Raw genomic sequence first — 68,450 nt, forward strand, 5'->3', positions numbered from 1 at the left:
GTGTGTGTCTCAGGCCCGGGGATGAGGGAGGGAACAGGGAAATGACACCGACGGATTTTCATTTCTGATAACATGGTGGCTTGTGCGGGCTGCAGCTAAGAACAACCAAAAATCTGGATAAAATAAAAACATTTTTTTTCAAAGCATTGGCGAGCTCACAAGGCAGCAAGTATTGAGGAGATCATAATCTAAGTGAAAGCAGACTCCAGGAGGTGGGCAGGGTGCCGAGGCCCTCGGGCCCTGAGGGCATTGGCCAAACCGAGCCCAAATGACCTTTGGCTTTGACAGTTTGTGACAGTTTGTGGCATGAGGAAGGGCCCATTTGAGGAGGGGAGACAAGGGGGACACCGCCTACCTCACAGGGCTACCTGCTTGAGCCAAAACCCAGAGGCAATGTACCCCCACCCCACAGGAGTGCAGGGAACTCGGCCTTGGCGCCAAGGGGGGCCAGGAAAGGCCTGAGGAGCTCTGGCTACAGGCCACCCGGGCATGAGTCTGCACTTGGTGTCGGGGGGGAGGGTGGGGTAACCAAGAGAAGGCAGCCTAGACTTCTGGAAGCACCCCTAGGATATCCTCCTAGGCCTCAAAGACATCCCTCGGGCGATCTGCCCAGGGAAGGAAGCAGTTCTCAGCCCAAAGCGGCCAAGCACCATCGGTCTGGAGATCAGGCAGGGAGGTGGTCTCATGGCCTCAGTGTTGTCATCGTAAATAAGGGGGCTTAACCAGATGCCCTCCAAGACCCCCTCTGGCACGGGGATTCTCTGGGGGTGAGGCTAGAGTGTGTCCCCACTTTGTCTTTTGGAGTGTCTCTTCAATGTGAAGGGATAGAGGATGGTTGTGATGAATCACTTGTCTCTTCCAAGCTCACTGGAAGGAGACAGGCAGGAGGCTGTGCAGAGGGAAAATGAAGAGGTGGTGGTGTCTGCAGCCCAGAGTGGGCCTTTGATGTGTGCATGGCTAGGTGGGTGGGTGGGGCCTGTAATAGGGGTTGCCAAGGAAGGAAGCAGGGGAACCCCTGGGGACACCCTCAGCTTGACCTACTTGGACCCCCATAATTGCTCCTTTCTCTCCTTGGAAAGCTACAAATAGGGATGCCTTGTGGCTGGGCTCTTAGAGCTGAAACACCAGCACCGGGGGTGAGTGCCGGCTGCCTGGGTCCTGCCCTGGGCTGGGTGGTGAGTGGCCGTGGTCCGGCTCCTGGCCCAGGGTCTGGCCTAGGGGGCAGAGGGATGACCACAGCAGGGATTGACGAGGCGAAGGGAATCAGATATGGTGGATTCAGGGGTGTCCTCTTACAGCGAGGAGTTGTTGGGGAGCTTGGGTTTGGGGGTGTGCAGAGCTGAGGTCTGGCCGAGCGGCGCGGGCAATGAGCTAAAAGCTAAAGGTGCTGCTATCACCCTCCCTGCCCCCACCGCCTCCTTCATTCCTGTCAGCAGGTTGAGACGGGCTAGGGCCGTGCGGAGGAGAGGACTCCTTCCGGTCGCCAGGCACGGAGCCTCTGAAAGAGCAACAGCAGTGGCGCCAGGCAGGCTGGCAGGAGCTGGGAAGGGCGGCCAGGCACCTCTGCAGTTCCCTGTTCCCTGACATCGCGACCCTTCCTGCCCCCTGCCCCAATCCTGAGCTGTCACAGACAGTTAGACCTCAGGCAGGGCAGGGCCCCTCCCACTCCCCCAGCCCTGCACCTCTGTCCGCCCCCCCCCCCCCCCCCCCCGCCAGCCACAACCAGGCTGGCCATTTGCTCCACAGGGCCCAGCAGAGGGGGAAACATCAGGGAGAGAGCCCTGGCCCAGGCTGCCTCGTGTTGCAGGACTCCTGTCCCCTGGGGGAACCAGGCGTGAGTCATAGGGCTCACATGGAAACAACACATGCCTTCCTGGCTGCCTTATGGTTTCCCCAGGCTGGAGGCAACTCCCTGAAGGGTGGTGGGTGGGGCCAGTGGAATGGCGGGGGTGGGCCATTCCAGGAAGGATTTCCCCTTTAACAGAGCAGGGTACCCTTCTGCAGAGCCTTCTGTCTCAAGACCCCTGGGGTCAGGGGGATGGCCTCAGGTGGGGCAGATCACACATTGGTAGGTGCATACCTGTGTTGGTGAGGTGGTGGGGGTTCTTCTGAGATCTGACCCTCCCTGAGAATGCCCAGCCTTGCCAAGGGACCGAGGACGGGGTACATGGGGCCAGGGTCTCCTAGTACAGGTTCCTAGAGAAGGAACTCTGGGGTCGGAAGGGGAGGAGGCTTCTAGGGCCAGGGCCTGTGTCTGATGGGGTGGTGCAGAGTGGGACTGAGCCCTCGCTGGGTGTTGGGGTGAGAAAAGGTGGAGAGAATCAGGGAGTCCTCAGGAAGCCCCTGGGTGGGGTGTGCCAGCTAGGGGGTGGGCCACTCTCCCTGAGGGGTTTGCAATGATGTTGGGGAGAAAAAAGTCCTCGGTCCAGGGGAAGAACAAGTGTGGAGGGGACAGTCGGGAAATAGATGAGGAGGGGCCAGTGTAGTCAGGGAGGGCTACTCAGAGGAGGGGGAGTTTGTGGGGCTGGAAGCCTGGAGGAGATTAAGTCAGATCTGGGCACAGTCCCTGGGACACACGGAAGGCAGGGAGGAGCAGGGGGCTGACATGGCCTCTGCCCTGAGTCGTACCCCTGTTCTGTGACAGTGAGGATGACCAGTCCTCTGGAGCAGGCGTTGGCTACAATTATATCCAGCTTCCAGAGACATGCTGAGCGCTTCGGGGACAATTATACACTCTGCCAGGCGGAGCTCAAGGAGCTGGTACAGACGGAGCTGCCCACCTGGACCCCGGTGAGCTCCTGGGGTGACCATCCCACGGGAAGCACTGCTAAGACTCTGCAAAGAGAGACCTGGAGATGAGTTGAGAATCAGACAGCCAGGGGGTGGAGGCCGGATTGTGGGGAGGGGGTGCTAGGAAGCGGGTTAACACAGCAGGAATCTCAATTTCCCCACCTGTGAAATGGGAGGACAATCATCACACGGGTGGCCTGGCAGGGCTGTTCGGAGGACCTAGCGACAGCACTGGGAAGAATGCCTGACACACAGTAGGCACTCAGTAGCACAGAGCAGGTGCTCAGTAAATGGCCTGAGAAGGAGGACTTGGGAGGGGGACGGACACAGGTGAGTTACCAGAATAGAAGGGGTGTGGATTGAGCGGGACCACCCAGGATGGTGGAAGGGAAGCTGAATGTGTGTACGAGACTGTTCTGTCCTCCTCAACCTGCCTCCCCATCCCTCCTCAACCCTGCCCTGCACAGACGGGCCTTCGGGAGTGTGACTACAATAAATTGATGAGTGTCCTGGACACCAACAAAGATCAGCAGGTGGACTTCGCGGAGTACATGAACAAGCTTGCCTGCCTCTGCATCTACTGCCACGAATACTTCAAGAACTGCCCCCCAGAAGCCCCCTGCTCTCAGTAATGGGCAGGGCTGCCCTGGGGCAGGGATCTGGGTCTGCTTAGGACCTGCTCCATCTCTGCCCTGAGCTGTCCTGGGTCTGTCAGCTCCCCTTCCCTCCTCGTGTCCCCTCCATCCAGAATCTCCCAGGTTTGCCCCTGATCTGTGAACCCATTTATCTGCGAGTCCAGGAGGCATGAGGGGACCTCCCCAAGGATCTCAGTGAGTGACCAGTAGAGCAGCCAGCCGCTGCCTCCTCACTGTGGCCCATGTTGGCTGGAGGCGGGGATCTGCTTTGAGACTGTCCAGGCCCACAGTGTATGTGCAGGAATGAGACCATGGCGAGAAAGGTCCTGTTTCTCTCCTAATAAAGAACTGGCATCACTTGGCTTTGTTTGGTTCTTCTGAGAGGATAGCTGGGGTCAGGTCAGAGTCCTGCCGAGGCTTCGCTCCTCTCTTGGCCACTGGAGGATGGGAGGCTGAGGGCAGTTTCTGGCCCTGCGGAAATGAAATGTTTTCAATATCCAGCAGGAGGGGCTGGGATCAACACAGGGACCTTGTCTGTGGGAGGCTGGTGGCTGGGGGACCTCTCTCTCTCTCTCTCTCTCTCTCTCTCTCTCTCTCTCTCTCTCTCTCTCTCTCTCGTGGGTCTTTGAAGAAGCAGCTCCCTTGGGCTGTCCACCTGACAGGATGTTCTGGGAGGAGGGTGGAGCTATAGGGGAGGGAGTGGGTCTATTCCCCCCGCCCCGCTGGGTTGTGGGAGCCCACAGTGCAGCACTAATGGGATTAGAGGTCTGACTAAGATGTTGCTCCCTGATCAGCAGAGGAGGGGTGCCCTGCATTGGAGGGGGAAGGGGACCCCTTCAGGCAGACCCCATCCCAGAAGCTACAGGCACCTGAGGGACTTAACCCCTTACTTCGGACCCTCCCTCAATCCCTGAGGTCATACCCAGACCGAAGAGGTTACTTTGATCCCTGCCTCCCCCATTTTGTGCCATGTTGTCTCTAACTTTCCACCCCAACTTGCACTCATCACTTTTGTCACCCATCCCAACTCTCAACTCCCTCTTCTGACACCTTCTGCCTCACCTCTGCATCCTCTCTTGGTCCCTTCAGTCCGTTTCTGAGCCCCCAGGCCTGACTCCCCTTCTCCATTCCATCACGACTTCACCCAAAACCTTCCTCCATGGACCTGCTTGTGGGGGTCCCAGCACCTCCTTGGGTGTCAATCTGTTCCTCCCCCGAGACCTGCAGCTCCTGTCCTGGGCGTCACCCAGCCTGGCAGAGAGCCTTTGGGGGAGGGGAGAAGGACAGCCTGAGTTGTCCCCAGCACCGAGCCTGGGGTCCCTTCCCTGTGTTCCTAGGCAGCCTCACTCCAGGGCAATTTCCCACCTGTTACCCACCACCCCCAACCCGTTTCCTCTATGCCGGCTGCTCAGTGGGACCACACCATCCCTGTCCCTCACGCCCCAGGCACAGACTGCCCCTTCCTCTAGCTCCCTAAAACTCAGGCTGAGCTGCGCACGTGGGGGTGCCCACCCAACCAGGGCCCCTCCCTGTGCCCAGCGGAGGTCTGCCATTATCCATCTCTGCCTGCTCAGGGCAGGAAACTGGGTTTGCAGGCTGGGCTGGTGGAGGGGGCCCGTGGCATTTACCACATCAGCTCACGATAGGAGGGCTGTCTCCCGCTCTCCCCCATCCCCTGCCATGGGCAGGGCCTGGCCAGGGTATAAATAGGTCACACTGCTGGGCTCTCCCCACTCTTCCTCTCTCCCCAACCCTCTCTCCTCAGAGCTTCCTCTCTCTTGGCCTGGTGAGTTGTGGTCTCCTGACTGGCTTGCAAGGGCTGTTGGGGCAGAAGAAGGGGAAGCTGGTGGGGACCAGATGACTAAGTGGATCCAGATGTGAGATTCTGATGCAGAGGCTCTGGGCTGGGACATGTGCGTGTGTGTGGTGGGCATGCACGCGTGTGTGCTTGCAAGAGAGAGAAAAAAAAAAACACAAAAGAAAAAGTGTGCAGGTGGCTGGGTGGGAGCCCTCTGTGTGGTTTCGTGACGCTGGGGCTTGCAGATGCTGTAGTGTGTTTTAGCGCATGTGTGACTGGTGGGCATGCACCTTGGCTTGTGTCTGCTGGGTTGCACAAGCTCGTGTGTTCGCCCTCGGATGTAGGGAGCACGGTGAATGCAGAAGGCGACTGTGGACTTTTGTCTGCTTGTGTCCTAGGAGCCTCTGCCCTGCACGCAGCAGCCTAGCCCAAGGGAGGGTGGCCTCCTGGTCCCTCCCCTGCATCCGAAGCCTCTGCCACCTCACCCTGCCCCTCCCCATGCTGGGCTCTAGGCCGCTGGTTTTTTCCGCTACGGGGCCCCTGGGCAGGCCTCCAGCGGCCTCACCCCGCGCTGGGAGGGAGAATGGGTTAGGGTGGGGCTGCTGTGGGCTGAGCCATGGGAGTACACTGGATAGAGTGAGGGGTGGAGAAAGCACTCTTGTTGAGCTGGCTGCCTGAAACCCAGAGCCTGTGCACTGGGCCCTGCAGGTGTTCACTGCCCCAAGCATGAATTTCCCGCACCATCTCCCCTCCAAGCCCTGCTTTTCTAGGCAGCCTCTCTAGCGGGAGCAGGGTCGCACCAAGTGCTCCCTGAGGGATGGGAGTCGGGTGGGCATTCAGAATACATGACTGGGGGTGGGATAGGGAAAACAGGGGTGTCTCTGTGACCCTGCCCCCAGATCCTGACCACCATGGCGTACCCCCTGGAGAAGGCCCTCGATGTGATGGTGTCCACCTTCCACAAGTACTCGGGCAAGGAGGGTGATAAGTTCAAGCTCAACAAGTCAGAGCTAAAGGAGCTTTTGACCCGGGAGCTGCCCAGCTTCTTGGGGGTGAGTGATACTGCCCAGGAGGCACCAGTCTCCTGTGAAGCCTGGGCTACAGCTGGCATCTACCTCTGAGTTGGGCGAGTCGGGGCAGAGAACTCGCTCTGGCTGCCTGGGGCGGAAGCACAGTGGGCACCGAACGCTCACTTCCTGGTCCCCAGCAGAAAGAGGGCTGAGAATGAACGGGTAGGTCACTGGTCAGACTCTCCACCAGGTGTTTTGTACAACTTAACTGGAGGGAAACTGAAGCTCAGAGAGGTTAAGTAACTTCCCAAAGCAGCCCGTGTACAAAGCTGAGGTTCATGAACCAGGACGGTCCAACTCTTGCCATCACTCCAGCAATGAATCTTCTTTTTTCACTGAAGTATAGTTGATTTACAATATTGTGTGAGTTTCAGGTGCACAGCAAAGTGATTCAATTATATATACTTATTTTCAACTTCTTTTCCATTATAGGTTATTACGATATTGAATATAGTTCCCTGGGCTATACAGTTAATCCCTCTTGCTTATCTATTTTCTATATAGTAGTGTGTATCTGTGAATCCCATACTCTTAATTTATCCTCCACCCATAAACATCTTTTAAGTTCCTATTTGGCTTGTGGATGTGAAGACACAGTTACGGAGACACTCACACATGTACAGACTTCCCCTGAGCAATACAGCTGCCATCTCTATTGACCTTTATGCAGTTTATATATTGCTTTCATGACTCTTGTCTAATTGGATTCTTTTTTTTAAAAGCTCTTTTTTTGTTTTTCTAGGGGGGGTAGGTAGGTAATTAGGTTTATTTATTTATTTTTTTAATGGATGTCCTGGGGATTGAACCTAGGACTTCATGCATATTAAGCATGCACTCTTCTGAGATATACCATCCCTCCAATTGGATTCTTCAGACAACCTTGTGGGGACACACTGTGGTGCCCCTTTCCAGTTGCACCCAGGTCCTCAGACTTCCTCATCTGAGGATAGCCCTCCTCCCACCCTAGCTTAGCCCTGAGGACTGGAGGTCCAACGCTGGGTCTCCCGAGGAGGGGCTGTGCCTTCCTAAACTCCCATCTGGAGGTGGAAACCTGGTCTAATCTTAGCTCTGTGCCCACCCCCACGCCGGGCTTCTGGTTTCTACCTGCAGCTTCTCGCCCCTGCAGAAAAGGACAGATGAAGCCGCGTTCCAGAAGCTGATGAGCAACCTGGACAGCAACAAGGACAACGAGGTGGACTTCCAGGAGTACTGCGTCTTCCTGTCCTGCATCGCCATGATGTGCAACGAGTTCTTCGAAGGCTTCCCGGATAAGCAGCCCCGGAAGAAATGAAGGCTCCTCGGGTGTGGGTGAGGGGCCTGCCGGCTGGGTCTTCCCTGTCAGGCAGTGGGCACAGTGCCTCACCCCGGCTCCCCTAGAGCGTAAGCTCAGTACTGAGCAAGTTCAATAAAGATTCTTGAACACTAGGAGGCTGATGGTCTGAGAGAGTCTTGGGCGTGGTGTGGGGCTTGAGGGGTATGGGGGGTATGGGCGGCTCTGGGAGCTGAGCTGCAGTTCTGTGGGGAGTAGAGAGCAGGCTAGTGAAGGTGAGGGAGGGACGTGGGTGAGCGTGCATGTGTGTGGGGGACAGAGTTGACTCTGGATGGAGCTGAAGGCAAGGAGACGGACCCCCAGAGGCATGGAACAGCCCAGCTGTGGGACCTCAGCCAGCGCACTTGCCCATCCCACCTCTCCTACCTTGCCTCTGGCCGGACATCTGACTGCAGCGGGGATGGGATGGAAGGTCACATCTGCTTTTGGTTGGGGTCTGGAATGGAAGTGGACACCCTAGGGGTGGGTGGGGGGAAAGGGCTGAGTCACAGGGAAGAAGCAGTGAGGCCAGAGTGGGATAAGAGGAGGGCTCAGTCTTGACATTTACAGCCCGAGCCCTGTCCTGCCACCCCTTCCAGTGCTCTGGCTTCGAACCCCAGGATGGATAAATCCTTCCTGTCCATGGTCGGATCAGGGAAGCAACGTGGCGGGAGAGCTGGCTGTTGGCTGCAGCATGAGATATGATCGTTCTCTCAGCCATCCACCTCTGTCCCAAAGACCCTGGGATGAGCTCTGTTACTAGTTAGCAGCCATGCTTCTTCAGCAGAGGACAAAGGACCTTGGAAGGGATGAGTGGAGGATAGTGGCTGGGGTGGGAATAGGGAGATGGTGGGAGGTGACCATAGTTTTAGGGACAAAATTCCAGACATAGGATCTGATCAATGAAATTGAGATTTTTTCCACCCAGAAAAGATCAGGCATGATGTTTCCCTTCAGGTTGAAGGCGAGCAACTCCAGCAGGCAGTGGGTGGGATGGGCATCAGACTTCCAGGCCACGCCTGGGAGGTACGGGGACCCTAAAGAAGAGGTGAGTAGAGGCAGGTCCAGAGGCAGGGAAGGTCTGGTTCCCTTGACCTTTCAAGCTTCCTCCTTTCCTTCTCATCGCATTGTGTTTTTCTCAAGTTTCAGTGGAGTGGGTAGATGACTCAGAGGTTCCCTCAGGGTGTGACTACAGAGACTTGGGTAGAATTTTGATCCAGGAAAAATTCTGCCGCCTCCCCCTCCTTCCCCAACCCCGGCCCCAGGCTGCCCATCTTCCAGGGAGCGCCCTCCCTTGAGCCTCCTCCTGTCTTACTCTCTACTTCGGAAACTCCTGTTGCTTAGCAACCGTCCCTGCTGCTTCTCTAGCCTTGCTGGCTGGCCTGGGAGTGGAGTGGGGGCAGCGGGGAGCACCCAGGCAGGCTGGGGAGGGGCGGCAGCAGCGGTAGGCGCTAAGCCCCTAACTCAGCTCCTTCCTCCTGCTTGGACTGGTGCCGGCAGAGCAATGCTGAGTCTCTCCTGAGACACAAGCAACTCTCCCTGATCCCTGCTCCATCCATTACTGCACCCTGGACCTGCTCACCCTGGTCCACGGCCTCTCTCCCACCACCCAGCCCTTCCCTTCCTCAGTCTCCTCCCTGGTCCCTGATTCTCAGTTCTCCATTCTGAGAGTCTCTGACAATTCTTTCCTGGGATGATGAGTGAGGTTTAGAAGAAACAATTCATTGAAAAGCCCTTTCAAAACGTTAGGCTCTTGAGGGGAGGGAATAGCTCAAGTGGTAGAGCACATGCTCAACATGCACGAGGTCCTGGGTTCAATCTCCAGTACCTCCTCTGAAAATAAATAAATAAATAAGTAAACCTAACTATCTCCCCCAACAAGAATTGAAGAAAAAAATGTTAGGCTCTACTACTTAGCCATGAAAAAGAATGAATTATAATGCCATTTGCAGCAACATGGATGGGCCTAGAGACTATCATACTGAGTGAGGTAATTTGTACAGAAAAAGATAAATATCATATGGTATCACTTATATGTGGAATCTTAAACATGATGCAAATGAACTTACTTACAAAACAGAAACAGACTCACAGACATAGAAAACAAACTTATGGTTACCAAAGGGAAAAGGTGAGGGAGGGATAAATTAGGAGCTTGGGATTAGCAGACACAAACTATTATATATAAGATACATAAACAAGGTCCTACTGTAGACCACAGGGAACTATATTCAATATCTTGTAATAACCTGTAATGAAAAAAATATATTAATGTCTGACTGAATCACTGTGCTGTACATTAGAAACTAACACAAAATTATACATCAACTATACTTCAATTAAAAAAAAAATCTTAGGCTCTATACTTGCTAATGACCTTGACCATGCCCTTGGCGGAAAACGTCTTCCCTCACTGATTTCCATCTCAAGATGTGTCTATTCTGCTCCTGGAGTGGGTGGGAAGAGAACAGCCTAGGGCGTGGGGGGGGGTACCCTGCATTTGTCCCACATCTCCTGGGTCTTCTTTCCAGGGCAGCCTGGCTATTGTCCCATCAGATTGTGAGTTCTGATTTTTGGTTGAGAAAATAAAGCTTCTGGGACTGAAGGTCTGTGTGTCTTGGTGAACTCAGTGTGCCTCCATCCCTTCTGTTTGGAAACAAGGAGTATGAGATTGGCAGAGGGGGGTTCTCCCCAGCTGCACCCCAGGAGGTTCTGACCTGGGCCTCCTTGTCCCTGGCCCCTTCTCATTGGCCCTTTCTCTCCGCTGGTATCCTGGGGACTGGAGCCAGGGGATAAAGGCAGAGAGCAGTGGGAGGGAGCCTGTTTCCACTCTGTGAGTTCTTTGGCTCCCTCTGTCCTTGGTGAGTCCTTCCTTCTGATCTCCCTGCTCATCTGTATGGTGGGGTAAGCTGGTGATGAGGCCAGAGGGTGACCAGCTCCAGTGACCTCCACCAAAGAAGGCCCGGCCCGATAAGTGGGCATGCGCTCAGGGAGGAGAGGGAGAGTCTTTGGACCTGTGGCTTCCGGAATCTCTCGAGAAGCAGCTCTGGGGTGGAGGTGGGGATCAGGACCAGCCAGGATGCTGCTGCAGATGCCCAGAGACCCTTGCCTTCTTCCACTGTGGTACTGGCTGAGTCTCCTGGAAGTGGGGGCAAGCTGAGGGTTTTGGGTGGTGGGAGATGAATGAAGGGTCCAGCTCAAGAATTGTGAGGCGGGCTTTGGGCTGAAGGGAAGAGACAGCAGTGCCTTCCTCCCTTCCTTGCTCAGGACTCTACACAGACTTACCTGCAGCCCCTGAGTTCCCTGGGTGTTGGCTCCTTCCTCCCGAAGGGGGAAGCGGTTTTCAAGCCTGAGTCACAGGAGCTCTGACTTCCTCTTCTTTTGGGTGGGTGTGGCTGTGCAGATGGACTGGAGGGCCCCATTCAAACCCAGCCTCTGGATGCAGCTCTCAGAGTGACCCTGGAGGTTTCAACAAGCCCACCCCCTTTGCTGCCTTGTGGCCGGTCTGTGTGTACAGGTCTCTGGGCCAGAGACGGGAGACCAGCTGGACAAGTCCTATCACCTCTCCCCGGTTTCCTTTGAAGATCTTATCTTCCAGCTCCAGCCCCAGTCTCCTCTAACCCCTGGACTCTCTCTTTGCCCCATTCCCCACTTCTAGAATGGGACACTCCCTGATAACAGGTGATTCAGGCACCCAGGCCCTGGAGGGTGACTAGGGTGAGGACTGCCTCCGGAAAATGAGTGCCCAAGCTTGACATGCCAGGGAAAAAATCCTGACCCTTTCTCTGTTCCACCATCTGCCACCAGTTCTTATTTTGGGGAGGCCACCTTGTCATCCCTCTGCCCTGAGACCTCTTTTACAACATCTCCTAGGCTCCTTTGGGGCTGGTCAGTCTCCCTGCTCCGGGGGCTCCAGGTTTGCCCTGGGTCTTATTACAACCTGTCCTGAGTCGTTGGGGTCCACTTGGTAGATTTCAGCCTCATCATGGAGTCTTTGAGGAAGCAGCTTGGAGGTGGGCTAGTGATGGAGAAGCAGAAGGTCCAGCTTCCTGGGCAAGGCAACCATTTCCTCTCCCTTCTGCCTCCAGAACGTCACACTGTGATGGAGACTCCTCTCGAGAAGGCCCTGACCATGATGGTCAGCACTTTCCATAAATATTCAGGGAGAGAGGGCAGCAAACTGACTCTGAGCAGGAAGGAGCTGAAGGAGCTGATCAAGAAGGAGCTGTGTCTTGGCGAGGTAGATGGTGGTCCCCTCCCCACACCCCAGGGTCCCAGGGCTCCCCCGCAGGCACCGTGGAGGAGGGAAGGGGAGAAAAAAGAAATATCAATACACCTGCCCGCAGGGTACTTGTTTTGGCCAGGACAGAATGGCCGGAGGGGATGGACAGAGACTCAAAAGCAGGTGGACACTGTGGGCCAACACAGCTTGAGGCCCTGCCAGGGGATGAGTTAGATGTCACTGGGAAGGAAGAAGGGACTGCAAGGGTCTGGAGGGTGGGCTGCAGGCTGCGTGAGGGTTTAGAACCAGATCAAGGAACCCTCTGTGTGGAGACTGGGCTCTCGCAGCTATGGAGCCGGTGCAAGGTTGTGGGGGATGAGGGGGTCCAGGCGTCCAGGTCAGCCGCGTCCAGCTCAAGGGCAGGGCCCCTCCTGGTTCTCCTCCGAGGGCCTGGCATGTCCAGGGCTCTCAGCTGGTGCTGACATGAGAACCAATAGGTTCACTCCGCTAGTTGGTGGACACAAGTTGTAAAGAGACAGAACTGATTCTTACCAGACGGCGATGGTGGGAGGGAGGCAACTGACAGAGGCGAGGGCCCATAAGGTAGTCATTATATTATTATTACAGTTAAAAAACAGTTGAGGCTCAGATACATTATATAACTTGTCCAAGGACACCCAACTAGTGAGAGGCTGGAGTTCCAGACCAGGCCCATGTGTCACCCTCCCTCTTTCCTTTAAAATCAGCCTGGGTGTGGTGGTGGTGGGGGGCGGTGCTCTCCTGTCACATCCTAAATCCAGGGGGCCTCTCCAGAGAGAAGCTCCAACGAGTGTGTCCTTGTGGGCAAGAGACCGAAGCAGGTGTGGATGTCACCAGGCTTCCCCTCTGGCCTTCTAGCCAAAATCTCTGCATCCTGGAGTTAATGAGGGCAGAGGGAGGGGCCATGGGTCCAGCAGGGTTAATTACAGGGGGACAGAGACCCTGGGGAGGGCCTGGCTATAACGGGAGCCCAGACTGGGGACAAGGATGACGTTGCAGAGAGGCTGTTTCCATCTCCGTATGTCCTGAAGTCCTGCCTCCTGTGGAGAAGCTGGAGTTGAGGGCATTGAAGAGGAGAGGGCAGGATGTGTCTGTATTTTCCTCCTGTTCCACCCGAGGGCCCTGTCTCATCCTCTTGGTGGAGCTGGGCTGGGAGGACAGAGGACGAGGTAGACAGTATGACGGGAGGCCAGGCACTCACTCCATACAGCTGTTCTAGCAGGAGAGATGTCTGGTCAATTCTCAGCTGTCCCCAACAGGGACAGAATAAGACTTGGACCTTGCTCAGTGCCACATAGTCACCAAGTCGTTCCTATTAGGTGTTGTACGAAATCTAGATCCTTCTTTCTTTGGGTGGCAGAAAGTGTTGCAGGGAAGTGGGCTGCACTAGCCTTTCTCTTGTAGTTTATTAGATTCAAGAGTCAGGTCACTGAGCCCCTGCTCGGTGCCAGGCCTTGTGCTGGGTGTGGCCTGGGGGAAACTCTGGGGGTCGAAATGCTCTATGTAGCTGACTTGGCTGGGATCACCCTGAAGCTGCCTTGCCAGGGGATGGGTGCCACCACGCAGTGTCAGGGCAGGGCTTGGAGGGGTGGCTGACCTGTCTTTCTACCTGGGCCCTCGAAGAAGATGAAGGAGAGTAGCATCGATGACCTGATGAAGAGCTTGGACAAAAACAGCGATCAGGAGATTGACTTCAAGGAGTACTCGGTGTTCCTGACCACGCTGTGCATGGCCTACAATGACTTCTTCCTGGAGGACAACCAGTGACCGGGGATCAGTCCCTGGCCTCCGCGGCTCCTCTCACAAACCCTCTGAGGTCCCTTGCCCTCCCTGTCCTCCTAGAAGTACCCTGCTTGGGCCTTCCCTTCCAGCAGAGGAAATAAAGATTTTCCATTCCAGGCATTTGGGGCTGGTTTGAAGGTGTCTTGTCCACCTTGGCTGGGGGTGTGGTGGGGCAAGACAGAGCTTCTCCTTAGGTGGGTGGACAGCCTCCCACCCCCTTTTCTGCCCTACAGTGCGGACGTGACTAAGCTTATCCACGTTCCCTTTTGCCCTTCTGGAAAATAGAGAAGTCCGGCCAGGCTTTTCCTCGCCTCCCAGGAATGCTGCAAATATGCAGAGAAAGCTAAGAGGGAAAGTATGTTGAAAGCGATGACACTTGGGAGGCTGGGATGTGTTTCCTGAGGGCAGTGATGGACAGGCCAGTCTGACTTGTCACCAGTTTGCAGGAGGCCACCTGACAACCCTGGTAAGGGGGGGAGCCTGGTCTTGACCTCCACACCAGCCTCCTTTCCATCTCCTCCACCACCCCTTCAGCAACAAGCCCTTGCAGCCCACCCAGCCCCACCCCACCCCACTCATCCCTGGAGTCCAGGGCTTTTTGCTTTCCCCCTCTCCCCACATCAAAATCCTTTTTTTCAAGAGAGGCTCTGAAAAAACTTAACTGAAGGGTAAATAGCTAATAATACATAAAGGGCTCGGCTCTGGTGTGTGTGTATTTTAACGGCCAACAGGCTGCGGGTGGAATTCAGGGTGGAGGGTGGGGAAAGGGAGCGGAGTAGTGGCAGGAATTTTTTGCTAGAGGAATGGTGTTCGAGGGGTCCTTTAAATCACATCGCGTAGACCAAGGGCTGCGCCCCATCCTTCATCTAGCGTTGACCCTGAACGCCCCTGTGGGGCACCCTCCTCCACCTCTTCCCCCTACACACACACACACACACACACACACACACACACACACACACACGGCCCTTCACCTCCTTCCCATGCCGTGTCACGTCACTGAGTTTTGGGAATTAGGCAGGAGGGAGCTCAAGGTCACTGGGCTGGCCGCGGTCCCACCTAAGCGCCCCCACCCCGAGGAGCCCCGACGGGCCCGGGGCAGGAGGCGTGGAAAGTTTGGGGCCCGGGTGCGAGCGAGCGGCGGGCGCGGGGCGGGCCGCGGGGCGGGCGGCGGGCGGGGTGGGCTCTCGCCGGGCCGGCCTCCCGGACACGCCGCTATAAGGAGGGCGGGCCGGCCGCGCGCCGCGTCCCCTCGGCCGCTCCCTTCTGGCTCCGCTGCAGCCGCGGTGAGTCCTCGCCAGGGCAGCCCCGTCCTGCAGAGCCGCCCGCCCTGGGGGGAGGCCGCGGGCCGTGCGCGGCGCCTACATCCCGCCCCGGGCGCTCTGCGGCGCTCCCGGGCCGGCGGGGAGAGGCCGGAGCCGCCAGGCTGGCCCCCGGCTAAGGCATCCGGCGGGGCGGCTCCCCGGAGTGGCCCTTCCCGGTGCGGGAGGGTGTGTCCCGGGTGTGTCAGCGCCGCAGTGCGCGGCTCTGGGAGAGGGAGAGTGAGAGGGAGAGGGAGAGGGAGAGGGAGAGGGAGAGGGAGAGGGAGAGGGAGAGAGAGAGAGAGAGAGAGAGAGAGAGAGTAGCCTCCATCCCCATCCCCCAGCATACTCCCCAACTTTGCCCGGAACCCTTGGAAAAGAGTTCTCGGCTGCGGTCCTGTTTGCTCCTTAGAGTCCTCCAGCCCCGTCTCCTCTGGTCCCCGGCGGCCACAGATCTCTTGGCCCTCGAGTCTGCCCGCTCCCTGCCCTTCAAGCCCTGGGCTGGCCCCTGATGTCGTTTGACACCTGGCGGTGGGCAGGGTAGTCAAAGGGAGTTGAGGGTGTTGGGACAGAGGTCTTGGGGTGTATGGGTGAGTGAGAAGGCCCTGCCACCCAGGGTGCTGACCAGCCTGTCTGCCCCCAGCTCTGAGCCCAGCCTCCAGCCATGTCGTGCCCCCTGGATCAGGCTATTGGCCTCCTGGTGGCCATCTTCCACAAGTACTCCGGCCGGGAGGGTGACAAGAACACCCTGAGCAAGAGTGAGCTGAAGGAGCTGATCCAGAAGGAGCTCACCATCGGGGCGGTGAGCGGTCTCCCCTGGCCCTCTAGAAGCAGGACTAGGGGAGGGGGGAGGTGCCAGGTGCCCCTGACTCACACTTACCCGCATTCTGGCCCTGCCTGGGACCACATGCCTTCCTGGCCTACACCCCTGAGGGGCCAGGGGTGCTCTTAGCCTGGTGCTTACTCCCCTTAATGAGGAGTAGGTGCAGGGAAGTAAAGCCAAGTGAATCCAAGGTGGACTTGGATCTTTGGTGACAAGTGAGCACAGAGCCACCTATATAAGAGAGGGCTGCCTGGGATGGGGAAAGGCAGAGAAGCCAGGGTTCTCATCACCACTGATGGATTTCCCGTTCTGACATGTTAGAAGCTGCAGGATGCTGAAATTGCAAAGCTGATGGACGACCTGGACCGGAACAAGGACCAGGTGGTGAATTTTCAAGAATATGTCACCTTCCTGGGGGCCTTGGCCATGATCTATAATGAAGTCCTCCGGGGCTGAAAGTAACTTGGAAAGGTGGAGACACCCTCTAGCTGGCCTGTCTGTCTAGTGGTGCGTAACTACAATAAATATTTTTCTTTGGTTAAATCTACCCCTGTGTCCTGGCTTCCCAGTGATTTCTGTTTCCTCCTCTGGTGCTGCATCAGCCATCAGATTGTTTTCTCACAGGCACCTCTGGGAGTGACTCAGTGACTCACCAGATCAGGGGAGCAGGTGGGAGGGGCCACACCATGTGGCTGCACCCTAACAAGGCGGCTGCTAGCTCATAAGGTGCCTTTATGCGAAGCAGAAAAGACGCCTGCTCTGAGTGAAGCCATCTTAAGGAAAGGCTCAAGTGACCCCCAGGAGGAGGCGTTCTGGGATGGGCTTAGGGAAGGAAACGGTGCCTGGGCCAGGGTGTAATGGGTCCAGAATGGGGCAAAGACGGTCCTAGCAGGCTCCAAGAGGACAAAGCCATGTTTATTTGCTCTGGGTGTGGTGAGAGGGGCAGGGCCAGAAGAGCTGTGGGGCGGGGCCGGTCCACCTTCTCACCACAGTGAGGTGGGGACAGAGAAGGCATATCCGTGTGCCCAGAGCCTGGACGGGGAGCGCTCTGTCCGAGATCACCTCGGATGCTGTGTGGTTGAGTTCAGTTCTGCTCCCTCTGCCCTGGCTGAAGGAGGGAGACATGCTTTAGGAGTTCTTTGTGCTTGGGACAGTGGTCTGAGGAGCTGACAGCCGTGAGAATATGTGAATCATAGGGTGCTCGTGAAAGGGAGGGGTGAGGGTCCCCGGAGCTGGGCAACATAGCTTCAAGCCCTTCAATCAATACTGAGCCAGCACATCATTACAGCCTCAGCAGAATGAATCATCCCAGTTACTCCATTGGAGCCAAGCCTGGCTCTCAACCCCCATCAGGGAAGATGACTAATTGTTGTCTGAGTCCATTGTTTGCATTAGTGTTTTCAGGTGGGGGCGGGGAGGGGGCAAGGGGATAAATTGTGTCTCAGGGGGTCGGGGCAATTGTTGTAATTCTATTCCCTCCAGGTCTTGTCTGTGTCAGGCAAGTTCCTCTTTAGGTTCCGGGGACCTCAGAGGGAGACCATATCCTCCTTCCTCTCTTACTCACCTCCCAACTTCCCTGGGGGCCCAACTTTGTAGAATTAAGTGGTCTTCTAACTTATTGGGGTGGGGTTGAGTGAACATGAGTGAACAGTCTCAAGAGGGCTGCAAGCCTCACCTTTTGGCATCCCTCCTTCTCTAGTGGCCTCTCCTTCCCCGCAGGGAGCAGGGACTGGCACTGCTGAGAAGCAGGAAGGGACCCAGGGCCTGCGCTCCCGGCCTGCACAGCCAGTCTAAGTCAGCTCTATCTAGCTCCCTCGGGAAAGGGACTCTCCTGGCGCCGCGGCGGCCAGCGTATTGGGGCGTGGAGCGAGCGCCCTCGTGTGGACAGAGAGCAGGACACTGGGGGCGGGTCGGCGTTGGTTTTCACCAACAGCGGAGTGGTGGAGACCCTCCAGAGAGGAGGGAGACACGACTTGGACGTCCAGGGAATGTCCCCACGGGGATCTTTTGGAGCCCAGCAATCAGCCTCCAAATGAAGCAACTCAACTTCATATAAGACACACCATGAGCAAGCAAGTCAATGAAAGGAAGGCGGTTTGCAAATACAAATGGAATCTGAACCCTGCCCTTCCTCTCCCCCGCTGTCAGGGCCCAGAAGACCTTGGTACAAAGAGGGAGAAGGGGTCTTTGCAGTGAGTAAACACACACTGCCGGGGGAGGGGCTGCTCAGCCTTCCATTTGCAGGGAGCTTGAGTGGGTGGGCGGGCCGACAGGTTGAAGAGAATCTATAAACGTGCGGATTCCACCTGCTAAATAAACAGGCGTGTCCTTTAGGTCCTGTCTTTCCGCAGTAGTGGAGGGGAACAGGAACACGGGTTTAAAAAATAGAATAAAAGCCGAAACATATAGCAAATCTTTTGTTTGCTTTGAGGGTATGATTTTTAAGTTTTTTTTAGGGGGTGGGGGGCCAGCGGGAGGAAGCAGCATTTCCAGTGGAATCTTGTGGGTGCGCTGGACTCGGAGGGTGGGACTGGGTGTGGAGAGGGGCACAGACTGGTCATTTTTGTTGCATTTGCCTGCCACTGATATAACGTTGGAGGTGAAGCCTTCAGCTCACTCTGTGGAACAGGGTGGGGCCTGGGCTTGGAGGGGAGGGAGACGTTCAGATGGGAGCTGGGTGCTTCGCACACCCGCTGTCCCTTTGCTGAGGCTGATCCAGGAAGTCTGATCCGCCTGCAGGCGGCTGGTGGAAGCGGCGCCGGCCCCGGTTTCCGCTCGCTGAGGCTCCTTTTCCCCTCGCTGTGCATAAATGGGCATCCATCCTGCAACCGAGTCACCCCAGCCGTGGAGCTGAAACAGCAGCACCCCAGCCCGTCTGCAGGCGGGGGCGGGCCCCAGGCGGAGGGGCTTAGGACTGAGTCACAGGCTGTAGCTCTTTGTTCTCTGCCAGGCAAATCTGAAATTGTCAAGCGTCATGCCGTCGTACGTTTGTACAGCACTTTTATTTTTACAAGGCACTTTCATATCCATTGTCTTTTGTGATGCTCAGAGGATTTATGTGTAGTAGGTATCATTAACCCCATTTAACAAGTGGAAAAGCTAAGTTACAGCGAAGTAAGTGCCTCGACCCCAAGTAAAGTGTAAGTGGGGAGCAGGGCCCTCTCCATCCCCTTGCCAGTTCCTTCGTGTTTATCTCCTCATGCCATATTTTGGCCATTTCTCCTTGTTTTTCTCTTAAATGTTTTAATGACATTGATAGTGTACCAGATGATTTATAGAAATAATCAGTGAGTCAGGGCTGACTTGGCTCAGGTCTTACCCTGGGCTGAGCCCCATTCGAGGACCAGACATTCAAAGGTGAGTGACAAGGTGTGGGAAGGGTATAGATCATGCATGAGGTCCTGGATTCAATCCCCAGTACCTCCATTAAAACAAACAAACAAACAAATAAACATAATTATCCCCCCCAAAGAAAACAAAGGCGAGTGACAAGGAAAGACAATTTTTCTCTACTTATAAAGGGGAAGAGGGCACCTGTTCTCCTCCCGAAAGGGTCTCCTTGGAAATGTCACGTAAATAAAATTTCTCCAGGAACCAGAGAGCTCCAGGAGCCTCCAGTTTTCAGGTCCTAGAGATCTCTAAATTCTGAGTTTTCATCCCTTTTGAAGTATAAAAACCTGGAGAGACAGCTCTCTGATCTCCTGGGCTCCTTGGGGCTTAACCTTGGGACCTACTGTAGGTGGTAAGCACTCAACTCCCTCTTGCTGGGAGAGAAGAGAAGTTTTATTACCCTTTTGGATCAGAGCAATTAACTACACAAGTGGCTGTGAGTCTAATTCTCAGGTACGGGAAGGGTCCCAGGGAGTTAGGGCTTACGCTGCAGCACTGAGGAATGCACGAAAGTTTTGTTTCCCCCAACTCAACCAACCAATGTTAATAAACAGAATGATTTAAAATAACCCTAGAATGATTCATCCATAGTGTTCTTTATCATCGTGTCACTATACATGCAGATAGTTCCACATGTGAGATCTTTTGTATAATGTAATTATATTATAAAAATGGGGTCAGGATATATATCTATTTTTCTCATTTTATTTTTCCCCCATTTAACAATATATCACAAAAATTGCTTCAGGTCAACTGGTAGTAATCTAAACGCTTCTTTTTGATGGCTGTGTATTATTCCATGGTACGGACACCACAATTTTTCTGACCATTTCCTATTGGTGGGCATTTTCTACCCCAATTTTGTTCATTGCAAGCAATAATAATATTGCTGAATAAACACCTTTGTGCACACATTCCCAAAGACATGCTTTTGTTTGTTTAGTACCAAATCCCAGGAGTGAGACTGCTGGGTTGAAGGGCAGATGCATATTTAATTGAAATAGCTGCTGCTTTATCACTTTCCAAAACAGCAGTAAATATTCACACTTCCCATTAGTGGTAAACAAGAGCAGCTTTCCCGGCACCCCGGACAGCCGAAGGCGGTGTCGTTTTAAAAAGTTTTAGCCAGTCTGATAGGATCTAGTGGATTTTGAACCATGAGAGCTCTAGTGGGTCCTCAGAGGTGGCGTAGGGGCTTCTCTGTGGTGGGGGAGGTGGCTCAGATGGGGCAGCTTCTGGCCACTTAACCCTATTTTTGCCAGAGCTCTCTATTTTTCATATATCAGCCTCCCCCACAAGAGTTTATTTTAAGAAAGGGTACTAGAGATAAAGGGATGTTTGAAAGCCCAACCTCTAAGCTATGAGTGTCCGGTGGGTATTAAAGGTTTTGAATAGGGTGGTGATTTGATGAAAGCCTGGACTTCAGAGAGATCTGGGGCCTGGGGAAGAGGCCAGGAAGCTGGTGGCACCTGCAGGCGGGACACTGAGGATCTGACCTGGAGGCGGTGGGGTGGCAGGAAGAAGGCAGGCAGGCAAAGATGAACATTGGTTTGGATGTGTGTTTGGATCCCTTTGGATCCATTGGATGTGTGTGTGAGTGGAGTTTAGAATGTTTAGCTTGCCCCAGGTTGGCACCTGGATGGGTGGCCAGGAGGCCTGTGATGACATTCCTGGAACTGCCACCCCAGTCTTCCTGACACTTTGGGACTTAACTTACAGACCTAGTCCAGGTGGTGAGCAGAGACAGACCCAGAGGAGACTGAAAAGGGAGCTGGGTAAGGGGGGCGGTGTGTGTAGAGTCAGGGGTGAGGCTGGGCTGACTACAGTTCTTCTTGCTTCACAGAAGAAGGGTGTGGCCGGGGAGCAGGGAGCAGAGTAAGGGAAACTTTAGTCAGCCACTGGCCATTGCTCAGGGGGATGTCCAGGCGGGTCCCTTCCTCTCTCCTCTAAGTGCCTGCCTGCCTGCCTGTGTCCTCCCGGAGCCCAGGGGAGAGCAACCCAGCCCTCTGTCCGGGGGGAGGCGGGGAGGCGGGGAGGGTCCCGAGGCACCCCTCACGCCTGCCCCCCGGAGGCTCTTCCTGGTCAGTGCAGGCTTTCAGGCGGACAGCGTCCCACAGGGAGGCTCCCCCCACGGAGACCTCTTCCCTCTCCTCCATCCACCTCTCTTCAAGCTTCCAAAGTCTAAGTTGCTGCACCCCTCCCTTGGGACACTCCGCTGCTCTCCTTAGACAAGGACACTCCATATTTAGTCCCTTTAGAAGCCAGTGGAATTTTCCTATGCCGGAGTCTTCCTGCTCGGGTGGATTCTGAGGCAGGTGGGGGTGTCCAGACCCAGGAGCGGAGATGCTGCTGAGAGTCCCGGGCCCGGTCCTTCGCGGCACATGACGCCTGCGCCCCGCTTCCTCCCATGTTACCTGGAAGCAGGGCTGCTTTGGCTTCCGCGGGCCCCTCCTGCTCCTGCCTCTGTGGACCTTTTCCTTCACAGGGAAATGTTACAAATTGTATTTTATGACTGTGTCGGTATAAAGACAAGCATAAACCAAGATGGATTCATTACTATATATTCATTATTATTGTATTCACATTTCTTGTGCTTTTAAAAGAAATGAAAATGAAAGTATTTTGGGGGTTCTTGGCATGGTGCCTCCTAATGGGTGCCCCCCACCCAGAGGCCTGCACCCTACCCAGGGGGTATTTTCATTAAAAGATAAAATAGCCTCATCAGTCTGTTTCTTTTTATTTTAAAAACAGCTTTATAAAGGAATTGAAATTAGGTTCTCACAGAGACATCAGCACTCCCATGTGCACTGCAGCGCTACTCACTATAGCCAAGAAGGGGAAACCATCTAAGGGACCGTCGATGGATAAAGATGTGTCTCTCTCTCTCTCTCTCTCTCTCTCTCTCACACACACACACACACACACACACTAATATTATTCAGCCACGAAGAAAAGGAAATCCCACCATTTGTGACAACAGGGATGGACCTTGAGAGCATTATGTTAAGTGAGATGTCAGATAAAGACAAACCCTGTATGTTCTTACTTACATGTAGAATCTAACAAAGTCAGACTCAGAGAAACAGAGAATAGAGTGGTGGTTTCTGAGGGCTGGGGGTGGGGGAAATGGAGAGATGTTGGTCAACAGGCCAAGAACCTTACACTTCCAGTTATAAGAATAGCAAGTTTGGGGGATCTACGTACAGCATGGTGATCATAGCTAATAACACTGTATCAAGTACTTGAATGTTGCTAAGCCAGTAGATCTTAAATGTTCTCACCACAAAAAAGAGATGGTGACTTTGTGGTGGCCTGGAGGTGGTAGCTAATGCTATGGTGGTAATCGTTTTGCAGTATATAATTGTATCAAATCAACATGTTATACACCTTAAACTTATACAATGTTAAATGTCAATTATATCATTGACAAAACAAAACAAAACAAAAAACCAAGACCAAAAGACACAAACAAAAGTTATTGAGATATAATTCATATACCATAAAGGTGACCCTTTCAAAGTGTACCATCCATTGGGAATTTTTAGGGGAGGGGTTTAAAATAACAGAAATTTAGTCTTTCACAGTTCTGTTTACCAGAAGTCTGAAATCAAGGTGTGTCTGGCAGGGCCACACTCCCTCCGAAGTCTCCAGGGGAAAATGTCTTGGTTCTTTGTCTCTTTCAGCGTCTGGGGGCTGCTGGCACCACTCGACTTGTGTCTGCCTCTGTGGTCACACTGCCTCCTCTGTCTGTGTCAAATCTCTCCCAGCCTCACTCTTTTCTTTTCTCACTTAAAAAAAAATAGCAAAACACAGGCATACCTCTGAGATATGGCAGGTTCGTTTCCAGACCATTGCAATAAAGCGAATATCACAATAAAGCGAGTCATACAAGTATTTTGGTTTCCCAGGGCCTATAAAATTTACATTTGCACTGTAGTCTATTCAGTGTGTAATAGTATTATGTCTAAAAAATGTACATCCTTTAATTTAAAATTACTTTATTGCTAGAAAGTGCTAACCATCATCTGAGCCTTCAATGAGTCATAATCTTTTGGGAAGAGTAATGTCAAAGACCACTGATCACAGATCACCAGAGCAAATACAATAATAAAGGAAAAAACTGAAATATTGTGAGAATTCCCAAAATGTGACGCAGAGGCATGACGTGAGCAAATACTGTTGGAAGAATGGGGCCAGTGGACTTGCTCGACACAGGAGTGCCCCAAGTCTTAAATCTGCAATAACCACAATGTCTGCGAAGTGCGGTAAAATGAGATCTGCCTGTACACAGAACATAAAATGAACAATCTGAACTTTTCAAACCATGCCGTTCCGTGGTATTAAATACATTCACATTGCTGTGCGGCCTTCACCGTCACCCATCTCCATAGCTCTTCCATCTTGCAAAACTGAAACTCTGCACCCACTAAACAATAACTCCCCATTCCCCTCTTTCCCCAGCTTCTGGCAACCACCATTCTACTTGCTGTCTCTACGAATCTGACTCTTTCTAAGTGTTTCATATAAGTGGAATCATACAGTATTTGTCTTTTTGTGCCTGGCTTATTTCACTTAGAATAATGTCCTCCTGTTTCATCCATGTGTAGCATTTGTCAGAACTTCCTGTTTTTTTAAAGGCTGAGTAATATTCCAGTATTTGAATTACCACATTTTGCTTATCCATTCCTCTGTTGATGGACACCTGGGTGGCTACCACATTTTAGCAATTGTGAATAATGCTGCTGTGAACACGGGGGTACAGATATCCCTTTGAGACTCTGCTTTCAATTCTTTATTCTCCTGGGTGCAGCAGAGGGAGCTCCTCTCCATTGTCCCACTGGTGTCCTGGGGCGCCCTTTGTTGTACAGTTGTGCTCGGGGTGCTATGGAAACCTCTCCTCCTACTGTGTGTGTGTGTGTGTGTGTTGCTTCAAATTTGGGGAAAGATATACCTCCTTTCTTTTTTGACCTCCTATCTGAGGTCAGAGTAGGGGGCTGGGAAGAATGGAGCCCACGGGACCAGGCAGTGCCAGGGTCTGGAACCTGGATGGCTTCCCTCTTCACCATGTGACAGAAAGGATTGGACCAGCCTTGTGACTGTCCAGTCACCGGTCCTTTGGCGCCCCCTGCTGACCATTCAGTCCCCACTCAGCAAGGTCCTGTCTACGGGAGAGGCCTGAGAAGTCTAGGGGTGGTGGGATTGCCAAGGCATTGCCTGGGAGAACAAAGATGTTTGGACAGCGGCTGGCTGGACCAGAAGCCAGACACCCTGCTCTTCTCCAGGATCAAGCCACACAGCCCTGCTAGTGGGCAGCCCCACAGCGTAAAGAAGTGGAGTTACACACAGTTTGTCTTCCACATTGCAGTCACATTTGTTTTTCTGGCAAATAAGCTGGTTCCCTAGATTAAAATCCTATATTGGCTTCTGCTATGGACTGAATCTTTGTTCCTCCACCCCCACAACCCCCTAGTTCATATATTGCAGCCTTAATCCCCAGTATGATGGTATTTGGAGGTTGGGGCCTTTGGGAAGGCATCAAGTTTGGATGAGGTGATGGGGGTGGAGGGATGGGATTGGGCCCTTGTAAGGGCGCCCTCTGCTGGTAGAAAGGAGCACTGCATGCAAACTGGACACGCCCTGGTCCTGGTCTGATCTTGCCATGTCCATTCATGATTTGTTCACGCAGTTTCTTCCGTCTCCTGGGAAATCCACTCCAGGTTCAAATGCCACCTCCTTTGTGACATCTGAGGTTGCTGCTCTTGTCTCCCACAGCACCCCTACACTCCTCTACTCTAGTCCTATTACACCACAGTGTAACCATCTGTTTACAAGCCTCTCCCCTCTCCACCTCTCCTTCCTCCCATCCCCTCTCCTGATACTCACACTGTGAGCTACTTGGAGTGAGGGACCATGTCACTCTCAGTTTTATTTAGCACACGGCCCGCCACTTAATAGATGTCTTATAAGCTTTTATTGAAGGATGAACACACTTCCACAGTGTGGCTGGTTATGGGATAAAGGGTTGGCTGGGGTGGGGGACCCATAGAAGTTTTTATGTAGGACTCGGATCCACACAAATCTGGAGCTGGAGGACAAGTTCAGCTCTGAGGCACGGGGACGGATGAATTGAGTGTTTGAGATCAGGCCCAACAGGTGGGTCCTAAGTCTGCACACTCCAAGCAGAGGGTATCCACGAGTCACGGTCTCAGGGGTCCAGTGAGGGGTTCAGTCCTGCTGCTGAGGGGTGGTGGGGAGACAGCTCTGGGCCAGCACAACCTGGAATTTTACTCTGATGCAAACTCCAGCAGGGCCCGGGGAACCCTGGATGCTGCACTCCCCGCCGTGTCCCTCGTACCCAGCACCGTGTGGGGCGTAGGGCAAGGGCCTGTGGCCTGCGCTGCACTCAGAGGAGCGCAGGCGGAAACAAATCTCTGTCTCTCCAAATGCTCGCCAGTAACCCTGCTTTGGACCACCATTCTCCTCTAGCCTTGGATGAAAACTTGCAGGTCCTACAGACTTTCCTGCCACTCCGTTCTTGATTTCCAAGAAGTGACAAATCCAGCCTGAAGCTCAGTCTGTCAAGCTGATGAAAACACCTGGCTTGCTGAGAGGGGGCCTGGAATTGGGGGGGGGCAGCCTTTTCACTGGCCCCCCTGCCCTTACACCCTCCCTCCAGGCTCACTGTGTCTCCTTTGGTCCTCCTAGGGGGGGCAGAGACAGGAGAGACAAGGGATCACATTGGTCTCACTGACCAGCGCTCTCATCATCTCGCCTTGGACGGGGCGGGGGTTTAAATGCTGACTCTCTCAGGGTGGGGGGGTAGGTTTTGTGGGTTCATCAGTGCCCCCCCTTGCTTCCTTCACTCTATCATTTACAACATCCCACCTCAACCCCTGCCCCGATTTCCAGCAGAAGTCTCCACGCAGACTCATCGTTGGGGTCCCCTGTCCCGGAGGCAGGCCCCTCCTGGTGTGAGGTCCATGTCTGGCCATAGGACCCGGGCAGTCACCCCACCACTGAGGGGAGGGCAGCCTCACCCCTTCGCAGGCATCCCTCTGTATCTGCTGTTGGCGCAGCCAGCCTCTTACCTTGAGAGCTTGGGTGTCCACAGGACACAGCCTGAGTCCAGAGTGCCTCTCACTTGGGTGACAGTGAAGGGGACTCACCTTGGCCTCCACCTCCATGGGGGGGTGCTGTGGCCCCCCCAACATCCCTGCCAGCTTCTGTCTCTGAGCAACCCCAACCTTTCCTCCTGTTCTCAGACTCAGGTCTGGCTGCTTGCCCTCAAAAATCAATACTTGAGAGAGACAAATGCTGGCAGAAAGGAAAGTTACTTTCAATCAGAATGCCAGTAATCTGGGGAGATGGTGGGCTCAGTGTCCCTCCAAAACCATCTCTGAAGAGTCTGCTTGGCCATGAAAGTTTTAAAGGGAAAAGGAGAAGTAATCTCAGTTAATTATTGACATGGGGGTCAGAGTTGTCGCCACCCCCCACTATGTGCAGCTTGTCAACTTCCCGTGATCTTTCCTTAGATCTATCTTGTTCAGTTTGTTCACGAGATTACTGAAGGGGAAGCTAGGGAAGAGCTCTGGTCATCTGCTAATTACTTATTCTCCAGTCCTACTGCTTTGATCTAGGACAGAACCAGGTTAGACAAGGTGCTGTGTGATCAAATTCAGAGGTCTTCTTGGCTTCCTCCTTACCCCTCCATACCCATATCTAAGTGACCAGCAAGTTCTATTGGTTTTACCTCAAAAAAAAAAAAAAAAAATCTCAAATCTGTCTTTCCCTCTCTAATGCCTCTTCCATTATTTCTGGTAAAGAGCTCCTTCCTGCTGTGAATGAAAAATACTGCAAGCCATATCAGTAAACAAAGAATGCTGAAACCATCACGTCATTAGTGGCTGCCACCCCCCCCCCCCCCAGTGAGGACAAGCCTGCAGCCTGGCCTCTGCAGCCACTCACAATGGTGCCCTCTGAGGGGACTCAGAATAAGAAAGGAAAGGATACTGGCCCTAGATAGCTAGGTGCTTGTCAAAGGAATGAATTCAGTGAGCCCAAATGTTTGCTCCCTCCTGTACCTAGAAAAGCGCTAAATTCTTTAACTTGAGATGTCTGGCTTTCTTCAGTTAACAAGTAATCTTTTAATGTTCCAACTACCTGGTCTTTGTTGTAAAGCTCCTATATATCCTAGCTCCTCCCCTACCTCATCGGAGCAGGTCCCTTAGAGTGACCTGAGAGGCTGCCGTCCTGGGCTCGAGTCCTCAGAAATGTCCGCTGAATAAGACGTAACTCTAACTGTTAGGTTGTGCGTTTACTTCTGTCGACCCTGCCGAAGGCTGCACACACCTCCCCTGAGGAGAGGGGCGGGTAAAGACAACAGACTGTGCTTTTGATTCACTTCCTTCCTGGAAAATTCTCCATAGCTGGTCAAGAGCCTTTCTTCAGAATGTGTAGAAAAGTAACCTTTTGTCCTCAGCTTTGAGGCAACAGTAAAAAAGGAGACAGTTGAAAAAGTTTTTTTTTTTTTTAGCATCCTGTTACGTCAGGGTTGTCGGACAACAGCCACTATCGAGGCTGCAAAGAACAAAGAGCTTTATCTGGGCTTTTAAGAACTGCAATTCGGGAGACACAGACTAGGGTAAAACAAAAAGAGTGTTCTGGGGAAAAGACAGTCAGGGGCTCACAAAGAAAAGCCATAAGGCTATCTTCTCACACAAGGAAGGAAATATTTGTCCTTGAGGGACAGGCTGTCAGGAGTTATTTGAGGGTAAGGGTCTGATAAATATCTTCAGTTTCTGGAACACTGGGCAGACATTCTAGACGTCTCTGTTAAGATAATAAGTGGGCAAAAGGTCAGATTCCATCTGGGCTGAGTGAACGAAAAATACTGCTAGCCACATCAGTAAACGAAGAGTGCCGTGGTCACCAGGTCATCAGCCAACTCAGGGTGCAGACAAGCAGGCGGCCCGGCCTCTGCAGCCGCCCCCAACTTAGGGGACTCAGGATGTACAAGGACAGGACACTGGCCCTCGACAGCTACGTGCTTGTCAAAGGAATGACTCCAGTGAGCCCAGACCTTTGCTCCCTCCTGTATATAGAAAAGCACTAAATTCTTTAACTTGAGATGTCTGATTTTTCTTTAATTAACAGCAATCTTTTAATGTTCTGACTACCTGGTCTTTGTTGTAAAACTTCTATATGTCCTGGCTCCTCCCCTATCCTCTTCGGAGCCGTCCCTCAGGGCGACCTGAGAGGCTCTCATCCCGGGCTCGGAAGGGTTCAAGTCCTCAGAAACATCCACCCAATAAAACATCACTTTCAACTTTGAGGTTGTGCATTTATTTCGGTCCTTAGCTGAGACGTGCTTACATCTCGCGTCCTCAGTGGCTCCCAGCTCCATGTTACAGCACTCTCTTAGCGATTCCAACTCGAGGGTTTGTGGACTGAATACAGAGATGGCCAGGAGGCTTCCTGGGTGAGCCAGGAGGTGGCAGGAGAGCAGCGAGGAGGACTCAGCTCAGGATCCCAGAACAGACTGGGACTTGAAGGCTGGCTCTCTCGTTTCTTGGTTGTGTGTTTTGGAGAAAGTGAAGGAGTATAGAGCAAACTAAGGAACTGACTTCTCCGATGCTAAATTGCTTGCTAATTCATTCTTTTCTGAGAATAACCTTAATCCAGAGGCTATGCTCTGGGAAGGCGATAACCGGCTGATAATCTGAGAAGAATGGACAGACCCTCCGGAGTTCCTCCTGAAGATTCATTGAGGTGAAGAGGAATGCAGCCCCTCTAAAATGCCCTGATTCTTACCACCCTTTCTGTTCCATCCAGTTTTTCTATAAAACCTCAAAACCTCAACCCCAAGCTGGGCTCACAGTCTTTAAGGCATTAGCCTGCTGGGACTTCCTTTGCTGGGCAGAGCAATAAGGCTGCTCTTTTTGGATTCTCCCAGAACTCTGCCTCAATCTGTCTTTCGGGATACAGAGGCCGGCTTTGCTGTGATGACGAGATGAGGTAGACTCGAGCCTGCAGGCAGGAGCGCCTTCACTCTGGCAGTATCTTCCCCGTTGAGGTTATTGTTCCTCAGAGGGTGGGGGTGGGGGTGGGGGTGGGGGCGGGGGTGGGGCGGGGTGGCTTGGCTGGAAGAGGCAGGAGAGCAGGAGGGACGTGGGAGACCTGGAGTGAGGAATCTGGGGCAGAGGGGAAGCTGGTTTCCGGCCCCTGGGTTGGTCACTTGTCAGAGGAGAAGGGTAGAGAGGGACCCCCTACTGAGCGGCTCCCGTGGTCCTTAAGGATGTGCTCTGCCTGGCTGCAGACACCCCGCACTGCCCGCCTTCTCCCTCCCTGTGCAGAAGGACCAACTCAGCCTGCTCCCTGGAGAGTGGCCCTGGAGGGCAGGGGAGAGGCTCCTGTGCCCTCTGAGCCCCAGTCCAAGTTCCTCCCTCCCTGGTCTCCCCTGCAGGTCAGCCCCTCCTCTTTGGCTGACCTGCCCCGGAGACCAGGGCCTCAGCCTGGGCAGCGGACCCATGTGCTGTCCGGGCTCTATGGCAAAACACTCCGCAGCCTCCCCCACCCTGGTCTTGAACGTGGAAACTCTTCTTCACGGAGCTGGGGAAGGAATCCAGCTGCACAGAGCTGCTGAGTCAAACTGGACCAGATGACCAGCGAGAAAGGGCTCAGTAAGGTCGGGTGCCCTGCGAAGGCCGCGGAGGCCGGTCGGCCCCTGGTGTCCCTGTGGTGTTCGTTTTCATCCGCACAGGTCTGACCACTCTCTCTCCCCTTTCTGACGATCTCATCCTTGTTCCTTCGGGAACTTTCCTTCCCCGTTCTCACTTCATCCTGGTGGTGTTCCCACTTGTACTGCCTTCCTCCTGCGTCCCCAGGGTGGACATGTGACTGCAGGCTGGCTGGTCTGATGGCCCTTTCCCCAACGCTGTGGGCCCTGGCCAGCCTGCTGTGTCCAGTCCCTCCTGGCCCCGGGACAGAGGAGGCCTCTGATGCATGGTGGTCGACCGGCCATCCTGACCTGGCTGCGAGGTGTCTCTGCATGTACCAGTGACACAGTAAGATGAGGCTCGTAGCTGAGAAGACATTGTGCCTGGAAGCTGGAGGTTGGATCCAGGTGATGCTGTTTCCTGAAGGCTGGATTTGAAAAAAAAGTCAGGTAACAGCTGGAGTTTCAGGATGACAAGGTTGAGAGCATGAGGGGGAGTTGGAAAACTGTTTGGAAAACATCTTCCAGTCTGGAATGTTGTGTGGGGTGGAATTTTCTGGATCTTTTGCAATAAATACAAGCTACAAAAATGAAGTGTCAGCATGCTCTTTTCTCCAGGCCTCAAATCCAGCTCTTGTGGATAATGTCACCCTGGCCACAGCGATTGTTCCAGGGGTGGTCGTGTGATCTCAACTGGGCCTATCAGGATCCTTTCCCGGGGGAAGGATGCTGGGAGAAGAAAGCCCTGTGATTGCCGCAGGTGGACGATGAAAGCTTAGAGCTGTCTGTCTCCTCACGGAGGAAGTCCTCCTCAGGCAGGAGAGAATGGAACCTTCTAGGAGAGACAGAGCATCAGTGGATCCATCCATTTAGAAACCAGGTGATATCATTTGAGTCTTGGCATTTACCCCTGTGTTCTTCAGTGATGTGAGCTTTTTTTTTTTTTCCCTCCGAAGCTACATTTAGTTGAGTTTTGTTCTTTTCAGCCCTAAGAGTCCGGCCTAAGATCTCCCGTCAGGAGCCCCCAAATTCACACTCTGTCACAGCAACTTACATCCTTGGTGCCTCTTATCCCCGACCCCCCACGCCTTGGATGACTGTCCTTTGCCCACCTCCCCTACCCCACATACATACAGTGGGGGATAATTAAGAGATTACGGCTGTACTAATGTCCTCTCCTCCCACTGGGCCCTCTGAATGGCTCTGTGAGGCAGGTGGGCTGGGCAGGTCACTTGTACTGCTCTGGGGTCTGCACTTTGAGAACCACTGTCCTTGAGGGTCTGCGTGTGGAAATGCCCAGAGACGGGGTCGGAGGGCCCTTTGTGTTCTTCCCTCCTCTAATGTCATTGGGCTGTACCTCAAGCCCTCGCGTTACCCAGATCTCTGGACCCGAGGCACTGGTGGCTTGAAGGACATGGTTAGTGCAGAACCAGAAAAAACACAGGCGTCAACATATTTGGTACTTGCATTTTAAAAAGCTGGGGTAAAGATCCAAGATGATAAAGATTTGGAAGCATATGTAATCCTTCCCTAAGATCCCCCCCCCCAAAGCCCCTGCCAAGGAGCCAAGGACAATGGAGCAGGGGCGCAGGAGCAGAGAGATCACTGAGCTCACAGAGCAAGCTCTGGCCCTGAGATGGGGCCTCTTGGAGCTGGTCAGGACCAGCATCTCCTGGTCCAGCAGGAGGGTGATCCTTGGCCTGGAGTCTTGGCTGCGCCTCCCATCCCTTTCCAAAGGCCCACATGGTGGGGACCTGGATACCTAGAGGTGGTGCTCGGAAGGGGTAGTCCCCCTCTCGGTCCCCCACCATGGGCAACGAGGGAGGCTCCTGGTTACACAGGGTTACTGTCAACCAGACCAGTCTATTGCAGGGTTTACTTCAGTGTGTGTGTATGTGTGCGTGCGCGTGTGTGTGAGTGTGTGCAAGCAACTTTTGGCAGGAAAGAGCTCTTTGCAGGAGGCCCCTTTTCTCTCATCACTCACCTTAAACCAGGCACTCCCAGACTCTGCTCATCTCTGGCCCTTTGCACACCTTTCAAATCTTTTGATCACATGATACCTTACCTAACCTGTTGGTTCGTTCCTTAGATCAAAGAATTAGGAATGGAGAATAAGTAATTAACAGGTGACCAGATCTCTTCTCTAGCTTCCCCTTCGGTCATCTCACAAACTGTGAACAAGATAGCGTCTAAAGAAAAGATCACAAGAAGGCAACAAGCCTGCGTGCGGTGGGGGATGGCAATGACTCAGACCCCTGTCTCCATGATCATCTGAGATTACTTCCCCTTGCCCCTTCAAAACTTTCACAGCCAAGCAGCCAGACTTGGGTTCGGTGCTATCTTTCTCTCCATCCACCTGAGGCAGCCGGAGCCCTGAGTGCCTCCCTGCTCTCCCCAATCTTTCAGTATCTCAGAAGAGAATGCAGTTCCACACAGGGCAGGAAGAAGCTCTAAGAGAGAAGAAACAGGAGACTGGGAGTGGCCCAGGAGTTTCATTTGGTAACAAGAATAGGAACTAAGAGTGTCTAACAGGTTTGCGGGGGGCCATTCAGGGAAGGCCTGGGCCGCCAGCACGGGTGTGGCGGGTGTAAGGGGATATGGAAACAACAAATCAGCAAGTCCCAAACTTTCCCCAGAGCTGCAGCTCCCACCACATGGATCGGCTTTTTATATTATTAAGCATAGTAATTAACATTAATGCCTGAAGAGCTTCACGGCACACAGATCAATTAGAGGGTGAAATTATCCACATGACAAAAAAGTATTGGATTATATTAAAGGGTTACAACATCTTAACAGAGGGAGAAATGAAAAACACAGTTATTCCAGGTGTTGTGGGTTCAGCATGGAGCACAGATTAAGACGAAGCAAAGCTGAAGGTGTGATCATAAAAAAGGTTTTTTCCTTTCTCTTCCTTTTTCCCTCTTTGCTTTTGAACAGGAAGATAAACCTCCAGTTACCTTGCAACCTCATACTTTTCAGGTACCAGTCCCTATGCTAATCCGTTTATAAACATCATATTTAATCCTTGAAAAGTATTGTTACCCTGTTTTCACATAGGAGTAAACAGGTTTAAGAAGATTAATAAACACGCCCAAGGTTGCAGAACTTGTTGGATGGGAGCCAGAGAGTGGCTCCAAGTGGGCCTGATTCCACACCTGGACGTCTAATCTCAGCAGTGCCCTGTGTGATATGGTTAGTTCTTGAGGAGGTCCAAAACACATAGAACAGAAGTAATTATTTACAACACCAAGACTGAAAACCTTCCTGAGCTGAAAAACGTACAAGAATGTGCCGAAGGAGGGTTTCCTACAATTCAGGCAAAGTTTACAAAGACAGAGATGCCTAGAAACGCCCTGGCAAAAGTTGGATCCTTAAGGAGGGGAACATGATTCTCCAGAAAGGAACAATTCAACTGGCTCATGGTTTTTAGAATTTGCTCACAAGGGTCACAAAATAAGTGAACAAAATCTTCAGTTTTGCAGGGTTAAAGAAGGTTGTGAGTCAGAATTTTATAACTAAGTTGATAGCCATCTGTGAAGGCATCAGAAAAATTCTCAGATGTGGAAAAGCCCATTAAATGTTCTAATTACATTCTCTTCTTGAAGTAAATATACTGATTCTATAGTCTTCGTGTGGTGAATTACTGGAAGTACTATCACTGATGAAAGATGAATCAAAAATTAGAACCCGAGAGTGGGGACTTAGAATTTTTGATAATAAACCACTTAACCTGTATAGTTAGGTCTAAATTACCAAAACATAATAATAAAACATATTATTAATTTATCATTATACTAGATTTTAAAATTAAGTTTAAAAATAATTATTTCAAGAAAACAATGCAATGTAAACACAATAAATTATTAACAACAATTGTAGTTTAAATTGCAAATTATATTAACAAGTACTACCAGTTAGTAGGAAGTAGCTTGGGAAAGAGTAAAAGAAGTAAAAGTAAAAGTAAAAAGGATATAATGTTATTCTTGACTTTTAAGATTAGAATAGTATTTGTAAAAAGCTTTTGGAAAATCTTGAAAGTTACCCACAGGAAGAACGGAGAGTGAAATATATATTATCCAAATAACTAGAGAGAATATGATGAAATAAAACATAATCCATTTAACAAAAGTAGAAAGCAAAGGAAAGAGCCAGGAGGTATAAAAGAGGAAAACATTAGGAAAGCAGAAACAAGAAGACCATATTAATTATACCCCATTAACTTATATGTTAAGTTTAGACATATATAATTTAATTTAATTATATACATTACATATAAGGTGTATCCTGTTGCACATTAAATGATACAAAATTATATGTACAATATGATTCCAATTTTGAGTCACAGTGATATTACTGTAAGCACAGGTAACAGAATTTCCCACATCGCATTCTGTAGAGCACTGCTTTCTGTGCCATGTTAACAATTGTTCAAGAGAAAGGGCTGTGGTAAAATGACACAGGGAATGCCCACGTGAAACCTTCCCAGACAGGATTCATTTTTGTGAGTCTTAGAGCCTTGTTGGAAACGGGAAGTGGATTTTTTTTCCACTGTGGCTGCTCAGCTCCTGGACTCCCATCCTCTATGAGGGAATACCTTAGTTCACTGTAAGCAGAATCTTTCTCCTACTGCAGAAGTTGTACATTCCAGTTAAGTACTTACTATCTCCTTTCCTTGGCAGCTGCACCAGTCAGAGAGATGCACCTGCCTGGGAGTCTGGATCAGGGCCAGTTGCCCCAAGAAGCAGGAGTGGTGGATGATCCTTCCTGGCAGTGCGTGGCAGCTTTCGCCAGCGCCCATGCTGGCCATGCCGTCCAGTGCTCAGGGTGACCGCTCCCGGTCCCCGCCAGACCGCCTCAGTGGCACAATTTTGGCAGTGTTTCTGTTTGTGCAACTTTGGTTTATTTTCGCCCATTTTCTAAGCCCTCATTCTCTAGTCCTCATGGTAAATCTGTGAGATGTCTATTATCATTCAGATAAAATCTTTGCTCAAATCAGTTTGAAGCAGTTTCTGTTGTTTTTTGGAAGACTGACGATACATTATGCAAATGTGTATACACATTTCTAAGAGGGAACCATTTTCCAAAGTTATTTGTCTGCACTTTTTTTGTTTTCTTTTCAGAAAACTTAATTAATCTCTTGCGAAATTAATAAGCTGTGGAACATAAGCTGGAAACTTCTGGTTAGGAAAAAACCTGGAAGAAAATACAGCAAATGAATCATAATGGATATTCAGCCCCAAACAATGAGTTGAGGACTTGTGTCTCCATCCAGAGATCCCGTTAAAAAGGGGATAGAGCGGGAGGGCATAGCTCAGTGTTAGAGCACGTGCTTAGCATGCACAAGGTCAATCCCCAGTACCTCCATTAAATAAATAAGTAAATAAACCTAACTACCTCCCCACCCTACAAAAAATTAAACATTTATTTAAACATTTAGAAGATGGAAGATTGAAGGAGTTGTGTTGGTAGATGAAACAGAGTAAAGGAAGCCTCAGACAGGATATGGTGCCCAGAAAGGAAAGGAGTGAAGCTGAGAACTGATGGAATCCCAAAGAGACTTCAGAGTGAGTTGGCAGTGGAGGATGAGAATGACAGAGAGGGCTGGCATTGCTAGGGTTAACTGAAAGTCGGCCAAGGGACCATCGAGGGCAGCCACAGCTCTCTCTTCTCTCCTTTCTTCCTGTACCTGTTTGCAGAGCAAGAGCTGTCTGGATCCAGCTCTTCCATAAAGAGAATGAACAAATACTCTGGAACTCCTCTCTTGGCATCCCAGAATGAAGCCTGCCTAGTTCTGGCACAGGCGGTCAGCTCCCTGCCGTGTAAACAGCACTGCTAAGCAACCTCTCCAGGCAGGGGAGAGACCAGTTGGGGAAACAGATACATGTTCACAACAGCGAGGAAAGCCTGCATCAGCTAAAAGAGCTGCTTAGAATAACGAATTTACTCTTTCATTCCTAAGGATATGAAATCACCAAAATGTGAAGAATACTGGCAGCAGGAAAGGGGAAGGATAAAATAACAAGCAGAATAACCAGTGGCCCTAGAAGAAGATGCAGAGAAAATATAGGAGCCAGAAGAAAACTGCATCCTCAAAGAGATTCAATGAGTGGATTTCCAGAAAAATGACTTCAGTTTAGTTTCATGTAATAGAATTAGAAGTGAGAAGACATTAGCGATACAATGTCGAAAGCACAGGCTCCTTCTCTTACCCACAGGGGAACAAAACCCCCCCAGAAACACATCCAAGACAGTGAGAGACTTGTGAAAAAACAGAAAACAGGAAGAAAATCATGGTACAGAAGCGGAGCATCCCCTAAGGTGACATGATTTTGAGCAACAGACAGAGTGGAAGTAAAGAAGCCCATATTGAAATTTGATGCTCGGTCTGTCCTGTAAGTGACCCTGGACCATTAAATAAAGCAGCGTCATCTTAGCAACTTCTGGTTATGGAGCAAACAATAATTATGTTGTCATAACAATGTAAGCCCTGTGTTTCAGTTTCAGTTATTTATAATAAACCTACAAACAAAGCCCGAAGATTTAGTTATGACTCCAGAACGGAATGTGAATGTTTTGCACGACCATCTAAAAGAAGGAAGGCGAGAGGAGAAAGGAGGGGGAGGCAGCTGGCGGGGAGGCTGCGATGCTTACATCCCCACCTTAGCGGAGGCACGCGCTGGAAGGAAACAAAGGGAGGCTTAGGTTTCTAGCTGGAAGTTGCACAGATAGTCAAGAGAAGAGTTAGAATAATAATATAACCACCAAACTGGGGAGGAAGCTAGAGAGAGGAGTTGGGAAATAGAAAAAAAGGGGAGTTAATCTTCATTGTTCATTGTAGGCATTCAGCAGATAATGTCTAAAGTCGGGGCACGTCTTGTAGTAGTAACCTATAATGAAAAAGAACATTAAAAGGAATATATGTATGTACATGTGTGATTGAGACACGAAGTTGTACACCAGAAACTGACACAGCATTGTAAACTGGCTATACTTCAGTACAAAATACGGTCAGTGCGTGAAGGGATAGAAGCATAAACCACGTGGTTAGAATGATGGTACACAGAGCGAGTACGGAGTCAGTGGAAGAGAAATGATTAAATGAATGCATTTGGGAAGAGAGACTGCCTGAGAGGCAGGGAATGCCTGTTCTTTTTTTTTTTTTTTTAATAATAAGCTTTTCTGAACTATTTAACTGTTGAAAAGCTAGGTGCTTGTCTCAGTTTGATTAAAATACAGAAAAGAAAGGAGGGAGCCACTAGAAAATGAAAAAAGTGAAAATCGCTTGTAACCTGAATGATTCTTCTTTTCTGTTTTATGTGCTTTTGTATAGTCCAAAGTTTTCTGCAATGAGGACAGATTGCTCTTTTTGATTAATAAAAGAAAAAAGATGGAAAAATAAAAATAAAGAATGACTTCTTAAATCTCAGCTGGCAAACTCTGGAAGGGCAAGCATCCTGTCTGTGCTGTCTTTCTTTTTCCAGGGCCCAGGGCAGCCCGGCCCTGGGGAAGGGGCTAAGTAAATTGAACACAGGAAGACAGACCCTGGGAGAGGAGGCATTTGGGAGAGAAGAGAGGCAGGGATGGGTCTCAACTCCGATCTGAGTTGGCTGGAGACTTAGGCCCGTTCCTTCTAGCCTCTCAGAACCTAAGCACCCCAAAGTGCTTGGAAGTCTCATGATTCCCCGAGTTGGATCTGGAACCTCAGGGATCCTCCTTGCTGAGGACCCTCAAAGATCCCTCGTATCTGTGTCTGCCATGGCCTGTGTGACAGGTCCATGATGGTGTCTGGGGGGCCCAGAAGGATACAGGAGAGGTGATGGAATGGGAGTGGGGGTGAGGCACGGGCCAGCGAGGTAATAAGCACCCCCCCACCCCGGGCCCTGGGGAGAGGTGAGGTCATCGCCTGCTCTGGTGGGAGGCAAGTGGGAGAGCCACACCAGCAGTCAGGGAGGAGCTTCTGTGTTCTGCACTTTAATAAAGGGATTGATCCCTGAGAAAAAATCAGCACACCTTGGGAGAGGATCCTCTTTGTTTCAGTGAAGTTCAGAGCGGGTGTGACCCCCCCAGCCTGTCCCGTGGGACCAGCCTGTCCTCACCAGCTAGGAGGTCACCTGCCACCTCGCTCATTGCTGGAGGGCTGGCCTATGGCCACCCTGTTTCTTTAGCTTGTCCTCAGGTGGCCTGAGGGACTCAGGAGAAGGAGGGGCTACACCCTAACCACAGAGTGACCCCCGCAGGAAGCTCCCAGTCTAAGGGGGGAGGCCCAAGTCTTGCTCTGAGGGAGAGACAGCCCCTGCCCACTGGAGTTGCTGGCCTAATGGTAAAATTAGGGCTTCCCTCCGTGTGCGTCAGGGCAGGCCCAACGTCAGTCCCTCCTGTGCCCCTTCAGTCTGATGCCAACACATGTCCTTGCCTCCTGGGAGCAGTAGTTGTGGTGCGGGGTCTATGTGAGTGGCTGGGACATCAGCCCTCTCAATTCAGAGAAGGCAGGGCTAGGGGAGGGGCAGCAGAGCAGCCCAGGGACGTTGCCGAGATAGGCCAGGAGGGGGCAGCAGCGTCACTTCAGTAGGAGAGGGTGGGGAGGAGGGAGGGAAGGAGTGAAGTGGGCCAGGCAGTGACTGGTTGGGACTTCTGGATGTTGTCTGATTTCTGGGACGACAGAGGGGGAGCTATGGGTTGAGGGTCCTTGTATAATCAGTCTTAGGAAGAGGAACTTTGTACTGGTTGGGATCCTTTTAGGTTGCAAAACCAGAATAATTGATTTGAAGTGGATTATAAATGGAGGTTTATTATCGCCTAACAAGAAATCTGGATGTCAGAGGTTCCTGGTTTGGCTAGTTCTGCAGCTCATCCATGCCAGTTTCTCTGCAGTTCTTTTTGCTCCCCTCCAGAAAGAGGCTCCAGCATCAATAAACACATATCCCTCAGGACAGTTAAAGTAAGAAGGGAGGGCAGGGGACATTTTCTTCTAAATCTTTTTCTTTCCAAGGCAGAAAAAATTTCTCATAAGTTCTCCAGTAGACTTCTCTTTCATATCACTGGTTAGAACTGGGTCCTAATGTCTACTTCTAGATGCAAAGGAAGCTTTGAAATGCCTTTTGGGTTTTCAGTGTTGCTCATGGAAGGCAGGGTCTGCCCATAAGAAGGAAGGGTGGGGGGAGGGGACTGGTGGATGGTTGAAGGCCAGCGGTGACTGCTGCAAACCAAAGGATGAAGGGAGGTGGGATGGCTGCAAAGAAGAGGCAAGAAGACTGAGTCCTGCGGGCCTTACAGGAGAAGAGGAGGAGAGCTCCCAGGGTTAAGGGCGGCCTATGTGTTGGAGTTCAAAGCATAGCCGTGGACTGTGTGCTTGGTGTGAGAGGCACTCCACCCACAGGGGGGCTGGAGTGTGCTTAAATCTGAGATGAAAGCTGCCCCAGACTTTGTTTTTCCTCCTGCCAGTTTCAACCACAAGGACTTGCCTTGAGCCCGCAGGGCGGAGGCTGGTGTTGCATCAGTGGCCATTGACTCCCGTCCTCTTCTGTGGGGAAAACTCCCTGGACGTGAGTGGAGACGAAGGACCGGGACCAGACCACATCTCTTTTTCTCTTGAATTTCCAGATCCAAACATCTTGCCCTTAGCAGTAGTAGGGCAGCGGCGCAGGTGGAGCAACGGGCAGGCTCCTGTCTGGTGGGGAGGAAACAGCCCCGCCCTTGACAAAGTCCCATCTGTCAGGGGCAGTGGGGCCCAGTGCTCTGATAAGACCTAGCATGGAAGTCAGGCGGCTTGGCGTGGGGAGCTTTTGGGGGCATGTAAAGCTGGATGGGGGTGCTGGACAGAGGGCTGGGATCAGGAGCGCTCAGTGAGAAGACCAGGGAGGGGGATTCGAGGAATGGACCCAAAGGGCCAGGGTAAGGGCTGGGCAGCCAAACGGCAAGGCTCCTGAGGTCAGCCCATCTCGTCTCCTCAGCGGGGGTGCGTGGGGACCTCACCCTCACTCTGCACCCTGAACACTGTCCTGAGGGGGGCTGTGCCCAGGGCCCGGGCTGGGCACAGAGTTGGATGGAGAGCTGGCTTACCGAGGCGTGGGCTGGGGCGCTCTAAGCACGCTGAGGGGCTTTCTTCAGAGAACGATTTTTTAAAAAAGCACCCCTTCTTCAGAGAATGATAAAAAATAAAAAATGCCCTTTCTTCAGCCAATGATTAAAAAAACATGCAGAAGGGTGAGGGTGGGCTTCAGCCTTAGAACCCAACCTCCACACACTGGGCTCTCCCACCCCAGAGAACTGAGGAGGCGTCCCTCTCCCATCTTGTGTGTCAGCAAACTCCTTGGCTTGCCAACTAAGTGGTTGGCAAATTGCATGCGTTTTGTCTCCCGGGGGAGTAAATAGAACCCCTTCCCCACAAAGAAGACATGAGCACCTGGCTTAGGGTGCAGGCGCTCTGAGTTAGGACTTGGTTCTGTCCCCCAGCAGGAGTGTGGCCTTAGGTGAGTCTCTTGGCCTCTCCCAGCCTCAGTCTCACCATCTGTACACCTGCTACACTGGGGCCGTGGGGGAGATGGGCTCCAGCCTGAAGCTTCTGTGGGCTGTGTGACTTCAGGCGAACATCCTTCGGTCCTTAGTTTCCTCACTTGGCAGTGGGTTTGGATTGTTTACAGTGTCTAAGCTGTGCCTGGCACCTAGCTGGCTCTCAGTGAATGTTAACTTCCCCCCATTTTCTTCCTGAAAAAAATTTTTTTTTTTGAGTTTTCAGCCATTCACCTCCGTATACACGGAGGCGCTATTATGCACATCGTGCTAACCTTTGCTGGGGGGGGCAGGCTGAACAGCCACAGCGCAACAGTGAAAAACACAAACAAAATGGGTCACATCTCATGAGTCATTAAGAAGGATTAACATTGGCCTCTGGGGCTGGCTGGGACCCAGAGTCCAGTCACCATCCTGAACTAAATGGGACAAATCCGGTGTTGTTCTCTGTAAAGGGCGACCAGGACAGATGTAAGAAATTAGTCTCCGGGAGGGAAGCCTGAGTGATGGGCCTTCAGGCAGGGTGACAGGCGGGTGAGGGGCCTCCCACACCCCAGGGTCCTCAGGGTGGGACTCCTGGTGGCAGATCGGCTGGGTCCAGGACCGGGTGGAGCTGGAGGGGCATTTCCTCCAGGGGGAAGGACATTTCTCTGGAGTTCCTGAAAGTGGCAGAGAAAGGCTCAGGGTTTGCTTAGCTCCTCTCCAGAGCAGCGTTCAGCCCCCCTTTTCAGTGGGGATGAAGGGCTGGGACCAGAACACACCTTTTCCTCTTCCCACAACTGCCCTTGTCCCTCAGGGCTCTGCACCTCCGCATCTCTGGGCCCAGAAGGAAAAGGACAGCTCTATGTTAGGACTAGGTGGAGCTTTAATGAATTTCAAGGGTCAGTTTTCAATCCCTCAAGTTTTACAGTTTCACTCTAGTGGCTGAATGTCCGCGTTCGCACCCTTGAACTGTTTGACGATGATTTACACTTTGCCACCCCCAACCCCCACTGCCACTGCCGCGGCCACCCACCACCACTTCTGCCACTGTAGAGTCATGGCTCACAAAATGGGTAGCATAAGACATAAAAGTAAGCCTGTTTAAAATAGACAGGAGGGTAAAATAAACACATAAATAAAGTTAAAAAATGCAAATAAAAAATAAAATAGAATAAAATGATAGCAGGCTCCAGCAGTTTAAAGTATGGACTCTGGAGTTAGACGGCCCAAGTTCAAGTCCAGCCTCAGCTGTTTACTGCCTGTGTGAGCTTCAGCAATCACTTAACCCCACTGTGCCTCAGTTTTCACATCTATAAAGTGGGGGTGACAGTGTGACAGCAACCGTTCCCACTGTGTAGTGTGTTGTGCGGACTAAATGAATTCATGTAAGTAAAGTCTCTAGAACAGTGTCTGGAAAAAAGAAAACCGTATATAAGTATTAAGTATTTGTAAGTTTGAAAACCCTCCAGGATACTGTTCCATCGGAGACTGACTTCCTGTTTCTCAACAAATTAAACACAGTCAAGTTCTTCAGTTGTTGGAAAGAGTGGTTGTTCCTCAGATGAGTCCCAGGTGAGGCACTTGGCTTGGGTTGGGGTGCCATGTGGTGTGATGAAGGTGTTTCTTTATCATTAATGTTGTCCCCATTAATGACAGTTAATGGCATGATTCGGTTCATTGAGATGATCCCCCATGGGAACTAAGATGGCCCCAGGAGCTGTGGCTTCCCTCCTCCCATTTCACACCTGGATAGACTCTCCAGGGCCATTTTAATTCTCTCTCTCTGCTGATTAAATGCGGGTGGAATTGACTGCAAGTCTGAGGGCATCACACCATTCTGCTGCTATAGTTGCTAATAGCACTGCCACCATCCATCAGACCATCTACGGCTCCCTCTGTGCCAGGCACCGTCCTGGCCATTTTGTAAGTGTTGTCTTATTTAATCCTTAACAACCCTGTGAAGTACGTATTATCCTCATTCTACAGGCGAGGGAACAGGAAGTAACTGGGCAAAGTCACACAGCGAGGAAGTCGAGGAACCAGAATTCAAACCTGTCTGTTTTGGCCTCAAGGCTACTACCGTTCACCACGGGATTGCACACATCAGCCCCCTCAGCGATGCCTCAGCACAAGGAAAGTGTCTCCCGTGTCTTCCCATCACAAGCCTGGCACTTGGTACATGTGATTTTAATACACTGGCACATCTGCGCTTCCTTCCAGGGTGTGCTTGCTTTCCAGAGCTTTCTAATTATGATTTCCATACTACATTCAAGCCCCTGTGTGAGAAGGCCCATTGCTGTCTGGATGTCTTCTTTCCTGGTGACTCTGGGGCAAGTAGTGGTGCCGGAGAGTCAGGGAAAGAGGGTGCTGGAGAATGTCACTCTCCTGGGACAGGCGTCTGCCTGGTCTCTCTTACTCCAAGTAATTTGGGAGGGGCTTCTAGCTCAGCGCTGTTGGTGTTCGGGGTGGTTAGCACTTGGATGGGACGAAGACCTCCGGTTTTTAGATGAGCTTTGCTTGCTGCTTGCTCTTACCTCAGAGACAGAAGACGGCTACGGCTTTAATAAGATATACACAAGGTAGTTTCTAGGTAGCAGCACCAGAGACCACGGCGAGGAGAGCCTGCCTGGACCTCATCTCGCCTGGTCCTAGAAAAATAAGTGGAGCAAAAAAGACCTGCAAACACACACACACTATACAGTGTAACAACACAAGGAACGCCCAATGACCCACCAGCTTAAGATATAAACCATTATCAAAGACCTAAATTTAAAGTATAAAACTTGTAAGAAAGCATGAGAAAAGCTTTGTGACATTGGATTTGGCAATGATTTTTTGGACATGACACCAAAAGCTCAGGCAACAAAAGAAGAAAAAAGATAAATTGGGCTACATCAAAATAAACGTCTGTACATCAAAGGATACAGTCAAGAGAGTGAAAAGGTAACCCATGAGTTGGGAAAAAGTATTTGCAAATCTTATACCTGATAAGAGGTTAATGTACAGAATATATAAAGAGCCCCTACAACTCAACAACAACAACAACAGCAACAACAACCACCTGTTAAAAAATGGGCAAAGGACTTGAATAGACATTTCCCCAAAGACAAGCAAATGGTCAATAAACACGTGAAACAATGCTCCATGTCACTAGTCATTAGGGAAATGCAAATCAAAACCACAGTGACATAGCACTTCACACCCATTAGGGTGGCTAATATATATTTAAAAACAAAAGAAAGAAAAAATCAAATGTTGGGAGAGATGTGGAGAAATTGGAACCTTTATGTGCTGTTGCTGGAATGTCAAATGGCGCAGTCGCTGTGGAAAACAGTGCTGGAGTTCCTCAACAAATGAAACTTAGAATTACCATATGATCCAGCAATTCCATGTCTGGGTTTATATTAAATTAAAAGCAGAATCTTGAAGAGATATTTGGACAGATTTCCGGTCAGGATGGCGGAGTGGTTGGACCATGGGCTCACCTCTCCTTGCAACTACAACAAAACCACACCTGACTGCTAAGTAACTATCAGAAAAAAATAAAAGACTGGAACCTAGCAAAAAAGATCCTCAACTGGAAACATAAAGAGGGAACCACAGCAGGATGGTAGGAGCGGCCGTGCTTGCGATATAATTGGGCCCCATACCCCTGGGGTGGACGACCCATAAGCTGAAGATAATTAAGTCGCGGAGGCCCTCCCACGGGAGTGAGAGCTCTGAACCCCACGCCAGGCTCCCCAGCCCAGGTTCCTGCATTGGGAAGAGAAGGAGACTCCAGGACATCTGGTTTTGAGGGCCAGGGTTTTGAGGGTTTTGGCTCTGGGAGCCCCACAGGACTGGGAGAAACAGAGACTCCATTCTCCTGGGAAGCATACACAGAATCTTGCCTGTGCCAGGTCCAGGGGCAGAGGTGGTGATTTCATAGGAACCTGGGCCAGACCTACCTGCTGGTTTTGGGTCTCCTGGGGAGGTAGGGGACGGCTGCAGCTCACCTAGGGGACATAAACGCTGGTGGTGGACATTCCGGGAGTATTCATCTACATGAGCTTTCCTGGGGGCTGATATCCTGATCGAATCATCAGCACCAAGACCCAGCCCCATCCAACAGCCTGTAGGCTTAAGGACAGGGAAGCCTCAGGGCAAACAACAGGCTGGGTAGAAACACAGCCCCATTCATCAGCAGACTTCCTGAGTCACAGACACATCTAGACACCCAGCAGTGGGCAGGCATCAACCCCTCCTGCAGGAAAACCTGCATAAGCCTCTAGTCCAGCCTCATCCACCAGGGGGCAGATATTAGAAATAAGAAAACAACAATCCCAAAGCCTATGGAAGGGAATCCACAAACACAGGCCAGACTCTACACTGAGACTGGCTGGACCCTGACCCTTGTGTGACAAGAGAGGAGTGTACTGCTGGGACACATAGGATGTCTCCCACAGAGGGCTACCTCTCCAAGGTTGAGAGACGTAACTAACCTACCCAAAAATACAAATAGAAAGATAGACAATATGAGGCAGCAGATGAATATCTTCCAGGCCAAGGCACAAAATAAAATCCCAGAAGAAATAAGTGATGAGGAGATAGGCAATTTATCTGAGAAAGAGTTTAAAGTAATGATGGTGAAGTTGTTCAGAGAACTCAAGAAGACTATACGTGCACAGAGCAACGTTTTTAGCAAAGAGTTGGAAAATATAAAGAATACCCAAACAGAGCTGAAGAATAAAATTACTGAAATGAATAACACACTAGAAGGAACCAAGAATAGATTAAATGAGGCAGAAGAACGAATCAGTGAGCTAGAAGACAGATTAGTGGGGATTACTACTGCAGAACAGAAAAAAGAAAAAAGAATGGAAAGAAACGAGGATGGTTTAAAAAAAACTCTGGGACAACATGAAGCACACTAATATTTGCATTATAGGGATCCCAGAACGAGAAGAGAGAGAGAAAGGACCTAAGAAAATTTTTGGAGAGATAATAACAGAAAACTTCCTTAACTTGGTAAAGGAAACAGTCACCCAAGTCCAGGGAGCACAGAAAGTACCACACAGGATCGACCCAAAGAGGAACACACCAAGGCACATAGCAATCAAATTGACAACAATTAAGGATAGGGAGAAAATACTAAAACTAGCAAGAGAAAAGCAACAAATAACATACAAGGGAACTCCCATAAGGCTATCAGCTGATTTTTCAGCAGAAACTCTACAGGCCAGAAGGGAGTGGCACGACATATTTACAGTGATGAAAGGGAAAAACTTACAACCAAGAATACTCTATGCAGCAAGGCTCTCATTCAGATTTGACGGAGAAATCAGAAGCTTTACAGATAAACAAACGCTAAAAGAATTCTGTACCACAAAACCACCTTTACAACAAATGTTAAAGGAACGTCTCTAGTCATCAAACCACAAGAAAAGAGAACAAAAAGAAGAAAGATTTAAAAAAAAAAGAGACCTACAAAACATTGCTTTGGCTGTTCGGGGTCTTTTATAGTTTCATATAAAATCTGGAATTGTTCTAGCTCTGTGAAAAATGTCGTGGGTGTTTTGACAGGGGTTGCACTGGATCTGTGGGTTGCTCTGTGTAGTATGGGCATTTTGATAGTGTTGACACAGCCTCTGCTGAGAAGCTAGGAGATGAAACAATCTGGGTGGCAGATCTAGGGTGACGTTCTGCCTCTGAGATGGAGGTGGTGTGTGAGTGGATACCAGGAGTAGAGCTCCTGAGGGGGACAGAATTTGGAATGGGGGAAGGGGCAGCAGCAAGTGTCACCTAGGTCTGCGGTGGCTTGAGCAAGGCCTAGGTGGGGGTGGAAAGTGGAGAGAGGAAGGGCTGAGACTGGCAGAAGATTCCAGAACTCTCCCTGCATTGGTGTCAACATCTAAGTGCTAACCCTTCACAGGAGCCCTGCCCAAGTCGGGCAGTGCCTGTGGCAAGGCAGATGTAGCCAAGATCCTGGGCTGAGGGCGGGGGTGCGGAAGGCAAAGTTCCTAATTCCTGGGTGAGGAGGGGTTTTAAGAAATGCTTAGGGCTGGCAGTGGTTTCTTTGGAGTTTTCCTCCTTCCTGTGCAGAGCTGAGGAGGAAGCAGGGTGGCTCCTTGGACCCCTCCCATCTCTTCCTCAGATTCTCCATCCAAACCTTCCTCTCCAAATCTGGTGTGTCTTTCCAGGGCCTTGAATTACCACCAAGTGTCAGTGGATAACAAAAGAGTGTCTACATTGTAATACTTAGTTAATTCAACAGAGAGCCACTTTGATCTTGCTGTGGGGCAGGCACTGTGCTGGCTGCTGGTGACACAACCAGGAATAAAAAGAGACTCTTTTCCTACTGACATCCCATCCTCCTGAGGAGTCCTTGCTACAGAGCACCTGACTCTGCTGGGAGTTCAGGGAAGGTCTTCCTAACAGATACCTAAAGCACGAAGATGAAGGCTGGAAGGGTGTTCAGGGGCATGTGGAACAGCATTGGAAAAGCCTCTGTAGTGGACTGTGATGCAGGATCTGGGAAGGAGGCCTAGAGCAGATGGAGCACAGGCAGGAAGGGGGAGTAGAGACTCAAGCCTGGAGGCAGGGGCCAGATCACCCAGAACTTTGAATGGCAGGGAGTTTGTACTTCACTTAAAGAGAAATGGGAGCGGGGGTGGGGGGTATAGCTCAATGGTAGAGTATGTGCTTGGTGTGTATGAAGTCTTGGGTTCAACCCCCAATGTGCATGATGTCCTAGGTTCAATCCCCAGTGCCTCTGTTAAGGTGAAAAAATAAAGATAATAATAAAAATTAAAAAAAAAAAGAAATGGGAAGCCTTTACATATTTTTACGTGGAAGAATGACTTAAGATGACCAATTTTGTCCTGGTTTGCTTGGATGTTCAGATTTTAGCAATGAAAGTCCTGTGTCTGGAAAACCTCTTAGTCCCAAGCAAACTAGGATGAATTTGATTAATGAAATTTGTGTCTTAAAAAGGTCATTCTGACTAAAGAATGAATAAGGGGACTAGAAAAGGCAAGAATAGATGAGGGAGAGCATTTAAGAGGCCAAGGGAAGAAGTAGTTTAAAAAAAGGATCTCATATTTATTGAAGGTTTTGTTATGCGTCAGCCACTCTTCTAAGCACTTTACGTTCATTATACTATTTAATCTTTAAAACAATGCTCTAAACTAGATACCAGTTTTATTTTTATTCCTATAGGTGACGAAAAAGGCTTAGAGAGGTGAGACACTTGGTTAAGGTCAAGTATCTCGTGAGTGATGTAGAGGGATTTGGGCCTGGGAATCTGACTTCAGTGCCCGCCACTGTGCTGAGTTGCCAGGAGGGCATGCCGCGTCTGTGCCGACGAAGAGAAGACCGACTGAAAGTTTGTGGACTCCTGTCCCCTTTCCCACCTCTGCAGATGGATGACTCTCACTCCCCTAACCCAGTGGACTCTAAGTAAGGACCCCAAACAGAGCTGAGGGCAGCGGCGCTGCACTGAAACTCGGGGACTTGGTAAGAGCCGTCACACTGAATGGCGAGACCATCTCGGCCCCTCCCACCGTTGCTCTTCAAGAACATTAGCAGGCCAGCTTGTTCCCCTCAGACTGGAGAACGGAGGATTCCTTTCTGGGAAAACTGACTACCCCAAGATGGCCCTTCCAATGGTGTGTATTTCTCCCACGCCATCAAGGAATTCTCCAACACCAGCAGATGTCCATTCAACCTAATTCTGACACCAGTTACCTGGAGTTAGCGTCACATCCCACAGGTAAAGGGCTCAGTCTCACAGGAATGATCCCTCCCCCGGCTTCAGATGCCAGTTGAAAATCCAGGTTGTCACCTGTGCTTATGGCCAAGTAGTTATAGATCAGAGGTTCCCATGATCCTCTCTTTGAGTTTGATTAACTTGCTATAGAGGAGTCCACAGAACTCGGAGAAATATTTTGCTTACTTGATTACTGCTTATTACAAAAGGGTAGATCTCAGGAACAGCTATATGAGACACACAGGGCAAGCACAGAGCTCCTGTGCTCTCTGGGAGTGCCATTATCCCTGAAGCTCCACGTGTCACCAGTCCAGAACCTCTCAGAACCCTGTCCTTTTGACTGTTTATGGAGGCTTTATCACATAGGGATGCTTGCTTAAATCACTGGCCTTTGGTGATAGATTGAACTTTCAGCCCCTCTACTCTCCTCAGAGGTCAGGGGGGTAGGACCTCCAATCACTTGGTTTGTTGCCCTAGCAACAATTCTGGAGAGATCTGTGGGTCTGGTAGAAAATGAGGAGTTTTAGGCAGAGGGTACATTAATTGTCTCAGAGGGCAGAGCAGGAAGGGCAGGACTGGGCTGAGGAACAAATAGACCCATGCTGTCCTTCCTGGAGGTCTGTGAGATGGGAAAAGCCAGGTGGAGGTGGGTGGGGGCTGGGGTACAGAGGAGTGAGCTCATGGAGGGGTCTGAGACCCTTGGTCCCCTGGGTCCGAGGGCAGTATTAGACGTCTGCAGAGCTCAGCTGTGGCCTCTTGTCCTGGGGGTGGAGCTGGCTCCGTGACAGGAGGCAGCAGTCAGAGAAGGAGGAATCAACCAAAGAGGGCCTATATGTCCAACCTATGCATCGTCCTGAGATGAAGGACCCCAGACTGGCAGGGTGAGATGGCAGGAGGTATGGAGACTGAGGAAGAGGCAGGTGTGGTCCCCAGGGTTGGGGGCTCTCGGGCAGGGGAGGCACTGATGGGCCTGAGATCTGGGCTGGAGTTAAAGGACACAGGAGAGCTGCAGGAGGGGGTGGGGGGCGTTGGCTCACAAAAGCCAGTTGAAGCATCATAGACATAAATATGTCAGAAAGGCTCTGGAACAGCATCCAGCACATAAAAATGAGTCCTCAGTAAGTCTTTGTTAAATAAATGAACATATGAATGCATTCTCAGACTACTGCTGTGGGACTCTCCAGTTGGACCCAAGGCCCTTATCTCCTCTGTCTGAATAATTTGACTAGAGAGGAGATTCATTCATTAAATATTATTATTTTTTTTTAAAACCTGCTATGTTCCAGGAACCATCCTAGAGATTGAATTGAACTGCAGCATTCTTTTCTGGTTTCCACCCTGTAGATTTTGGGCTTGCCGAGCCTCTGTGATCCTGTGAACCAATTCCTTAAAATAATCTCTCTCTCTTCTCTCTCTCCATCCTACTGGTTCTGTTTCTCTGGAGAGCTCCAACCATGGGTAGCTTCTCAAGTAAGGCTCCTACAGCGCCCGTGGCTTCTCTAGTGTTACGTTCCTGTTTCTCCAAAGCCCAGCTCCCACAGTGCATGGAGGTCAGCAGTTTCTCCATCACCCTCACCCCTCAGACAGTTTTGTAGCAGGATACCCCTGTGAGTCACCACTTCGTGCTTCCCCTGGCATCCTAGAGGACGGATTTCCACTAAGTTCCACAGGCGTGGACCACAGCCATTCCTCTGCCACTCAGTGAGCCATGGCTGTGACCCCTGCAATAAGGTCTCATCCCGGGGGGTGAGTGGGTGGCTGGGGCTCTCCTTTGAGAGTTCTGTCTCAGCCTAAGGAGGGTGGCTGTTCCTTATAGCCGCTATTTCTACATGCTTAGAGTTCTCTTTACTTCTTACTAGCCAACCCCTTGCTATTCTGATCCTTTACTAAATTAATCATTCTTTATATTAAATTCTCCCAGTTCAAACTGCTATATGGTTTCTCTCTCCTGATCAGTCTCCGATTGATACTGAATCTTCAGTTCTGGAATAGGCTAGCCAAGATCTCAAAACAGTCTGATTGTTAAATTTTACTCCAAAGTATCAGAGAAGCATCTCTTCTGTCCATTATTCATTTTGCTTGATTCTCTGTAAATATCATTGGGATAACAATTTAGAAGAAAACCAACCATCTTTTATTAAACAATGTTGAGTGAGATTATTGTTCACGCTAACAGACTGTAATGCAAGATCATGGCACTTACTGAAGGCAGTGAATTTGCTCAGCTTAAGATGGTGCGTGCTTCCCTATGCCTGTCACCTTCCTTCTGCTCTTGCATTTCCTGGTCTCGTAATCGCCTTTGTTTCTCCTGTTGTCATTCCAGTGGTCTAAATCTATTGGGTTTCTTTGGTTCTTTTTTTTACCCTTATAATTTTGACCATCAGAGTTCTGGGTTTCTTTCTGACATTTTGAAGCTTCCGTCAGTCTCCTTTCTTTTCAGGGTATGTGTTTGCTTTGCAGTAGGACACTTCCCAGCATATTTCAGTTAAGATGTGGATAAATACCTGAAAAAAACTTCACGAAATTAATCTCAAATTAAGGCATACAAAGTTGTCACTATGTTTTTTTTTGAACGAAACAATTATTTAATTAAATGACTCCTGCTACATTCATTAAGTTATTGGCAAAGTTCGTTTCTGGAGTACTTGTTTCCTCAGTTGATCTTGCTGCACTGGTGGCAATTTTGTATGTTATTTCATTGGACAAGATGTTTCAGATTTGCTAATTTGGCAGCCGATATGATGGATGAATGAAACATGCAGTTTCACATAGATATAGACTCACAATCGTAACCATTTACTAGATATGGGCCTTTCCAACACAAGGAACTTGATAAGTTTTATTTTGCTGGATCCTCATAAAAAGTTCTGTGGTATGTTTATAAATGTATATGCTTCATTACTGAGTATATTACTGAGAGAACTTCTGTTTAACTAAGTATCAATGAGAACTGAATACTTTGCTTATAGTTTTATTCATCTGCTGATCAGAAGAATTTTCACAGACTAGCCTCTGGCTCCTACATTTTAAACACTGTTTCGCATACACTGTCCACATTCTTCTAGCATTGGGCCCTGTTGGGCACTTTGGTGTCATGATGCAACTCCTGGCCCTGCAGGCTAAATGTGGCTGCAGGCATTCTGAGGGTCTGCTTAATGGAAAGTTGAGTGGGAGACCCAGTTGGCACTTCAGGAACACCTTCCCATAGGACACACTGGTCCCTGTCGTGGACTGCACCTCTCCTAAAGTCTCCTGCTCCAATCCCATTCTTCAAACAGTCCTAGCCCTTCTGCTGACTCCCTCATTCATTCCTATTCTCTCTATTCTTTAAATGACCCATTCCTCAGTCTCAAGTTCTCATCACTTTCTTTCCCCCAGGCTCCAGAGGCTTTACTTCTTCCCTGTATGTCTGGTCCTCCGACGGGGTGATGGGGAGTATCTCAGTTACCTATGCATTGACATACCCCACTGGCTCCCTTGGGGATCACAGGGGCCAGGGATGGCCTCAGACAGAGCTGTATCTCCTTAATTCTCTAGCCTAAGTGTGATTCTTCCTGAAATTTCACAATTCCCTCAAATACCAAGCTGGAGCAGTTAGACAAGCCCATACAAGAGGCTCCAGTTATCAGACCTCTCCCTTCCCCGTTCCTGCACTTCACAGGCTCCTGCTCCTCGTTCCAGTCTCACTTTGGTTCTTCCTCCCTGCGGGAATCCTCATCCAATGTCCTGCAATGGGGTCACACTCCCATCCCACCTTGAGTTTATACATACGATATTACATACTGTATTTTATTTTTCTGTTTATCTGTCCTCCTCAAAGTGACCTCCTTGAGAACCGGCACCCTGAGCCTGATTAATTCAAGACTTCTGTAAGAATCCAGCTTATGTCACCTCCGGGTATCCTGCCAGACTCACCAGGGTAGCTTAGTTTGTAGAAGAACTGGGCAGGTAGGGCAGGGAGCTCAGCCACCGCCCACAGCTCAAAACTGTTTTAGTTTTCAAATAATTCCCAGGATTTAGATGAAGGCTCAGTGTTAGATTTAGAAGGGGTGGGCTGGGCAGAGTAATGGTTAAGGACATGGCTTTAGGAGTTATGCTGGGTGACATTTGAATCTTGGTTCTCTTCTTACTTAAATAAGACGAAGCAATGAGGAGTTATTAATGTAGTTGCTGCTGTTGAAAATGGAAGATGCCTCTTGAATAACTGCCAATTTTGTCCCCTAAATCGTGTCACAGCTACTATGGAGAGAGATACTGGGATTTCAAGAGTTCTCACAGGACACTGAGGTCATGGGGTAACACCTGCCTATAGGCACTAACTTAGTGAAACCTGTGGGAGCAGAATTACACTCCCTCTGATCCATGCTGCCCACATCCTAATCCCCAGAATCTGTGAATACGTTATCTTACATGGCAACAGTGGCTTTGCAGATGGGATCAAGTTAAGGGCTTTGAATACAGGTGGCCAACAGGCACATGAAAAGGTGCTCAGCATTACTAATTATTAGAGAAATGCAAGTCAGAACCACAATGAGGTATCATCCCACACCAGTCAGAGTGGCCGTCATCAAAAAGTCTACAAATAATAAGTGTTTGAGAGGGTGTGGAGAAAAGGGAACCCTCCTGCACTGTCGGTGTGAGGGTAAAGTGATGCAGTCTATGGAAAACAGTATGGAGGTTCCTTAAAAAACTAAACACAGAGCTACCATATGATCCAGCAATCCCACTCGTGGGCATATATCCAGACAAAACTCTAATATGAAAAGACCCCTGCACCCCAATGTTCATAGCAGCACTGTTTACAATAGCCAAGACATGGAAGCAACCTAAATGTCCATCAACAGATGAATAAAGAAAACGCGGTGTACACACACACACACACACACACACACACACACACGAATATTACTCAGCCATAAAAAAGAAGGAAATAATGCCATTTACAGCAACTTGGATGGACCTAGAGATTATCATACTAAGTGAAGTGAGTTAGACAGAGAAAGACAAATATATGATATCACTTATATATAGAATTAAAAATGATATAAAGGAACTTATTTACAAATCAGAAATAGACTCACAGACATAGAAAACAAACTTATGGGTACCAAGGGGGACGGTGGGGAGAGGGATATATTTGGAATTTGGGATTAACAGATAATACTATATATAAAATAGATAAACACAAGGACTGTATAGCACAGGGAACTAAATTCAATATCTTGTAATAACCTATAATGGAAGATAATCTGAAAAAGAATACGTAATTATAATATATATGACTGAATTAATTTGCTGCATAACTGAAACATTGTAAATCAACTATACTTCAAAAAATTTAGTTTAAAAAAGGTTAAGTATTTTAAATTGAGGAGATTATCCTCATTTATTTGGTGGGCCCAAAGTTAGTGCAAGCAGCGATCCCAGTGTCTTCACAAGGGTCCTTATAAGGGAAGGAGGGAAGCTGGAGAGTCAAAAGTCAAAACGGAGATATGACAATGGAGGGAGAGGGAGAAGGAGAGGGAGAGAAACTTGAAGATACAACACTGCTCTATCTTCAAAATAAAGGGATGCGAGTGGCTTCTGGAAGCTGGAGGAAGCAAGGAAATAGTTTGTTAGAGCATCCAAAAGGAACACAGCCCTGCTGACACCTTGATTTTAACCTAATGAGACTTCTGAACTTCAGAGCTATTATGTATTTGTGCTGTTTTAGGCAATTAAATCTGTGGTAATTTGTTACAGCAGCAATAGGAACCTAATATGGGGAGTCATGCTTCTCTGGTCCTGAACCTAAGGTCTCATCTCATGTTACACTCCTGCCCTCAGCCCAGCCTTCCTCCCCCTCTCCTGGCTCCTTCCCTCCACGCTCCTCAGCGGGAGCCCCTTCTTCTTGCCCTGAGACCAAAGAGCTTGGAGCTCTTTTCTGGTGACAGCCCATTCCTTTTTTCTCAGGAAGTCATAGGATAGCACTGGCCACTCAAAATAAATGTGAGCTACAGATATAATTAAAAATATTCTAGGTGAGGAGGGTACATACAGCTCAGTGGTAGAGTGTGTGCTTAGCAAGCACAAGGACCTGGGTTCAATCCCCAGTACCTTCATTAAAAAAACAAACAAATAAAAACAAAACAAAACAAAACAAATCTAATCATCTCTCTTCCCCTCAAAACAAACAAAAAATATTCTACTTGCCACATTGAAAAAGTGGAATGAAACAGATAAAATTAATTTTAAGACCATTATTCAAGCCAATATACACAAAATATTATCATTTCAATATGTGATCAATGTAAAATTGTTAAATGAGATATTTTATATCCTTTTCTTCTCACTACATTTTCGAAATTCTGTATGCCTTCTGAATTTAGACAGTAAGTTTATAATAGTTAAAGTGAATTGTGGTTCTACCAAAACAATAAAGTTTAGTTAATTGAAAAATATTTTATGCTACTTCAGATTCCAAATTTAAATTTAAATTAATAAAAAATTTAGCTTCTCAGTTGCACTAGCCACATGTCAAGTGCTTAATAGCCACGTGTAGCTGGCTAGTGGTTACCGTGTTGGACAGTGCAGTCTGGGAACATTAACTTTAAAGGGGGCCAGTCATAATGTCACAGGATCTTTTGTTTATCAATCCCCAGGAAAATAACAGAACAAGAGCATGTTCTCCAAAAGATGCACCCATCCCAGGAGGCGGCTCTTAGGAGACAAATCTTACCTATTTCTCATAGTTCCTTAGGAAGGCTCTTGCTGGAGATAGTCAGGTTTCAGGGAGAGGTGCTGCACATGGATACTAAAGTCTAGGAGGACAGATTCCTTCCAGAGTGGCTGGTGGGCTAAGGACTATGAGACTCAAGGCTCTGGAGAGAGCTGACTCACTGCCACCCTGGGCTCTGATGTCCGCACAGTTGCCTGGGCTGAGGTCTCTGGGCTTCCCCTGTCAGAGCCCGTAGGGCTGTGCTGAGGAAGTACATGGCCGTCTGTCTTCTGGACAGTGCGCTCCTGCCAGGTGACATACCAGGGACTTAATTAAACAGCAGAGGGGCTAAGAGCCGGTCTTCGGAGCCAGGCTGACGTGGATTTGAATGCTGGCTTTGCGCTGCCTGCTGGGTGACCTGCCCACTTTACGAAGCCACTTTCAGCCTCGGTTTCTGTATCTGTGTAACTGGGATGATAATAGTCATGTAACAGGATTCTCCTGCAGATTAAATCAACCGGCATGAGTAAATCACATATTATACTTGCCTGGCACAGTGCTCAATGAACAGTAGTTCTCAGCAGCGGTGATTTTCGGGAAGACTGGAAGGGTAGAGCAGGAGAGGCCATGTTTCCTCCCCCAGACACACAGAGCTGTATTTCTTGGGGCTCAGCAAACCCCTCATCCCTGCCCTAACCCAGTCTATTATTCTGTCACCTTGTCTCAGCCCCTGGAGCTTGGATGGATCAGAAGGCCCAGGTAGCCTCAGGGTTCTGGTGACACTGAGGCTCTGCTGGAAACTGCTGGGTATGTCCAAAGGCTGATGGAAGACTGGCATTGGGCCAGCTCTGAGCCCCAGAGAGGCACCTGTTCCTTAACAATTTGTCCTTCTCCTCAGTGACTGATATAGACTGAATATAGACTAAAATCCATATTTGAGATGCTAACTCCCAATGGGATGGTATTAGGAGGAGGGGAGACTTGGTAGGCGATTAGGACATGAGGGTGGTGCCCTCATGAGTGGGATTAGTGCCCTTATAAAAGACACCCTCAGAGCTACCTCGCTCTTACATGTGAAGACACAGTGAGAAGGTGACTGGCTAGGCACCAGACGCCATATCTGCCAGCACTTTGACCTTGGCTTCCCAGCCTACAGAGCTGTGAGAAATAAATGTTTGTTGTTTAAACCCCCTGGTTTATGGAATTTTTTGTTATAGCAGCCTGAACAGATGAAAACAGCGACTCCTCAGGGGTCAGAGTGGATTCCTCAGGTGTAAATCCTGTGTGCAACACCTGAATTCCAGAGGAACTTCCTTGAACCGGCTCTTTGTCTGTGCCAGGGCACCAGCTCTGCCACCAGCCAGGCTGTGTGGCTGTGGGTGAGTCGTCCACTCCCTGCGCCTTGGTATGCTTATCTGTAAAATCAGGGTTTTGGGCTACACCCATCCCAGCTCAGAAGTCGATCTGATGAGTCTCCAGTCACGCGGAACCACTGGGGATGTGTCTCCAAGCTGAGGACAAAACCATCCCCAGATGATCAGAGATGACCTTGGCCACTAACCTACTTTCCTCCTTGGTTTTTATTGGCAATCTGGGCTGATAAATAATCTCAGGGAAGTGCTTGGGGGCCAAATCAATCTTCTCCATATTCCCATGAGTCTTCACTCTCCCCAGTTGACCGAAAAATATCATATCATCAGTTGTGTCCTGGATGTCTTCCCGGACTGGGTCACCAACATGTGGATTTCCTTCTCTTTGGGAAAAAATTTTTAGTCTGATATCAACTGCATGCACCTATGACCCATTTGAAAAGGGGGTGCTATTTAATAGGGGGTTCCTGGTGATAAATTTGCCATTTATTTTACATTTTTACAAAGTAAAAAAACTCATTTTACTTTGGTCCTGGATTCAGTCCAGCCCCAATACAAACCAGTACCTTGTGGTGTAATCACGTGGCTGCATCTCTGTAAGAACTTGCTTTCCAGAGTCCAGGCTAGGGTGACCCACTTGTCCTGGTGTGACCTAGACTCTGCTGGTTTTAGCACTGAAAGTCCAGTGTCTAGAAATCTCCCCAGTCGCAGGCGAACAAGGACAGTTGCTCCTCCTAGTCCAGATCTTTTCTTAAAAATCTTAGATCTTTAGCTGGGTTGATTGAAAGGAAAGCAGGGGCCGACAACCTGCAACTGTGGTTGAGCTAAAAAACCTCTGATCCTTGCACCAGGTCGAGAAGTTTGGCATGCATTTCTTCTGATTTTCAATCTGGAAGCAATAGAGGTTATAACCGTCTTTTATGACTTTTTTGGGATGTTTATTCTGCTCACACTCACGCTTAGGACAAAAGATGGTCAGGCCACTAAGCGCCACTTTGGTTAGATGGAGGCTCCCCCAGAGTGTGCTCTCTGGACAGTGTGAAGCTTCATGCTGGTGTGCGTGCACATGCGTGTGTCTGTGTGAATGTGTGAGTATGTGTGTGTGTGTGCCCGTGTATATTCAGAAGTGGAATTCCAAGAATCTGAGCGGGCCCTCCCAGAAGGAACCAAAGTCGTATTGCTCCAGACTGTGGTCCTGCCGTGGACATCAGACTCCAGCCTTGACTCTCCATGCCACTGGAAACACTTTATTGCTAAATCTGAGAGTTGAGGCAGAGAGGCTGTGCCCTGCTTGACTGGAGAGTCTTTCTCCTTTGCTGTTCACCACAGGATGTCCCAATAACTGGCATCTGGGGCTGACAGGCTCCCGTACCCAACATGGAAACCCAGCTCTCTCCTTTCCCTGTGAATAACAAGCATCCCAGCCTTTCCCCTGCACAGTCTCAGGGATCTCTTAGGGCCTGAGTAGTCCCAGCTTCCAGAATAGGGTCCTGATTTTGTGCCCTTCCAGGGCAGCACACAGCTCCAGGGCACCACTCAGATTTTATTCTCCATGGAGCAATCTGTAGAAATAGTGTGAATGATGCTGTGTAGAGGTGTGCAAGGAGAGTGGCCCTGCTACTCCCCCTCATTTTATTTTGATAAAAATTAAAAAAAATCAGTTTAGTTCCTCTCTAATTTAACACCATCCTCACACAGTTTACATCCTCCTTCCCTCAGATCCTTTTCAGCCCATCTTATCATCCATTGACTTTATTCTTTCCCCACAGACCCCACCTGGTGACAAAACACATCAATTATTATTTTTTTTTTCCTGGCTGTCCTCTGAGAACAAGGATGAGTAATACTCATGCTGAGAAGTCTTAAGTGGGATGCAGCTCGACTCAGATCTAATTTCAGTTATTCACATTTATATCTACCCCATGAATCTCTGGCACACTTAAAAAGATTTTTATTGCTACACACAATCAAACAAAGAGTCACAGTCATCCAGTTTCAATGCAAACGGAGTTTTTGCATGTGTTAAAATGAGATGTCTGTATTCCTAACACTTGTACGGACATGTTGAAACTGTATTACCAAGAATATAAAATAGGCACTTAATAATTAAACCCCGCCCCAAACAAACAGACAAACAAACAAACAAAATAACAAAAAATGAAAACAAAGAAAGAGAACAACAAAACAAAAAAGAAAACAAACAAAAAGATTAAAACCCAAACGAAATTACATTACATAACATTCCCTGTACTGCCTGAGCCAGTTTCCACTGCGGGACCAAGGCACGGCCCTCCTTCCCTCCTTCTCTTCCTAGGTGCCCTGGGGCTGGGGCAGAGGCTGCTCACCGACCAGGTCAGCCCATTGCCTTTCAAGTCCCACTGCTCCTGCGCACTGGGTGGAGAGTGAGCCGCATTTCTAACCTCTCATGTCTGCTGCCAGTTAGCTACCATGATGAAATTTTGCAGAGAGAACCTTCGTTTTCAGTCCGTGTCTTCCTAATCTCTACTTCTCCAGCCAATTCCTTGGTCAAAGCCTGTGGAAACCTTGATCCATTCTCCTGGCCTTTTGCCTCCTGCCAACGTTGCAGTCATATTTCAGAGAAGGACCTGTTCTGTGTGAGCAGATTCCCCAAATTCCCAGGATTTCGTTCCTTTCCTGGGCGTACATTGAGCGCTTCATCAGTAAGGAGAGTTTGCTACAGAACCCGGTCCAGAGCTGTTTTCAATATACCTGCCGCTCCCTCAATGGGCTTCTACAGGCCAAGTTGGCTCCCTCAGCGATGGAGCTGTCAGGAATTCTGTTAACCCCTCCTGCTTGTATTGAATACAATGTGTTCATCTCCATCACTTCTTGCAGTTCATGGGCTTGAGACCTGGGAGGTGAGTGGCTGTCCTGGTCACGCTGAGCTTTGCTAGTGGAGCTGGGACCAGAGGACCTTGTACCCTTGACTCAAGTCTGCTTTTTCCCTCAGGTGATCACACTCTGTGATTCATCATTTTTGGGGGGCATGCCTTCTCTGTGTCAGGAAGAGGGTTTGAAGAGCAATAATACTTGAGTAGCCTTCGGGGAGCTCCCTGCAATGCCATATCGGTGAGATAAAGATATGAAGCCTTCCGTTCAGGATAATATGGGGGTTGAGAAATAGGGAGGCAGGTGCTGGGATGTCTGGAGGGAACAAGAACTCAGGGTGAAGCAGAAAGGCTCACAGGGCAGTCAGAGACATGGGGGAAGGGAATCACAGGCAGGGCTGAGGGTGTGGATGGAGGCAAGGGGTCCTAGAAGGGATGGTGTGTCCAGGGACCCACGGGAGCTCAGAGTGGTGAGGGGTGGAGGGAGATGAGCCTGACCTCCAGCCTGACCCTGCACCTCCCAGGTCCCTTTGCTAGGGGAGAGTAGACCCCTCGAGGAGATGGCCTTTGTGTGTCCCTGCGGTGGGCCTGTCATGGACCCATCTGTGCTGTTTATGCCACAAGGGGCCAGGTCCCTGCCCTCGGGGAGCATTTACTCTAATCAGTGGTTCTCAGACCCTCTCCAGGATTCACCCCCCCAACCCCCGAATCCCAAACAAAACCAAAACAAACCAGAAACCTGGGAATACTTGTTTAAATGTAGATTCCTGGATTTCTCCCCAGATAATCCGAGTCAGGAAGCAGAGAATGGGACGCAAGATCTGTATTTTCACATCACCTGGGAGATTCTGACCCAGGTGGTCCCCAAAGCACACATGGAGGACTGCTGGTCTAGGCAGAGTCAGTGCCACAACCGGGCCGAGCCCGACCTTGACCGCGGGACCAGCGTTGCTGCTTGGCAGCAGCTCCGGCAGAGCATCTTCTCCCGACTGGGGCACAAGTAACAAAAACAGAGAGCAATCTTCTAGAATTTTCGTCACTGTCTTTGGAGCAGAAAACACTCCCTCTGGCTGCTGCGTGGGTCACGGCCGCATCCCGTGAGGCTCAGGTGGCATTTGGAAGCTTCAGCCCAGGACTGCGGGCAGAAGCAGCGATGCTGCCTGTGCAGACCCGCCTGCAGCCTCTGTCGCGTTTCCAGACACCTCCCTGGGCATAGCCTCTGGGGGAAGCCAGCTGCTGGGCTCTCACCTGTCCTTCTGAAGTTAACAAAAGCCCTAGGACCCCAGGCAAGGCTTCTTGTATATAAATGCTTAGTGATCACCGTGAGGCTATGGAACCAGAGATGTGTGGGATCTCAGGGCGGAAAGGACTCTCACATTCCTTATTAAACTCTGTCCCCCCACCCCCGATGGCCCAGGGGCTTCTGCTGAGCATCCAGGCCTCTTCCTCCAACCGCCAGCTGCCTTTACTGGTTACGCGTATCTGCTTCCGTCACACAATTTTGTTTGAAGAAACAAACAGGGCTTTTTCTAACAGCGAGGCTTTTTTGGCTGTTTTGTTTGAAGAAAATGTTCTTGGGGATAAAAAGCTTGAAAAACTCCTCGGAGGTCAGCTAAGGATTTTGAAGAAGAGAGTGAGTGGGTAAAGCCCCCCAGCAGAGAAACGCAGTGTCTGGAGAAGGGGGGGGGGTCCCCCAGGAAGCAGCTGCTCAGGTGGAATCAAAGAGTCAGAGATTTACTGGGGGGAGATGTCTGTGAAAGATAAAGGGGAAAGAGAGCAGGGGAGGTGGGGGGGCCTGTGAAGAGAGAGGTTTAGGAGGAAGGACTGTGGAGCAAGGGCCTGAGATGGGAGAACAGCTCTGAGGTCTCTGCCAGGTGGATGGGGCGTCCAAGGGCAAAGGCCACCCACTAGAGGTGTCCCCTTTTGGGCGGGAATGCCCCAACTCTGGTATCCCCATCAAGCTCACTCCCTGGCTGGGAGCTGCTGGGGGCCGGGGGGCGGGGGCCCATGTGAGCCCTCGGGGGATCCCACCTGCACTCCTAGCAGAAGGGATCCCAGCAGAGGACCTCAATGGCTGCCCCAAGAGGTGACTGTCGGTGGGTGGGGAGCCCTGGCTAAGGCTGGTGCACCCATCCATGCATGGGATAGTGTGAGCCTGAGCTGGGGGAAGTGGTGGGAGGGACAGAGACTATTTCCTGGGAAAAACCTACAGGAATCATGGGTGTGGGGGGAGTGGATGGAGTGGATGGAGGAGCCCAGGGTACCACAGGGCAGAAAAGAAGGCATATGAGGTCTGAAGTGTTTTATCCTCCAAATACCTTTTCTCTGGAAATTACTAGGGAGGGTTTTCCACTAAAATGAAGGAGCAAAAGGAGTGTCTCAAGGGATCCAGGAAACTGGACAGAGTCCAGTGAAATTTCCAGAATGCAGGGAAGGGAAGTCCCAGGTGAATGGATTTGCATCAAGGCTGGAGGGCAACCATCAGGCAGGTGGAGCAGCAGGAGGCAGCGGTGGGCAGGGTGCGGAGGTCGGGGGAGAAGGAGCAGAGCTGGATGCTGCCTTGGCTGAGGGCGGTCCAGGAGGCTCATATGAGATCGGTGGGAGGGCTGGGCTCTGGGAGCTGCTGCCCTGGGGTGAGTGAGGGAGTGGATGTTCTTTCCCTGAATGCAGCTCTGCCCTCAGGAATGACTGCTCCTCCTTCCCCACTGCATCTCTGTGATGTGTCTTTCAACCAAGTCACTGTTCCACCCTGGGAGGCTGTTACCACAGCACCACCTCCGCTTCTCTAAACTGGCTGCACCCTGGAGAGGGCAACTTTCAAACTGAGTCACAGATGTCACTCAGCACCCCGGAATCTCTGTTGACAGTATTGTCTTCGTATTTCTCACCCTCACCAAGTGCTTTCTCACCGATTGCCTCTCGTGGTCCTCAGAATTCTTTGGTATTAGTGTCCCCATCGATAGATAAGAAGACTAAGGCACAGAGAGGGAAGTGTCACCCCTGGCAGGCCACATGAAGGACGACTTGTGGGGCAGGACTAGCGCCCTGTGCTCCTGATCCATCCGGGGACAGTGCCACCATGGGAGAGGATACACCAAGAGATGAGGATGTGCCAGTGGGATGTGGGGTCCCGGCAAAACCTCTGTTTGAGGAAGTCGGGGAAAGTGCCACTACAGAGGTAACCTTACCTGTGTCTGAAGGACAGAGGTGATCTCTAGGAGACAGGAGGGAGAAGGGGAGGCCAGGCGGAGGGCACGGCGGGAGCAAAAGCCTAGAGTGTTCAGGAAACCCTAAGGGGTTCAGTGCGAAAGTAGAGGAAAGGCCAGCGTTAGGCAGGAGAGGTGGCCTTCTTGGAGACCTGCTTCCTCTGGCACAGAGATGGCACACGGTTTCCAGGGTGCTCAGTATGTGACGTAGGTATCTGGGCCCCGCTGTCAGGGAAGTTACAGTCAAGACTAAGGGTCAAACTCAAATATTTTCAGGGGCAAGGAAGCAGAAATGTGTGACCGTCCAGCGAAGGAAAAACCAACCTGAGTGTAATTTAACTGTATCGTCAGTGGAAGAAACTAAGACTCAAGCGAAGAGAAGCAGCTTGTCCAAACACACAACATCTCACACCGGCGTCACTCTGGCCAGGGAGCAAGGGTGTCCTGGAGGCTGGCATGAAGTGTGGGGAAGTCAGGCAGCCTGGGGGGAAAGGCGTGGAAGGTGGTGACAGCCAGGGCAAGGTCTCTGGACTTGCTTCCCTGAGTATGATCTGGAAGCCCCAGAAAGTCTCTGGGCACTGCTCCGAGGTTGCCCTGGGAAAGGAGGGGAGGAGGCAGAGTGAGTGGAATTCTCTCTGCTTCTCTCTGAGGCATCCTTTTTTTTTATCTACTAGTGTTTCAGGAAGAGGCCTGAGGCCTCCGAAGAGCCTGAAGGCTTCTGCCGGTGGTCCCAGGAGGCCTCAGACATCTTTGAACTGGGGGGTGATTATGGGAAAGCAGCAAATGAAGGCATGGGAGGCCAAGAAGAGGCTGGGGCACCAGTGGGAAAGAGAAATGACCAGGGAGTCAGGCTCTGACTTTGATGGGCATGAACAGGTTCTTTCAAGGAAGAACATGTAAGATCCTGGTCCTGAGAAGGGCAGCTGGGGAAGAGGAGAAGCCCAGGAAGCACTTGGTCTGGTGCTTCAAATTCTGGACGATGTTGGATCATCGTGATAGAGGCACGGAAGGCTGAAGATACGATTTTCTTCAGAACAGGCCATTTTTGAGGGTTAGGTCATGGGTCCAAGAAACAGAGGTGTGTGGAAGGGGGATGGATGCCTGAGGTTCCTACATCCACATGGGGGAGTTTCTTGTGGGGAGCGCAACAGATTTAAGCAGATAAAGAGGGGGGTCCCTCTCCCAGGCTCCTAGGATCCTAAATCCCACAGATGTTGGCAGTAGATGCACTGCCCCTGAGGAAGCAGCGAAGGCTCTTCACCCCTCCCTGGCCTCTATAAGTCAAACCACATAGCCCTGATATCACTGAGCTTACTCCCATTCTTTGGACTTGTCCAAGGAGACAAGGACGCTGGGGTCACCATCCCTGTTGGATCTAGAGTGTGGTTCTCTTGGTATGGCCTCGGCTTCCCTTGGGTTTTGCGGTGAAGTGGTAAGGGGTCACGGTTCCTGGGGTCTAGTCCTACATCTGTCACTCCACCCTCTCCGTGCATCAGTCTGCCTTTTCCAGACTTCTTTTAGGATCCAGAAAGATGACGTCTTTGAAAATGCCTTGACTGTTGTGGAGACAATGTGGGCCGGTTGGTGACATGGTGACACATGGGTTGGTAAAAGGATTTACCAGAGATAAAGGATGAGAATAGAAAAGGAGCTTATTAGGGGCACGCTGCCACAGACAACAGGGGGCCCCGCAGACGAGAGGTACCTGTGTGAGCGTGGGGGCTGGCTGTTGGGGTGTTTTACAGGTAGGGTCACAAGTACCTAATCATCTTGTGCACGAGTCTCCGACTGGTGGTTCTTTTATTAGTAGCCATTATCCCTCGGTGCCTGAAGGAGTGAACAAAACAATCTTCCTTCCCAGATACCCAAAGCCTGACAGATGGCTTGAGCCAGATTTGACCTGGATGAGCAGCCCATGGGTACCAAAGGCCTTTTTGGCCAAGGCTTTGGAAGGTTCCCTATAACCCTTCTGGTGGTGGTGAGTTGACAGAGGAGATGCTGGGCTGTGACTGGGCTGCTAAGAATGCTTACAAACACTGATCTCTTTGACAGCAACAGGACTGATCCAAAGTTGTTCCCTGGGACCTGGGCTCTGTGTCCTGAGGCTCATCGCATGCCCCGCGCTCCCCCCACCCCATTCCTTAAACATCCAGCACAGACACACAGCCAAGGCCTGTGCTGGACCCCTCCATACACATCATCAGACAGGGAGGCTGATGCCCCAGGGGAGTGGAAGTCACATGTCAAAACCCCCAGTCACCTGAGCAGGATCCCACGCCAAAAGGAAGATAAGAAAATGAATGGTGTGTGGTATCCGAAGCAGAATTATTGGAAATCATGGTCACATTCAAACAAAGACATATGATACAACAATGAAAAAACACAGTACATGGTCTAACATGGGTCAAACTTACAAATTTACTATTGAGTTTTATAAAGAAGGTGGACACAGAAGAATGTTTCTGTTCATGTAAAATTCAGAAATTTGGCAAAACCACAGTGTATAGGGAAATATGCTTACGTGGTGATATATAAAGAAAACAGCCTTACAAAAGTCCAGCTGATGGTTATCTCGGGAAGAGAGGGAGGGCGGGGACTGGAGCCACTGCCGCCAGTGTTCCCTTTTTGGACCTGGGTGATGGCTATAGGCGTTGGGGATAATTCCTTGGGCTGTATGCACATTTTTGCTTGTTCTACATTTCTGTGTGATAGATCTATATAAAATAAAAAACTTCCATAGCACTTGGACCGAAATCACTATTCATATTTGCAAGAATGCATACATATAAACAGACGAAATTGATGCTTTTTGGCCAGAGTGGAATGTGAATGAAGATAAGAAATAAATAAGAGAGGGAACTTGCAATGGATCAGAGGTGCTTAAATTCCAGGAACTGAAGATTATAAATAGCTCAGCCTCTGATACTGAGGCTGAGAATTAACAAAAGGAGGAGTAATTACAAACATTAAAAACTAATTTTAAGTATTTTGACACGGTTCAAAATTCAAAAGCTACAACTGGGCTTAAGTGGGAATTAAGGCTCAGTCCCCCTGCCCAAAGTTCCTGGTGTATCCTTCCTGGAAGCTTTTTAGCAGGGATGAGAATGGATGGAATGAGTTAATCAGGGAGAAGTGGTGCTGGAAATGTGGGCACGATGGGGGCAAGGAGGCCAGGCTGGGGCGAAGAGGCCATTGTGTTGGGAGGGCCTGGCCCGGGCTCTGCAGTGGGGCTGGTCCCTGGGATGCCAATGCCTGAGCCAGTTCCCTCAGTCCCTGGGAGGAAGTTCCAAGGGGAGCAAGAGCAGGATTAAGGGCTCCTAGTGAGTCAACAGGGCAGCTCCCCAGAAGCCCCCAGGCCTCTCCCCCACCCTGTTTTCCACACCTGGACCAGACTTTCTGCAGCAGGTCGGGGCACAGCAGAGCCCAGGGCCTGGCCGCGGACTCCCGAGCAGACTGTTTTGCATGGAGGAAGAAGCAGACTGTTTTGCGTTGAAGACCTATGACAAGCCAGCATCAAGGGCCGGGAAAGAACTTTGCCCAATTAACCCCCTGCCCGCGGTCTCCTTCCATGGCTGCCCCCACCCCTGGACCTAGATAGCTCTGGGGCTGTCAAGTGAACTCAAGAGTGTAGAGGTAAAGGCAGGACTCAGGGTTCTGACCTCGCGTGTCCCCTCCGCAGCAGATGACAGCACTGAGCCCACTACCCTGTGTTCCCTTGTCTGTCACTAGGAGCCATGACACCTGCCTCCCTCCCAGGATCCAGTGCGGACCTGACGTGAGGAAGGCAGTGAAGGACCCATCTTCCCTCCCCTGCACTGTGAGTTCCCAAAGGACAGGCCCTGAGGGTTAGTTGAAGGAGTAAGAGAAGATTTTGAATCAGGCTTTTCTGGGCTCCTGCCCTGACTCTGTTGTCTACCAGCTGGATCATCTCAGTGTGCTGAAAGTCTCCATGCACCTGTTTTCCACCCCCAACGTGGAGACAGTAGACCTGCCTCGCAGGTGCTGAGGACCAGGAGGTGACAGGAGCAGGAGGTGCCCCGAGGCCCGGCACGGGTTAAGCTCTCAGCCAGTGGCGGCCGTGGTTATTATTAGCTCTCAGACCGAGTCTGTAGAAGGACTGAGTGAATGAAAATGACCACACTGCCTTCACAGCCCCAGATTCCATCCTCTTTAGGTCCACAAACCCAGTTTTGTCTACCCCCTTCCGCGTCCTGTTGTAACACGGTGCCAGCCCCAGATCGAGTTGGGGACAGGAAAAGGCTCCAGGTGAGGCTCCCCGGGAGGGGCCAGACCCCACGTCCTCGGGAGGGGCCGGACCCCGCATCCTGGGGTGTTGCAGGAAGACGCTGAGCTCACCCTCCTGGGTGTGTCCCGCCCACCCGCGTGGGGCAAGGCTCCAGGAAGCAGACAGCAATCATGGCCCCGGGGCTCCCAGCCCCTGGGAAGAGCCAGGCTGAACCCTAAAAAGGGACCAGCCTTTGCCCAGGTGCACAGCTCCCTTCTGCCTCTCCTCAGTGATATCTCCTCAGCTCGGGTAAGTCTGTACCCGCTTCTTTGTCTTCTCTTGGAGGAGCGCACAGGGCCCGGCATGGAGGAGCAGGGAGCCGCTGGGGAGGGCGACCCAGGGCCTGTGGTCGTCACAGCTCCGCCACGCTCAGGGCTGTGACCTTCACCCCAGCTGAGGTCCTGCTCCGTACAGCACGACGTCTGGCCAGATACTCCCTGCTCCTCCCGCTGGCCCCTGTGCGATGGCTCTGGTGGAACCATCCCCAGTGGAAACCCTACCTCCCACCTCCGTCTTCTTTCTCTGGATTCACCTGCCTGTCAGGCACTGGGCAGGTGAAGATCCAACCCCACCACCCTCGGGGGAGACTGAGTGCTCTTGCCAAAAACTTGAAGGCCCCCTAAGCCCAGGCCTGGGACCCTCACTCACCATTGTCCTGGAGCGATGTCCTGGTCCCACTGGCTGAGAGGCTGATCCACCAGGCTCCCCACGTCCTCCCCAGTGGGGGAAATGCTCAGCAACCATCTGGACGAGGGGCTCAGGTTGGTCTCGGCCAAGTCGACCAACTTGGGTGGCTCCTCTTAGTTACAAAACAGCAGGGATCTTTCTCCTGCAGCAGAGGGCAGTGGGCTTTGCATTAGATGCCCACACGTGTGAAACAGGGCCACTTCCTGGGTGCTTTGGAGAGTCTGGGATGTGAGGGCCGCTCTGCCCAGTTTCTCTGGTTGGGGTCCAGGGCCGCCCTGACCTCTGACTGTTGGCCGGGGAACCTGCATCTGGAAGTCAGACCTTCTCTTTACTTAAATGATGTCAAGCCTTGGAGACGCAGAGAACAGGGAGGCACAAAGAGCAGATGACCCCTAGTAAGGGACAGTCCGAAGGCCCCATCTCCCAAGTTCCGCTCAGCGGCCTCAGGGCTGGGGCATGTATTTCTGTTCCTTCAGATCTGAAGCTGGCTCGGGTCGCATCCCTCGTCCTCCGTCTTGCGGATGGTCCGGCGGGCCCTCCACCAGGGCTCAGGACAGGGCTGTGCTTCCCTGCTCACACTCATGCCCAGGACCCCCCTGCAGAGCTTGCTTTATGGTCAGGGTGGGCCTCTGGGGGTCTTCCCGAAGCAGCCAGGAGGGTCAGACCAGATCAGAGAGGACACGGTTCTGCCCCCGTGACTCTCACCCTGATGCTGACCCTGGGGGAGATGGAGCTGCTGCTGTTTGAATTGTGAGGTCATCCAAGTGCTCTGTTTGGGGGTCTCCCTCAGGCTTCAGTCCTGTCCAGTGTGTCTGAGCCCTCCACCTCTGCTGCCACATTCTGTGGCCCCACCCACAGGGACTTCTGTGGGTCTCCTCCATCTTCTTAGACCCTGAGCTGCGGGGACCCAGCAACTCCTCCTGAGCAACTCCTCCCACCACATGGAGGAGCACAGCTCTTCTGTTGCACCTGAGCCTTCCTTCCCGGGCCGCTCAGCCCCTCTCCCATTGCCCTAGCTTGAGACCCTCCCCTGGGGGGACGGGCACCAAAGGGCATCGCCTCTCCTTCTGGCAGCTGTTTTGAAAGCCAAGATGGGAAGCACTGCGGCCGAGAAGTCCGTGATGGGCATGATCGACATGTTTCACAAGTACACCGGGAAAGACGACACCATCGACAAGCCGGGCGTGCAGAAGATGCTGAAGGAGAACTTCCCCAACTTCCTCAGTGCCTGTGTGAGTCGGG

At 50.7% G+C, this 68,450-nt stretch overlaps 5 protein-coding genes and 1 long non-coding RNA gene across 11 annotated transcripts in view; 5 read left to right on the forward strand and 1 right to left on the reverse strand.

Moving 5' to 3' along the window:
• The first annotated feature begins 997 nt into the window (after positions 1 to 997).
• On the forward strand, positions 998 to 3,784 carry S100A3 (S100 calcium binding protein A3). 4 transcript variants are annotated; one of them, XM_006177176.3, is made up of 3 exons: positions 998 to 1,136; positions 2,645 to 2,790; positions 3,258 to 3,784. In XM_006177176.3, the coding sequence occupies exons 2-3, from the start codon at positions 2,650 to 2,652 to the stop codon at positions 3,420 to 3,422; spliced, it is 306 nt and encodes a 101-aa protein (XP_006177238.1). In that variant the 5' UTR covers positions 998 to 1,136; positions 2,645 to 2,649; the 3' UTR covers positions 3,423 to 3,784. The 4 variants fall into 4 exon arrangements, with proteins under 4 accessions (XP_006177238.1, XP_014408319.1, XP_032320117.1 ...); XM_014552833.2 differs by lacking the exon at positions 998 to 1,136 and adding an exon at positions 1,156 to 1,175; XM_032464226.1 differs by lacking the exon at positions 998 to 1,136 and adding an exon at positions 1,768 to 1,834.
• Positions 3,785 to 5,142: 1,358 nt separating this feature from the next.
• Positions 5,143 to 7,718, forward strand: S100A4 (S100 calcium binding protein A4). Its single transcript, XM_006177175.3, has 3 exons — positions 5,143 to 5,211; positions 6,123 to 6,275; positions 7,420 to 7,718. The coding sequence occupies exons 2-3, from the start codon at positions 6,135 to 6,137 to the stop codon at positions 7,582 to 7,584; spliced, it is 306 nt and encodes a 101-aa protein (XP_006177237.1). The 5' UTR covers positions 5,143 to 5,211; positions 6,123 to 6,134; the 3' UTR covers positions 7,585 to 7,718.
• A 3,983-nt stretch (positions 7,719 to 11,701) lies between these two features.
• On the forward strand, positions 11,702 to 13,838 carry S100A5 (S100 calcium binding protein A5). Of its 2 annotated transcripts, none has more exons than XM_006177174.2 (2): positions 11,702 to 11,842; positions 13,490 to 13,838. In XM_006177174.2, the coding sequence occupies exons 1-2, from the start codon at positions 11,705 to 11,707 to the stop codon at positions 13,628 to 13,630; spliced, it is 279 nt and encodes a 92-aa protein (XP_006177236.1). In that variant the 5' UTR covers positions 11,702 to 11,704; the 3' UTR covers positions 13,631 to 13,838. The 2 variants fall into 2 exon arrangements, with proteins under 2 accessions (XP_006177236.1, XP_014408323.1); XM_014552837.2 differs by having other exon boundaries at positions 11,705 to 11,842; positions 13,487 to 13,838.
• Positions 12,452 to 14,740, reverse strand: LOC116658725. The gene is made up of 3 exons (XR_004314010.1): positions 14,620 to 14,740; positions 13,461 to 13,612; positions 12,452 to 13,073 (listed from the first exon to the last, which is right to left on the reverse strand). It is a non-coding gene; the product is annotated as an uncharacterized LOC116658725 (long non-coding RNA).
• A 49-nt stretch (positions 14,741 to 14,789) lies between these two features.
• Positions 14,790 to 16,316, forward strand: S100A6 (S100 calcium binding protein A6). 2 transcript variants are annotated; one of them, XM_032464227.1, is made up of 3 exons: positions 14,790 to 14,931; positions 15,590 to 15,748; positions 16,091 to 16,316. In XM_032464227.1, exons 2-3 carry the CDS (start codon positions 15,611 to 15,613, stop codon positions 16,223 to 16,225), a joined length of 273 nt encoding a protein of 90 aa, XP_032320118.1. In that variant the 5' UTR covers positions 14,790 to 14,931; positions 15,590 to 15,610; the 3' UTR covers positions 16,226 to 16,316. The 2 variants fall into 2 exon arrangements, with proteins under 2 accessions (XP_032320118.1, XP_032320119.1); XM_032464228.1 differs by lacking the exon at positions 14,790 to 14,931 and adding an exon at positions 14,990 to 15,146.
• A 50,350-nt stretch (positions 16,317 to 66,666) lies between these two features.
• The window catches only part of S100A7 (S100 calcium binding protein A7), a 3,343-nt gene continuing 1,559 nt past the window's right edge, over positions 66,667 to 68,450 (forward strand). The window contains exons 1-2 of the mRNA XM_006177172.3: positions 66,667 to 66,770; positions 68,283 to 68,440. Of these exons, the coding sequence (XP_006177234.1) occupies positions 68,300 to 68,440 (141 nt within the window). The 5' untranslated portion in view covers positions 66,667 to 66,770; positions 68,283 to 68,299. The remainder of the gene's footprint in view (positions 66,771 to 68,282; positions 68,441 to 68,450) is intronic.

Source organism: Camelus ferus, chromosome 21 (assembly GCF_009834535.1).
Source record: "Camelus ferus isolate YT-003-E chromosome 21, BCGSAC_Cfer_1.0, whole genome shotgun sequence".
NCBI lineage: Eukaryota > Metazoa > Chordata > Mammalia > Artiodactyla > Camelidae > Camelus > Camelus ferus.

Excerpts from the sequence above, each read along its gene's own strand:
- S100A3 (XM_006177176.3), top strand. The coding sequence starts at position 2,650 with ATGACCAGTCCTCTGGAGCAGGCGTTGGCTACAATTATATCCAGCTTC. Across the intron at positions 2,791-3,257 it reads AGCTGCCCACCTGGACCCCG|ACGGGCCTTCGGGAGTGTGA; the intron begins GTGAGCTCCTGG and ends TGCCCTGCACAG.
- S100A4 (XM_006177175.3), top strand. The coding sequence starts at position 6,135 with ATGGCGTACCCCCTGGAGAAGGCCCTCGATGTGATGGTGTCCACCTTC. Across the intron at positions 6,276-7,419 it reads AGCTGCCCAGCTTCTTGGGG|AAAAGGACAGATGAAGCCGC; the intron begins GTGAGTGATACT and ends TCGCCCCTGCAG.
- S100A5 (XM_014552837.2), top strand. The coding sequence starts at position 11,705 with ATGGAGACTCCTCTCGAGAAGGCCCTGACCATGATGGTCAGCACTTTC. Across the intron at positions 11,843-13,486 it reads AGGAGCTGTGTCTTGGCGAG|AAGATGAAGGAGAGTAGCAT; the intron begins GTAGATGGTGGT and ends GGGCCCTCGAAG.
- S100A6 (XM_032464227.1), top strand. The coding sequence starts at position 15,611 with ATGTCGTGCCCCCTGGATCAGGCTATTGGCCTCCTGGTGGCCATCTTC. Across the intron at positions 15,749-16,090 it reads AGGAGCTCACCATCGGGGCG|AAGCTGCAGGATGCTGAAAT; the intron begins GTGAGCGGTCTC and ends CTGACATGTTAG.